The sequence below is a fragment of the Rhinoderma darwinii genome, chromosome 2, assembly GCF_050947455.1.
Source record: "Rhinoderma darwinii isolate aRhiDar2 chromosome 2, aRhiDar2.hap1, whole genome shotgun sequence".
Lineage (NCBI taxonomy): Eukaryota > Metazoa > Chordata > Amphibia > Anura > Rhinodermatidae > Rhinoderma > Rhinoderma darwinii.
The window spans coordinates 113,169,263-113,241,351 of NC_134688.1; the positions used below are offsets into that span (position 1 = coordinate 113,169,263).

Genomic DNA, 72,089 nt, shown 5'->3' on the forward strand with positions numbered 1-72,089 from the left:
TATCACGCACAAAAAAAAAATCTTCACACATTCAAATGATCAGGGGGAAGGCATGAATCTACACAAAAAAAACAGCAAAATAAAAGCTTCATTTAAGACAGAACCAGAACCAGGAATAAAACTGCACTTCCTGCGAGAGTATTTGTTCCCTTCTGAGTTTCCTAGAGAACCAATCTTGGATATAAAAACAATAAAAAAAGAAATCCTAGAAAAGCAGCCAGCAGGGAGTCAGAGTTGTCCAGGACATACGTGCCACCCATACATGTATCAGACGTGCCCCACTGACCACACACTAGGGTAGCATCAGTGTCAAGTGCATGTGTTTTGTTTTTTTTAATATTCCCATTTAAAAAGGGCCTTAAAGATGTTAATAGATGAACGGTGTAAATTATAGAATGCAACGCTAACTTAGATCGTGTTTATCAAAGAGCTTCTATAAAGATGTCCATTTGCTAGAGAAATTGCAAAGGCCACTGCTTTTTCACAGTGTAGTTGAAGCAGAGAGAGGTGCATTGTGTGCATTAGGTCCCGCAGGCCATACATCTGCACAGCTGGTCTATAAATAAGTAAAATGGAGGGTACAGGCAAATACTGAATCACCGCTCACTCACAAGTCTGATCCCTACCGGCAGCACATGAACCCTTTCCCGGCGGAGAACGGAATGTCTCCAGCAGGAAAGGAAGATGAACAGAATAGGTTGTCAAGATAATGTATTTCAGCATAAATAACCAAAAGTTTTCTTGTCGGCGCTCAGAAGACAATGGGTGCAAAGCAGTCTGATGATACGAAAGGTGTACTGTCTTTTATTTGGCTCTTCACCCAGTATGAGTGAAGCCTTCGGCATTCCGTTCTTATTTAACCAGATTTCTTTCCGACGAGCTGCATGAGGCCATCTGTGCTCATGGATTTAGGTCTCTCCAGAGGGAACCCAAGTGCACGGCTCCAGATAAGCTGAGATAGGACTCCCAGTGCTCTTGACACGCCAAAGAGGACTGTATAGAAATTCATCTCCTTCATACCATAATACTGTAGGGAAAGTAAAAATCACAAGTTATAGGCACAATGTATCATATCTATTCTAGAACTGGAGGTATCTTACATTACATCTGCTATAACATCACCCAGTGTTAACTGATCCAACCCCAGCTTCGCTATTCTCAATTCTCAAATAAGCATCCCATAGCGTTTGACGTTAAAAAAAAGAATGGGTTTATAATGTTGCAATGCGGTATAGCCTGAATACAGTGCGTATTGGTGCAGTCAAATTATAAGTGTCCTATAAAGCAGACCTAAACAAATGTGAGCCACAAAAGAACTGAAAAGTGGAAAAAATCTCCAAGTAAAATACATAAAATCTTTTAAAATACACAATATTCATTACAATTCAAATTACAAATGCGCCTATGACCTTGTTGCCGGTTAACCGGTTGTCCTTCCTTGGAGCACTTCTGGTAGGTACAAACCAATGCATATTGGGATCAGCCCACAAGTCCTACTGTTTTGGCGATGCCCTGATCCAGATCTCTCGCCATCACAATTTGGCCAATGTGACAGTCGCTCCGCTCCTTACACTTGCCCATTTTTCCGGCTTCCAAAACATTAACTTCAAGAACTGACCATTCACTTGCTGCCTAATATATCCCACCACTTGACAGGCGCCATTGTCACAAGATAATAAAGTTTATTCGCTTCAACTGTAAGTGAACTAGGGTGGAGACAGCGATAAAACATGGCACAGTAGTATCACACCATTTCAGGTTTGCCATGTTCCTACCTGTAGGAGAACACCACTGTGGGCATCTACATTGGGCCAGGGGTTCTTGGCTTTTCCTTGCTCCAGTAACACATTGGGTACAATCTTGTAGAGCTGAGCCACCAGCTTGAACATAGGATCATCGGGGAGATGTTTCAGGGCAAATTCCCTCTGACATGTGTAGCGTGGATCGGTCTTCCGGAGGACAGCATGACCGTACCCAGGTACCACCTGTCATGAACAAGTGTGCAATTAGGCACAACAGGAATAAAATATATAAAAATTTATTTATACAGGAAAACACAACCCGGACATACCCTGCCAGAATTCAGAGTGTTCCAGATGTAGTCTCTGAGCTGTTCATCCGATACTTCCCCACCTAAATCCTTCTGTAGACTTGTTAACCAACCCAGTACCTCCTGCAAAGAAAATTAAAAAAAAAAAAAAAAAAAAAAAAAAAGGGGGGAGGGGGCATTATAAAACGATACAGAAAACAGTTCACCGAATGCAGAAGTGTGATAATATGTATACCTGATTGGCTAAGCCGTGGAGAGGACCAGCGAGTCCATTCATGGCAGCAGAAAAAGAGAGGTAAGGATCAGATAGGGCACTGCCAACCAAATGACTGGTGTGTGCACTTACGTTTCCTCCTTCATGGTCACTGGAATTTTAAGAAAACAAGTCTGTCAGTCAATGAGTAGTAGGAGAAAACAGCAGCTCTATCCTATATATCTATATATAGAAAAGCCAAGTACCTGTGGATGGTGAGATAGAGTCTCATAAGCTCTGTAAACTGTTGGTCTGTGTATCCCAGCATGTTGGTGAAATTGTGTGACCAGTCCAGGTTGGAATCTATGGCGCCAATGCTACTTCCTTCACGGTAAAGGCTACGGTAGATCGTAGCTGCAATGCATGGGAGTTTTGCAATCAGATCCATTGAGTCTTCATAAACCAACTTTAAAAGAAAATAAAAAAATAAATAAAAATCAGTTAATAATAAGGCGGTGCTCTGTTACAACATAAAGCTGATCATAGACATGAGAAGTCGGCCGAATGTGCCTATTTCGGCAGGATTAGCCAACAATCTAATACGTATGGGTTTCCCAACTCTACCCTGAGGTCAAATGTCGATTGAAAGAGGGATCGGGCATGATGGATTTTAAAATGCAGGATCCTTTGTCATGTTAGAGTCGGGTGAAATAGCTGTCAACCAAACGAGTGTTCAGCTGATGTGTATGGCGAGCTTAATACCCGGTTCATATAACCAGCATTTCAGATCACAAAGTACTGCCCAATGCGGTTCACAAATCAGTAGACACTAAAATCATGGAGATGTAAATGACCGAACTCAGGCCTTATTGTTAAAAACCAAACATCGGCCCCAGCCGCGCCAGGACGATTATTCTTCTCAGCAGAAGTCCTGGCACGGCTGGAGGTGATGTCTGGTCATTCGCTCCGATTAAGGAACTGCGGGAGAGTGACATCACAGCGTCATCTCACGAGATCACGCTGTGCTGTGAATAAAGCTGGGCATGAAGGAAGCGAAAAAGAGTATGACGCTAATTGGTCAGCGCCATACACTTTTCTTTACAACGCCCACTTGGTGAAACTAAAAAGAAACGACCAGTTGGGCTTTTACAAAAAATTTGCATAAAATTTAAAAATCATTATAACTGTCACAAACTTTATTTTTTATTTTTAATAACAGTAGTTATCTACATCAAAGCGATTATTAGATTAGGTAGGACATAGGGAAGTATTAAACTGGTGACAGAGCCTCTTTAACCATTGACCAGAAATACACATTTTTATATGTTGATTAAAAGAAGTTCTATTATACTTTTATAGATGGGCTTGGTTTTGCACTGCATAAAATAAGTTAACCAATTGAAATTGCATCCAGAAAGCAATAAAACAGGGATATGGAGAGATATATATACACGGACTGCTTCTTCCGTAGCCTTGTCTCTTCTTCCACACAGACAGCTTATTTAATACCACAGATGTCACGAGTAGTTTCCATGTATCTATTTTAGAACAGCGTTGAGGAGTCCAGCACAAAGTACGTCAACCTTCTTGCCCAGCACATACATTAAACATTAAGCAAGTCCTATACGGAATGTGTACATGAAAGCTGACGGCAGGGAGTCTACCTCAGAGACTCCAAGGGCTGGTTGACATTGAAGCTCATGTGACTTGTCAGAGGCTGCGTCACATTAATTAACAATGGCAACTCTTTGCCAATTCTCCTCTCGCCAGCATTTATAGATCTGGCAGCTAGAACAAGCTCAGCACAGGAATCTCCACTTATTCTAGTCACACACGTGTTAATGCCCTGACAACCTGAGAGCTCCGTGTAAACGTATGACAGGCCTGTCACTAAGCCAAGGACATTGATGGGTGGAGAGGAGGCACTGATGGAAACTCCTAGCTCCTCCTTTATAAACAGGACTACAGCGTTGTTGAGGGTGATGTAAGGACAAGTGTGACCTTGGGGAGTAAAAACCCAGAGTTTGTATCACTGGAGAAAAAGAGGTAAACCGCTGAGAAACTATAGAAGAGGAATCGTCGGGGAGTGTTGGAGAAATGTCTAAATCTGATGGTGGGAAACGTAACAGAACTGCTGCCGTGATCTTGTAGGTTCTTCATGCACCTTTATTGTCGCCGTTTATGTTAAAAAGAAATAAAAGGCCATACGACATGAACAAAACTGGTTCATAACAGATCTTGTTCTGATCAATCTTGGTATGTTAAACGGGTGTTCTCATCTCGGATATTTATGGCATAGCCACAGAATTTGCCATAAATGTCTAATAGACGTGGGACCTGCATTTCTCTCTAGAATGAGGCCCCGACTGCCGTCCTACCTTGTACTGCTGTTGGGAGTTACGGAAAAAGCATAGCACAGCAAGCTTACTCGGGAGCTACAGAAACATGGAAACGGTGATCTACATTATCTCCCATTCATTTTTATGGAAATTAGAGAAACAGCGCAGCTCAGCTGTTTCTGTACTCCCTGCCACTCAGTGGCCGGAAAGCAGCAACAATGAGACAAGGTAGGGTGGGGGGCAGGAGGTCCCATTTTAGAGATGGGTGCAGGTTCCAGAGGTGGGACCCGCATCTGTCGGACATTACATATCCTGTGGATATGCCATAAATGACGGAGATGACAATACCGCTTTAGTGTGTTCACACTTTCATATGTGCATCCAAAAGCCAGCAAGAGGAAAGTATACAAACCCTGCTGGGATCCATACCAAAATTTGGCTAAAAATATTTGTGGGTGCTGTTCTATTCTTATATGGCAGTGGGGTCTGGTCGCAAGTGGCAAAACGGACAAGCCTAAAGTGTCTGCTTGGGGAATTAAATATATGTACCCAAACTTGGATTTTGGAGCGCTGTACACAGCTTTCACATACCAATTTAACTGGTCCGCTGAGTGGGACAGTGAGAGGGAAACCCTGTATTGGCAGGCTATTGGCACATTCCCATCATCAAGGTGGCAATGAGGATTTGATGAGCGCTAGCTGGCAGACAGGGTTTCTTTAGCACTAAATCCATCTACCTGGCCAATTCAGATGGTACACAGCAGCCGTGTGCAGCCTCCTGAACTGTGGATTAGCTAAAGCTGTATAGTAGATGCTCCTAGTGTCCTTTCATTTTACCTTCAATGGCATATTTAGGCCTCATTCACACAGGGTTTATGTCTGCCGTTTTAAAACTGCATGAAATAACGCACGTAGAAATGCCAGTCTATTTTTCCTGGCATTTTTACATGCATTATTTTATTTAGTGTCGCTTTGTATAGCCAGCTTTCCGGGCTTTTTTTTCTTAAAGTTCTATGAAGAAGCCTACAGAGAAAAATGGCAGAAAAAAAACCCCAAAACCATACCTAGAGCATGCTATATTTTGATAACACACATTTTGCCCATCCCAAAAAATATATATCAGCGAAAAATGCCAACAAAAAGGTGTTAAAACGCCGTTTGTGAAGCAGGTCTTCTGTTTTATTGACAAAAGGAAAAAATTATTCCATTTTCTACGCCACAAGTCAGTCTGTGAAATGTTTGATCTGCCCCAGTCAAAGTGCTGTTATTGTGAAGTGGGGGAGTAACCGCTCAGCCAAGAAGCAGTAGACCACCCAAACCCACAGAGCAGAGCCTCATGAAATTGGATTCCATGGTTTAGCAGCTGCACACAAGCCTAAGGTCACCATGCGCAATGCCAAGAGTCGCCTGGAGTGGTGGAAAGCCGTGGAAACTTGTTCTCTGGAGTGAGCTATGACGCTTCTCTATCTGGTCGTCTGATGGACAAATCTGGGTTTGGCAGATACCAGGAGAGGTTACCTACTGGACTGCATATTGCCTACTGTAAAATATGGAGGAGGGATAATGGTCTGGGACAGTTTCTCAGGGTTTGGGCAAGGGTCCCCTATTACCAGTGCAGGGTAATGTTAAATCTTTGGCACAGAGGCCATTTCTGTTTTTTTCCTCCTCGCCTTACAAAAACTTTTTTTTATTTTTCCATCGACCTACCCGTACGAGGGCTTGTTTTTTTTGCAGGACAAGTTGTGGTTTTTAATGGTATCATTTCATTTAATTCAAGTAATGGGAAACTGCAAAAAAAATCTTTGTGGGGTAGGGTGGTGTGCAAAAAAAATCAATCAAATCTGATTACTCCATTGGTTTTTGGATTTAGCTGTACTCTTTATTGGTATCATTTTGGCGTATATAGTTACATAGGTACATGTATGTACGTCGATGCAAACAAAAAGACTTAAACAAGCGATTGTTTGATCGCTTGTACAATAAACTACAATACCTATGTATTGCAGTGTATTGGGCTTTTTGCCGACTCCTATTAAGCCCTGCCTCTGGCAGAGCTTAACCCTTTCAGAACCAGGCTAATTGTCGTTTTTAGGCTTTTGTTTTTTTCCTCCCCGCCTTCAAAAGTTATAACTCTTATTTTTTTCGTTGACACAGCCATATGAGGGCTTAATTTTTAAGGGACAAATTGTACTTTCTAATGGTACTATTTAATGTGATTACATGTGATTTACTGGGAAGCTGGAAAAAAAATTAAGAATGGCATGGAATTGGAAAAAACAGCAGTGCCCGCATATTTAAAGACCCTTTCACGACGTAGATCTATAGATCAGCGACGTGAAAGGGTTAATGAGAGCACAGAGATGGCAGACCTGGGAGCCTTCATTAGACCACCAGGCTGCCATGACAACCATCTGCACCATTCGATCGCACTGCGGGAGCCACTCTCTAATGGCAAAGATGCTGCGGCAGCTATTGACCGCGTAAACTAAGCGGTTAAATGGCTGGGAATAGATTTACTCTCCCATCCAGGCCGTTGAAGTGTCGGCTGTAACATACAGCCGGCACCATCTGAATATGGAGCCAGTAAGCCTGCTCCATACTGCCTCTTCAAGGCTGTGACGTCACATGTCCCCAAGGGGTTAATGCTACAGCATACACAGAGATTTTATACAATTATACGCTTCCAACTTTGTGGTGACAGATTGAAGAAGGCCCGTTCCTGTTTCAGCAGGACTGTGCCCCAGGTCCATAAAGACACGGTGTGACAAGTTTGGTGTGGAGGAACTCAAGGGGCCACAGATACCTGACCTCAACCCCATCTAACAACTTTGGGATGAATTAGGACGCCGATCGGGAGCCAGACCTGATCATCCAACATCAGTGCCTGACCTATCAAACTCCATTTTTACTGAATGGGCTCTAATTCCCAAACACACTCCACAATCTTATGGAAAGCCTGCCCAGAAAAGTAGGAAGCGGTTATAGCTGCAAAAGGGGCCAAAACATATTCGACCCTGTTCACATGAAGTTTTTTGCCACGGAATCCGTGGCAAAAAAACCTGCCGAAATTGACTGAAATCAATGGGAGAGGGAAATAAACGTGTTTTTTACGTGTTTTTCTGTAAAGAAAAAACAACAAAACGCTTGCGGTTAGTCCAGCTTTCTGTTGGAGCTAAAAAAAAAAAAACACGTGTCAAAAGAAAGGCGTCAAAAAACGCGTGTGGTGCAAAACTACTTAAAGAAGAAAAGTAGCCGATTTCCTGCCTGCAAAAAATTCTGTGTGAACAACCCTTACTTTTAGCAAGATAGTGCAGTTTATTGGGAAAGACTGCCCCCTAAAGGAGGTTGTTCATACTACATACTTTCAATGCAATAGATTTTCACATACAGCTACAAATTTTGCAGAACTAAGATTTTGCTGGTAAGTTTGGTTACATAGTTGATAATGTTAATGAAAAAAAACTAAAAAACTCCTACCACGTCGATCCAGACTGAAGCAAAAATAAATAAATACATTTAATTACAAAAATAAAAAAAATAAGTATGACCTGAGGCGTAAGCCAATGCCCTCATATTAGAGGGGAAAAAATTCCTTCCCAACTTCAATTGCAGCACAATAAATCCCTGGATCAATGTCCCTGCCCCAAAAATCTATTGCCCATAACCTGTAATATTACATATTTCAAAAAAGTCATGCAGTTCTCAGGAACCAGAACAACATTATGTGGCAGAGTTCCATAGTTCCACTGCTCTTACAGTAAAGAATCCCCATCTACAATTAAACCTCCTTTCCTTTAGACATAGCGGATGTACCGTGATTACAGGCCTAGAAAAAGATCATTAGACAAATCTCTGTAATGTCCATTTTGTTATTTTAATGAAAATCTAGGCCCATATTAAATGCATTCCATAATTTTATTTGCCTTGGCAGCAGCTGCCTGGAACTGGTTGCTAAAGTTAAAGGGGTACTCCCACCTTAGACATTGAGGGCATATCTGACACCCCTGTGCCCATCTCGATAACTGCCCCCGACCTCATCTGGTGATGCAGCCGCATCCGCGCAGAGACTCCGGGGGGAGGTAGCCGGGATTACCGGAACAGCAGAGTTTGCTACGCTGTTTCCAGGACCCTCATAGAAATGAAAGGGAGTTCTGAAAACAGCGTAGTACAGAGAGCTACACAGTTTCCGTAAGTCCCAAGTTAGCTCGCTGATGGATGAGGGGGACCCACATCTATTTATTTTGGTGTATCCTGTGGATAAGCCATAATTATCTACAATGGGAATACCTCTAAGTTTACTGTCCACCAATATCCCCAAGTATTTTTCTGCAGCAGCTTTTACCCATTATTTTACTATTTAATACAAAATTGTAGAATGTGTTGCCTCGGCCCAAGTGCAAAACCCTACATTTATTTACATTAAACTTAATTTGCCATTCCTCTGCCTAAGTCTCCAGCTTCCCCAAATCCCTCGAATATATTATCCTCTGTGCGGCGTACAGAGCTTAGTATCATCTGCAAATATTCCAATTCTACCTTGTAATAAAAAAATATTAAAAAGAAAAGGGCCCAATGACGACGCCTTTGGTATATCACTGGTGACCGCGATCCAATCTCCGGACGTCCCAATATAATCACTAGGCCCAAACTCACTGGGAATATTTAGTAGCCTCTTCACGCTAAAAAAAAATATCTGCTGTTTAGGAAACTATTATACCCTACAGATGACACTTTTTTTACAATTGCGGTCAGAAGCGCAAAAATCCAAGTTTGAATGTGAAATATGCAGACAGTATAACACAAGTCTGTAAAAGCGATGCCATGTTCTGTGCGCCCTGCAGTCTGGACTAGAACACAAGGTAAGATCATTGCAAGTAAGGGCCTGTTCACATCCGCATTGTCTTTTTGTTGAGGGGTTCCGTCTGAGCTTTCCGTAGAGGGAACCCCTCAATGGAAAGGCAAACGGAAACCACAGCTTCGGTCTGCATCACCATTAAACTCAATGGTGACGGATACTTTGCTAATGGTTTCCGTTGGTCAACTGCTCTATGGATTCCGTAAAAAAATAAAATTAAAAAAAAAAACTGAACCCTTTCACAACGGCCCTAAAAGCTCCTCGCACACTACTGTTAAGCTCCATTAGATCTCTTCCGTCAGAGATAAACGAGTCTCCAAACAGAAAGCATCGCTTCCGTCAGAATTACCATGGATTTTAATGGTAATTCTTTTTGTTTCAGACGCATTCCGTTTGCCTCCGTGCGCTAGGCTTTTTTTTTTTTTTTTCACGGAAGCAAAAGTGCTGCAGACTGCCGAAAAAAACCCGAAGCCTAGCAGCACGGAGGCAAACGGAATGCGTCTGAAACAAAAAGAATTACCATTAAAATCCATGGTAATTCTGACGGAAGCGATGCTTTCTGTTTGGACACTCGTTCATCCCTTCCGCTGACAGAAGAGAGCTAAATGGAGCTTAAAGAGGCTCTGTCACCAGATTTTGCAACCCCGTTTTTTGTTTTTTTTTAAACGAGCATTTTTGGCCAAGTTATGACCATTTTTATATTTATGTAAATGAGGCTTTCTAAAGTACAACTGGGCGTGTTTACTTCTTTTACTAGCTGGGCGTTGTTAATGGGAGTGTATGATGCTGACGAATCAGCATCATCCACTTCTCTTCACAACGCCCAGCTTCTGGCAGTGCAGACACACAGCGTGTTCTCTAGAGATCACGCTGTGACGTCACTCACAGGTCCTGCATCGTGTCGGACGAGCGAGGACACATCGGCACCAGAGGCTACAGATGATTCTGCAGCAGCATCGGCGTTTGCAGGTAAGTCGATGTAGCTACTTACCTGCAAACGCTGATGCAGAATCAACTGTAGCCTCTGGTGCCGATGTGTCCTCGCTCGTCCGACATGATGCAGGACCTGGGGCAGGAAGTGAGTGACGTCACAGCGTGATCTCTCGAGAACACGCTGTGTCCGTGCACTGCCAGAAGCTGGGCGTTCTGAAGAGAAGTGGATGATACTTCTCATCAGAACGCCCAGCTAGTAAAAGTATTAAAAACGCCCCGATGTACGCACATAATACACGCCCACTTGGACTTTTACTTTTCAACACGCCCACTTGGACTTTTGCAAGCCTCATTTGCATAAATACGAAAATGGTCATAACTTGGCCAAAAATGCTCGTTTTTTAAAAATAAAAACGTTACTCTTATCTACATTGCAGCGCCTATCTGCTGCAATAGCAGATAGGGGTTGCAAAATCTGGTGACAGAGCCTCTTTAACCCATTAGTGACCACCAATACGCCTTTTCACGGTGGTCACTAAGGGGCCACTAAGGCACGGCAGCCTAGTCCAAGTCTTGCACAGGTGGAGTGGGTGCTCGGCTGTCTGATGACAGCCGGGCTTTTGCTCCAACGGTAGCAATTGAAGTTTACTTTGTTCAAGGCCGTTTAACCCGTTAAATGCTGCGGCCAATAGCGACCACAGCATTTCATTTGTTTAGAGGGAGGGAGCTCCCTCTCACCCATCGGCGGCCCACAAATGCAATTGGGGGTCTCCGATGGGGTGTCATGGCAGCCGGGGCCTAACAAAGGCCCCCAGGACTGCCATGACTATATGACTATTAGGCCCATCTTAATAGATTGCCTGTCAGTTTTACATTGGCAGGTAATAATGCTTTGGTATACTAAGTATACCAAAGCATTATATCTGCGATCCAAAGATCGCATAGTGAAGTCCCCTAGTGGGACGGAAAAAATAGTTAAATTAGTTAAAATATAATAAAATAAAACCATTCTTTCTATTAAAAAGTGGTTTTATTTAGTAAAAGTGTAAAAAATATAGTACACACATGTGGTATCGCCGCGACCGCAACGACCCAAACAATAAGGTGAACATGTCATTTAAACGGCAAGGTGAACGCCGTAGAAAAAAAACCGCAGAACCATGGCGGAATTGCTATTTTTTCCCATTGCCCCCCAAAAACGAATAAAAGCTAATCAATAAGTCCCATGGTCCCCGAAAAAGTACCAATGAAAACTACTTCTCGTCACGCAAAAAACAAGCCCACATCGTCTCTTGGAAAGAGACGATGCAAAAACAAATCATTTTGGTTTAGAAGTGTTTTTATTGTAAAAGTAGTAAAACATAAAAAACCTTTACATATGTGATATCGTTGTAATCTTACGACCCATAGAATAAAAGGAAACATGTTATTTAGGCCGCACGGTGAATGTAGTAAAAATTTTAACCGCATAGAACAATGCCGGAATTAATGTTTATTTTACCATTTTCCCCCCCAAAAAGTTAAAACCAAAAATTATATGTACCATAAAAAGTTGCCATTATAAAATAAAACTAATCCCACAATAGTTCTCATATAGCTATGTAGATGGAATAATAAAGCAAGTTATAGTACTTTAAATGAGACGGGGGAAAAAAAAATGGCTTGGTCATGAAGGCTTAAAATAGGCTGGTCACCAAGGGGTTAACGGTAGTGAACTTTGCCTTACTGAACATTTTTATGAAAAAAAAAAAAAAGTATATATGTAAAGCGTAAGAAAAGTTTTAAAAAGATACAACCTGTGTTTTAAGGGCGTTTTCCCCATAAAACTATATCACCTACGTATAGGATAGGTGATAAATGTTTGATTGCCAGTGGACGGACCTCCAGCATTCCGCTATCTCAGTCAGTCCCAGTGAACGAAATGGTCGTGCATGAGAACTACCGCTCTATTCACATAACGACTCTAGGACCCACGTGAATAACGGCCGTGTGCGGTGCATGGAAATCACGCGCAGCACATTGACCCATTGATTTCAAATCGGACCGTTCACACATGCGTGAGTTTTCACACAGTGAGAGTCCGCTGTGTGAAACTTACTGCATGTCGTATATTGGTGTGTTTTCACGCACCTAGCCGCCCATTGAAGTCAATGGGTGCGTGAAAACCACGCACAGCACACGGATTCACATTCATGTGCGGTTCTCGTGATTTGCGCATCAACTCAATTGAAAATAAAACCAAAAGATGTGCTTTGAGAGTGCGTGAATAATACATGCCACTCGCAAAACACACTGATGCATAACGCAACACACACGGACCTGATTCACGTGCATTTTTTCACGCACGTGAATCTGATACGCTCATGTGAATGTAGTCGAAGGCTGCACTGACACATGGAAATGTATTTAGAACTTCATTAAACGGCAACTAACTTTTGGAACAACTTCGTCTGAAATCATAGTATATTTGATCCTGAACAAATCTGCAAATCACTAAAGATCTTTAGGCTACATTCACACGACTAAGATTCACGCGCGTGAAAAACGCACGGGAATCTAGTCCGTTAATCAGTGTGCTTTGCGAGTGGCATGCGTTATTCACGCACTCACAAAGCATCTTTTTATATTTTCAATTGAATTGATGAGCAAATCACGCACTGCACACAGATGTGCATCCATGTGCTGTGCGTGGTTTTCACACACCCATTGACTTCAACTGGCACGTAGGTGCGTAATAACGCACCAATGTAGGACATGCAGTGAGTTTCACGCAACGGAATCTCGCTGCATGAAAACTGCTGGGTGTGAACAGCCCCATTGATATCAATGGGTCCGTGTGCTGCGCGTGATTTTCATGCGCAGCACACGGACGTTATTCACATTCGTCTGAATGAGCCTTTACGTTTCCACCCAAAAAAAACGGTTTGAAACTCCTGCCACTAGGAGTCTCCCTTCTTTGTAATTTGCTGTCCACTCACTGTTAATAAGGCAAACCCGTCCTTAGCAGCAAGGATGCCGTGACAGAATGCAGGCTCTCCGAGAGACTGAGGCTGGAGGGAAGGGGGCTCACTTTAAATAGCCCTATCTTGGGCAGTGGACCACCTAGAACAGTGGCTCTGGTGGCATATGAAAAACTAGATGAGATTTTAATCTTTCATGTACCGCCAGGATCGCAGCTGTGACACAACCGGAGAGATCACCAGTTAAAGACAGTCTGGAATGGGAACTGTACATGTCCATTCCAGACTGTGTTTTCAATTGGTGATTGATACCTCTGGTTCTGTCACAGATAGAACTGCAGTGCAATAAGAAAGCTTTCATATTCCACCAAAATAACTGTTCTAGGTGGTACAGAGTCCTAGATATGGCTATTTTAAATTACTCGACCCACCTGCGAATAGTGAAGCATCAGTCTGTAGCAATGTGTTAGGGACTGTTCACATCAGCATTCGGTCTCCGTTGATGGGTTCCATCAGACCTTTCTGTCGGAGGAACCCATCAACGGAAAGGCAGACGGAAACCATAGCGTCTGTTTGCATTACTATTGAATTCAATGGCAATGCTTCCATTGCGAATGGTTTCCGCTTGTCTCAGTTCCTAAAAGGCTTCCTTTTTTGGTGGAAACAATACCGCAGTCGACTGGGCTATTGTTTCCGCGAAAAAATGGAAACCTTATGGAATGAAGACAAGCGGAAACCATTAGCAACTGAAGCATTACCATTGAAATCAATGGTAATGCAAACGGAAGCTATGGTTTCCGTCTATGGGTTCCTCTGACGGAAAGGTCTGACGGAATCCATCAACGGAGACCGAACGCTGATGTGAACACACCGTTACTAGCAGATTTGTAAGTTTGGTCCAACCCCTGGCCTCAGAGAGTTGGGGTGCAGAAAGCACAGGGCAAATTGCGAAGGACTAAACAATGATACAGCACTCAAAGGGTTACACGGGTACAGAATGACCTCCCAATAAGGTCTCTGCATGATTTTACTGAACTTATAACAACTCAGGTAGCCTTTAAATATAAGAATCTACTGTATATTATCAGGCACAGACTATTAAATAGTTCATTGTGAACCAGAGCCTGAGAATGTGACACGGATGATCAAAAAACGTGGTAGTGCAGCACTCCAAAACGCAGCCACATAGATAAGTGTGTGACGTTCTTTCACTTGTAGAATGCGGACGTACAGAATGATAATACAAGTCAATGTTACGGATGAGGATATTAAAGGCTACAAAATCTTCTCTTTTCTGCACGTGATCAAAGAAATTGCAATTTTCTGCTGCTTTGTTTCAACATGCACTTCCATATATTAGCATAAACCATACGTATGGCAGAATCCTTACCTCCCAGTACTTCGCCTTGTTAACGCCTTCAGCATAAGCCCGCGCAAAGTTGCTCTCACTGTTTAGGGCTGTGATTGCAGCACTTAACTGAGACATGGGATGCAGATTGGTGGGAAAGTTGTCCAACATGGTTACGACGTGGGAAGGTAAAGCAGCACGCTTTGCCCACTCTTTAGAGAGCCAGTTAACCTGCGGAACAATAGATGAAACAATGGCCTGAATAAAAAGTAACACATGTACAGCTTCTACTTATATGAAAAAGAAGAGAATTTACTCGTCACAACCTAGTTAAAGAAGAACTCCACCCAAAAAGACAACTTTAACCTAGGCAAGCCTCTGGGGTAGCAATTGTCAGGCTGTCATTTGTTAGTAACATCGTTCAAAAGGGAAAGGGTCATCAGAAAATAACTTATTGTCTAAAAATATGTTTCTATAAAAACTTTATTTAAACATTCGTTATTTTTATTTTCCAGGAGGTTATTGATCTTAAAAACACACCAAAACAAAAAACACTGAAATTGTCACATTTTTACTCAGGCCACCGACCCTCACAATAGACTGACCCTTCCTGTTCTGTAGAGATCACTTCTCAGCAGTCATCTCATTATCATCCAAGGCAGGATTACACGGTCAGAGAACACATTATATAGCTAGAGGACACAGAATCACACCTTTGACAATAGGTAATGGGAACAGCTCCCCTCCTCCCCCGCACAGGTCATAAAGAATTCTCAGAAAACTCTCCTGTAGAAGTCAATGAGTCATTTCCAGAATAGATTCCTATGGTCCACGTGACTGCTGTAAAGTGGATTTCTAAAGGCCCTTTTACATAGGCCAACAATCGGGCCAACGATCATTCATATGAACGCTCGTTCCCAATCATTGCCCTGTGTAATCAGGGCAATGATCAGCCGATGAACGAGCAACTGTTCGATCATGGGCTCGTTTATGCGGCCAATAAAATTCTAGTTGTCAGCACATCGTCCTGTGTAAACAGGGAAACGTCCAGCTGACATGATGGAAATGTATGGGGATGAACGATAGTAGTAATGATCGCCCGTCCCTATAGACTACCGATCATAGTTCCCTGTCAAAAAAAGCAAACGCGCACCGATCGACGAGCTGTCTTGTCAATTGGCGCTCGTTTTCCCATATCGGACTGTGTAAAAGGACCTTAAATGATGTTAACAGAGCAGTTCAGCAGCTGTGGCAATATGGGAGCCCTCATAATCATGTACATAACCTAAAAGATAATATATATTCTTTTAAAAGAATAGAAAGATTTAAAAAAAAAAAAAAAAAAGTTGAAAAAGTGGGTTATGTGACATGCAGCAAATTGAATATATAGTTTGACACTTATTAGAACGCCGAAAAAGTTTTTAAAAAAAGTCAAGAAAAAGGGGCGTGGCTAATAGATGTAAAATGCACCAGATCTATTACAACATGCGCAAATTATACAGTGTTTGTCACTGAGAAATTTTGCCAAGTTTTTGCCAGTCTGGTCTAGATATATACTGTTTAACGTTAGAACTACATTAAGAAGTCTTCCCCAATATGTTTCAGTATCTGGTTTTAATTCATAAAAAAATATTTAACACTCCTTAGGCAATGCTCAGAGGGAAAGTACGTGTCGCTGATTTTCAAAGCAGATTCCACACCAAAGATCTCCAAATAATTTACAGTACCATGTAAAAGAATGAGATTTTTACAAAACCCCATTCACACATAGTGGATTTTTCCCCTACGGATTTGAGGGCATGATGCAGACTTTCAAATCTGAAGCATGTCTAACAGGTCACGGGTTTCCCCTCGGATTTTTTATATGGATTGAACTTGATGTGGACTGAGCTTTAACTCGGGGGATTTTTTTTCTCTTGTATTCCTTTTTTCTTGCTTTAAAAGACTGTACTAGCACAAACTTTTTGATACTACAGTATTAAAGCACTTTGTTAAAGAGACTCTGTCACCACATTATAAGTGCGCTCTCTCCTACATAAGGTGATCGGCGCTATAATGTAGGTGACAGTAATGCTTTTTATTTAAAAAAACCGATCTTTTTTCACAACGTTAGGAGCGATTTTGGTTTATGCTAATGAGCTTTCTTAATGCCCAAGTGGGCGTACTTTTACTTTCGACCAAGTGGGCGTTGTACAGAGGAGTGCATGACGCTGACCAATCGGCATCATGCACTCCTCTCCATTCATTTACACTGCACTAGCGATATAGATATATCACTATGTGCAGCTTCATACACAAGCCCTAACATTACTACAGTGTCCTGATAATGAATATACATGAAATCCAGCCTGGACGTGATGTGTACTCAGAATCCTGACACTTCTGAATCTTTTTTTTGTGAGATTCCGGCAAGTGAAACCAAATCTCGTTTAGCTCCGTGATCTCGCGAGATTTCGTATCCGTTGCTGGAATCTCACAGAAAAGATTCAGAAGTGTCAGGATTCTGAGTACACATGACGTCCAGGCTGAATGGTCATGTGTATTCATGATCAGGACACTGTAGTAATGTTAGGGCTTGTGTATGTAGCTGCACATAGTGATATAACTATATCGCTCGTGCAGTGTAAATGAATGGAGAGGAGTGCATGATGCCGATTGGTCAGCGTCATACACTCCTCTGTACAACGCCCACTTGGTCGAAAGTAAAAGTACGCCCACTTGGGCATTAAGAAAGCTCATTAGCATAAACCAAAATCGCTCCTAACGTTGTGAAAAAAGATCGTTTTTTTTAAATAAAAAGCATTACTGTCACCTACATTATAGCGCCGATCACCTTATATAGGAGACAGGGCACTTATAATGTGGTGACAGAGCCTCTTTAATACAAACGATAAAACTGGACCAATAACGCTGTCCAACCATGTTCACAAAACATGTTGCAGCAGTACTATCGTAACAGTCGCAGGCCGCAATAACGGCATAGTCAGCAGTATACATGAGGGCTGTAATTGAAGCGTACCTGCTCTTGTGTTGGCACCTCTCCTGTGACCAAGAGCCAGAAAAGTCCCTCCGGTAGAGGCTCATTCCCTCCTGGTGCCTTAGGCAGCACCTTCTGGCATTCAGGAATGCTGTAACCACGGAAGCGGATGCCCTAGAAACAATACAAACTTGTGAATTATAGGAATAAAACTCAATCGAGTTACTTGTTTGTCTGTAAATGTTACCTCATCAGGATCAAGCACAGATGTTTCATAGACTAATCCTTTCATGCCTCTCATGCCGCCATATACCTAGAGAACAGATACAGTAGGACACATAATAAAGCGGACAGGTTTGGTGGGTACAAGTTTATTTTTACTATTCAATGAATTAAACCTATAAAAAAAAAAACTATAATTAGTTCCACATCCTAAATGGACATTTTTATTTTTTATATTTTTTAAGATTGAGGGCGACCCAACCATCAGCCGATTTCTGCGGACTGCTCTGCATATTTAGCATCCTTTAGCGCAAAATAAAAAAGGGAACAGATTTTTTCTGGCTTCCCTTACCATGTCCACGGTGATTTGTCCAATGACTGTCTGCCCATGTTGTTGCTTAAAGTTCTTGATTCTTGCTTGTTCTTTGGGAATGAGATCTGACAGGACATCTTTTAAGTTCTTTATATATTAAAAAAAAAAAAAAAAAAAAGAAGAAGTGAGAAGAAACTAGGCAGTACATCCTGAACGTTTACCAAGGGAGTTACCCATCACATAAAATAATGTGCCCAAGATCAACCCAACAAGGAAACAAAAGAGCTAGAACTTACCGTTGAAGAGCTGGCATGGCGAGCAGCAACCAACACACAAGGGGAGTTCTGTTTGGAGAAGAAAGAAGAGATTGTGCCCATTATTCAGCTGCTTGGACAACAGAGAATGAAAATAACATGCTGTTGCCTGCCAATGAGAATATAAAAAGCAGTCTAGGAAACCCAAGGGATGGGAATAGCCTACAAATACGTAACGAATCTCTGAGGTGTTCGCAATACCTGATCAACTGCAGCATTTACAAGTCTCTAATTTCGAGCAAACAATATACATTTCAAGCACCTCCTATATATAGGCTTTGGGGTTCGTGAGAGGAAACCTGAGCAGAAGGCAACACGGGTTACCACGGGATAAATACAAAGCAAATAAAAAATATGAAGCTAGTAGACAACTTGTTATAAAAAGGAGTAGAGAACCCACACACTATAAGGGGGAGGAAAGGTGAAATCACACACTCATTGAAGTCTGTCCAAACATGGGAGAAGAAATCCCTCATGGCCTGTAGAAGGAGAAAGCAGTACAGGAATGAAGCTGTGCTAATACATGAGAGCTAGTTAAAGGGGTTATGTGGGGACAGAAAATTATTAGCAGCGTACTCACTGAAGTATGCGAGTACACTGCTAATATACATTCCAGTCACCCCTCGCGCTGATTCAGAGATTTTCACAGCGCTGCCAGGGGACCAGAAGTCTAGTTACACAGCCTTCTTTGATGACGATATGACTCTTCCTCACGTGACCAACCACGCTGTACTCCGTCTCCATGTACTCGCTGTACTACTGCTCCTGCTTGTACATGGAGAACAGCAGGGTTGGTAACATGACAGTGTCGTATCGTCATCAAATACGACTGTGCAACTAGTCTTCCGGTCCCCCAGCAGCGCTATAAAAATGTATGAAAACCTCTGAATCAGCGCGACGGAGGCCCGGAATGTATATTAGCTGTGTAGACGGAGGCCCGGAATGTATATTAGCCGTGTAGACGGAGGCCCGGAATGTATATTAGCCGTGTAGACGGAGGCCCGGAATGTATATTAGCCGTGTAGACGGAGGCCCGGAATGTATATTAGCCGTGTAGACGGAGGACCGGAATGTATATTAGCCGTGTAGACGGAGGACCGGAATGTATATTAGCCGTGTAGACGGAGGACCGGAATGTATATTAGCCGTGTAGACGGAGGACCGGAATGTATATTAGCCGTGTAGACGGAGGACCGGAATGTATATTAGCCGTGTAGACGGAGGACCGGAATGTATATTAGCCGTGTAGACGGAGGACCGGAATGTATATTAGCCGTGTAGACGGAGGACCGGAATGTATATTAGCCGTGTAGACGGAGGACCGGAATGTATATTAGCCGTGTAGACGGAGGACCGGAATGTATATTAGCCGTGTAGACGGAGGACCGGAATGTATATTAGCCGTGTAGACGGAGGACCGGAATGTATATTAGCCGTGTAGACGGAGGACCGGAATGTATATTAGCAGTGTAGACGGAGGACCGGAATGTATATTAGCAGTGTAGACGGAGGACCGGAATGTATATTAGCAGTGTAGACGGAGGACCGGAATGTATATTAGCAGTGTAGACGGAGGACCGGAATGTATATTAGCAGTGTAGACGGAGGACCGGAATGTATATTAGCAGTGTAGACGGAGGACCGGAATGTATATTAGCAGTGTAGACGGAGGCCCGGAATGTATATTAGCAGTGTAGACGGAGGACCGGAATGTATATTAGCAGTGTAGACGGAGGACCGGAATGTATATTAGCAGTGTAGACGGAGGACCGGAATGTATATTAGCAGTGTAGACGGAGGACCGGAATGTATATTAGCAGTGTAGACGGAGGACCGGAATGTATATTAGCAGTGTAGACGGAGGACCGGAATGTATATTAGCAGTGTAGACGGAGGACCGGAATGTATATTAGCAGTGTAGACGGAGGCCCGGAATGTATATTAGCAGTGTAGACGGAGGCCCGGAATGTATATTAGCAGTGTAGACGGAGGCCCGGAATGTATATTAGCAGTGTAGACGGAGGCCCGGAATGTATATTAGCAGTGTAGACGGAGGACCGGAATGTATATTAGCAGTGTAGACGGAGGACCGGAATGTATATTAGCAGTGTAGACGGAGGACCGGAATGTATATTAGCAGTGTAGACGGAGGACCGGAATGTATATTAGCAGTGTAGACGGAGGACCGGAATGTATATTAGCAGTGTAGACGGAGGACCGGAATGTATATTAGCAGTGTAGACGGAGGACCGGAATGTATATTAGCAGTGTAGACGGAGGACCGGAATGTATATTAGCAGTGTAGACGGAGGACCGGAATGTATATTAGCAGTGTAGACGGAGGACCGGAATGTATATTAGCAGTGTAGACGGAGGACCGGAATGTATATTAGCAGTGTAGACGGAGGACCGGAATGTATATTAGCAGTGTAGACGGAGGACCGGAATGTATATTAGCAGTGTAGACGGAGGACCGGAATGTATATTAGCAGTGTAGACGGAGGACCGGAATGTATATTAGCAGTGTAGACGGAGGACCGGAATGTATATTAGCAGTGTAGACGGAGGACCGGAATGTATATTAGCAGTGTAGACGGAGGACCGGAATGTATATTAGCAGTGTAGACGGAGGACCGGAATGTATATTAGCCGTGTAGACGGAGGACCGGAATGTATATTAGCCGTGTAGACGGAGGACCGGAATGTATATTAGCCGTGTAGACGGAGGACCGGAATGTATATTAGCAGTGTAGACGGAGGACCGGAATGTATATTAGCAGTGTAGACGGAGGACCGGAATGTATATTAGCAGTGTAGACGGAGGACCGGAATGTATATTAGCAGTGTAGACGGAGGACCGGAATGTATATTAGCAGTGTAGACGGAGGACCGGAATGTATATTAGCAGTGTAGACGGAGGACCGGAATGTATATTAGCAGTGTAGACGGAGGACCGGAATGTATATTAGCAGTGTAGACGGAGGCCCGGACTGTATATTAGCAGTGTAGACGGAGGACCGGAATGTATATTAGCAGTGTAGACGGAGGACCGGAATGTATATTAGCAGTGTAGACGGAGGACCGGAATGTATATTAGCAGTGTAGACGGAGGACCGGAATGTATATTAGCAGTGTAGACGGAGGACCGGAATGTATATTAGCAGTGTAGACGGAGGACCGGAATGTATATTAGCAGTGTAGACGGAGGACCGGAATGTATATTAGCAGTGTAGACGGAGGACCGGAATGTATATTAGCAGTGTACATTTAAGGCGGCAGCAGCATCCTGCACACACAGCGCTCACATTCAGCATGTATTACTGAGAGGGACATTCCCACAGGAGAAAAGTCTGAAACCTGCTCCTAGTTTCAAACTGCATATCAGGGGGTCCAAAAATAAAAGGACGTTTGCAGCCTGTAACCACTAACTTATTTGGAAAAATAATATTTTCCATGTCAAACATGTACATAGCCTTTAATATTTACAGGGGGGAAGGTAGTGATCTTTAAATCCTAGCAATATACCATCACTTCTAATAGTGGTAAAACCCCTCCATCGAGAATCTTTTACTATGACAGAACTCTTTCAATAAGAGCATTAGTGTGATTCCCTGATCTCACCCTGTGACTAAGCAGGTCATTCCAGCGAACTACCCACCTTATGTTGTGGTGACGCAAGAACAGAAGCGGTGTCCGTGCCATCACTGCTGGCTACCACCTGTAACGAACAACCAACATCATACTGCAATGGCCAGAAATTGGAGAGAACTACGTTGGTCCAACGTGTACCATATACTTTTACAAAACCATTCAGAATAAACATAATCTGGACTCATGACACAAGCCTGACTTACAGCCTAGAGCCCTATCGCCTAGCAGGGACACGATACAGAGAGTCCAATAAAAAGGTACCACAGATCCCACACTTTCAAGTAAAACACAAACATCAGTCTTAGCAACAGAATCTGGTTTAATCTGCAATATCCAGCGCAGAACCAAAAGAATGACAGCTTTATCTGATCACACGCCCAAAGCAGCAACTTCCCGGACACTTGTAATGCAGCATACCAGCATCGATGATACTACAGAAGAGTAGCGCAACACTGGGGCATGTTCTACAATCAAGTCTGATCTACAGTCAAAGCACAGCAAAAGCACTGCAGTGAAACCAGAGAGTAGGAAAGCGTGGCGTCATAATACGGTAATAAAAAAGGGTCCATCTACAGTTTGCTTGCAGGACCCATCCAGTATGTGCCAGGAAAGAGCCCGTATGCCTATACAGTGGCATATGTTGGAGGCTTGAGCCAGGAGGCCAGAATGTTAACTAGAGGTATTACTTAAAAGCAAAACCTCCATTGTGCTGAAATCTGAACCATTTTAGTTGTGAAGAATGTTATTTTATTATAAATTTGATTATATGATATGAATAACTACATTCATACTTAAATTTTTCGTGCTACAAATATTATTCTTCATATTCTATGGCAATTGTCCTCTCCACGGAGTACCATTAGACCTTGGAGCAAGAGTGCTGTCCATATCCTACACATTCAATGTTATTACTGCACCCATTGCATTGAAATCTGTATAGCAAAGACTGTAGGGAGCTCCCGTCAAACAAGGAATGTGTCGTGAACAGATTAGGACGGAGCAGCAGCTGTTATTTACACGTGTCGGTTTTGTGTGTGTGTATATATTTATTTATTTTTTAATACAGCCTACAAATTAGATTTCTGAGAGACTGCACTCCCCATTACCCAGATTGCTCAAGTTCATAAAATAAACTATTCAAGAAGTATATGAATTCCAGGGAATGGCTCAGAACACTAGTCTCTAATATATAAGTGAACATTAAAGAGGCTCTGTCACCACATTATAAGTGGCCTATCTTGTACGTAATGTGATCGGCGCTGTAATGTAGATTACAGCAGTGTTTTTATGCTAATGACTTTCTTAATGCCCAACTAGGTGTGTTTTTACTTTTTGACCAAGTGGACGTTGTGGAGAGAAGTGTATGACGCTGACCAATCAGTGACCAATCAGCATCATACACTTCTCTTCACTCATTTAATCAGCACATAGTGATCTTGCTAGATCATGATGTGCAGTCACATACACACACATTAACGTTACTGAAGTGTCTTGAGAGTGAATAGACATCGCTTCCAGCCAGGGCGCGATGTCTATTCACAATCCCAACACTTTGCTAACGTTTGTGTGGGAGTTAATGACAGCAAGCGTGATCTCGCGAGATCACGCTGTAAATTAGTTTACAGCGTGATCTTGCGAGATCACGCTTGCGGTCATTAACTCCCACACAAACGTTACCGAAGTGTCCTGGCTGGAAGCAATGTCTATTCACTCTCAAGACACTTCAGTAACGTTAATGTGTGAGTATGTGACTTGGTCAAAAAGTAAAAACACGCCCAGTTGGGCATTAAGTCATTAGCATAAATCTAATATAGGTCATAACTCCGTCAAAATTGATCGTTTTTTCTAAATAAAAAAACACTGCTGTAATCTACATTACAGCGCCGATCACATTATGTACAAGATAGGCCACTTATAATGTGGTGACAGAGCCTCTTTAATGATGACATATATTAGAGAATAGTGTTCTGAGCCATTCCCTGGGATTCATATACTTCTTGAATAGTTTCTTTTATGAACTTATAAATGTGGTGACAGAGCCTCTTTAAAGACAAATCTTCGTTTTAAATACATTTTATTTTCAGGTTGAACAACTGAAAATAAAATATGTACTTGCACGTGTCAGACTGCAGGTAGCCATGGTGTTAAAACGTACCAATGAAAACCATGACCTTATAAAAAGGCACGTGCATGTCTGGTAACCTCTTTTACAGTTTCATTTTTTTTCTCGTGGCTTCCAACTTCCAAAGTGCATTTTGTCACCACAACCTTTAGATATTTCACAACTAATGTCATAAAATAATGATACAGCTCCTGCATGGCATTACTTTAAGAATATTAAAGCGCTCGTCCGGTTTCAGGACGTTAGAAGACACAGTTCTGATACACATACTGTAACGAGCCATGCATCTGTATGTCCATCACATGACCATGACACAGAGGGAAGTAAATAATGAATGTTCCTACTAAGGCTAGATTCACACGAACGTTTCTGTTTTGCACACGTAAAAAAACGCAGCGGTTTTCCTGCATTGCAGTTCCGTGTACGCGTTTTCTAAGCGCGTACTTCATCCGTATGTCACGCGTTTTTTACGTCAGCAAAAAAAAAACTGAAGGAAGAGTTTTCTTTTTTTCCTCATCAATTCTTTAGCAACTGGTGGGTGAATCACGGACAGCACACGGATGTCGTCTGTGTGCTGTCCGGTTTTTTTCAAGCACCCATTGACGTCAATGGGCTGCGTGGTGCCCCAAAAAAAACCCACCAAAATAGGATATGCAGTGAGTTTCACACAATGGACACACGCTGCGTGAAAAACAACGCATGTCTGAATAGCCCCATTGATTTTCATAGGTCCGTGTGGTTAAAAAAAGGGACAGCAAACGGACGTGAAATACGCTCGTGTGAATAAAGCCTAACAGGCAGAGATCTTGAAAAACCTGAGGAATACAGAATATATTGGCAAATTGTATAACTTAACTACAAGAAAGTCTCATTCATTTGCTGAAACTGGACTAGACTTTCAAAGACAGTAATGGAAATTCCTCTTAAAGGGTTTCCTGCCTCTAATTATGCCCTGATGTACACCACCAAAATGAATTTACAAATGAAAGGGGAAATGTGAGGGAGACAAGGGCGAGAAGCATATGGATCAAAAGATCTCTTAGAAAAGTAAAAAAAACAAAAAAACAGCTTAGAGAGGTATAGTGTACCTAACAGGGATAGGGTGAACGGTCCCTCATTTGAGAACACCCCATTGAATTTACGAATCTTATTCAGCATGTATATAATTAGAGTAGTTGAATGGGAATGGAGAGGGAAAGGTGCATGAATCAAGTATCAACAGTAGGGCATCCAGAGGCCAAACTATGTTGTAACGTTTGTCTCCCTGGAGCGCCACACTATATTGATTTCTGATATTGGATGTGCTCTTGAAAAACAAATTTTTTTAATAAAAAAAAAAAAAGAAGGTCAAGGGTGTCATACATAGCCTTTAATCAATGCCTCCATACTACAAGTACAGGAAATATGCTCACATTACACATTTTATAGCTATTGCCCTCACACTACGATGACTGCTAAATGTATACTATTATAGTATTAATGTGACTTTAGAGTTACGGTCTACATTTACAACGGTGGCTCCAGAATTAATATTGTAAGACTTTGGGGGTAACAGAGCGAAAGTTGGAATTAAAAGCCTACCAGCACTGACAAGTCTCTGACAACTTCTATCATTATGGATCAGACTGACAACAAACTGATTCAGAACGTATTGTACTCAACATGGTTATTGAGGAAATCTCTTACAGATATTACAAAAATGCTTCACACACCCATTGACCTAGAAAACAAGAACTTGTTACAAAAATGGCACAAACACCACCCACATACAATGCACTTACAACCAGTATTGCCTCGATCATACTTTTAAGGGGGGGGGTTCCAGCAAAAGGAGGAAAACACTAAAACATTTCCAAAACAGTTAATTCTTTGCCCCTCTAGAACTAAAATACTTAACCCAGAACATACAACTACATGTAGCTAGTCTGTTGGTAACTGCATCCTTCAACCATCGAGTGTACAAACCAGTTTTTACAAACACAACAAAAGTTATTTTACAATTCTAATAGTTCAACATCCACAGAACCAGCAAGACCAGACTAGCAGACTCCTCCAACCCCCGCGGGAGGGGTAGTAGCCATGGGCGTCACTAAAGGCTCATGGGCCCAGGTGCAAGAATTCAGCTTGGGCCCCCCCCACCCAACACCACCATACCCCTGCGTGCGCCTATGCCCAGCCACTTTGACTAACAGTCACTTGGACTAACAGCCCCATGGATGCCCCCACAGCATAATGCCCCTCATAGCTGCCCCCACAGCATAATGCCCCCCATAGCATAATGCCCCCCCATAGCTGAGCCCACAGCATAATGCCCCCCCATAGGTGCCCCCACAGTATAACCCCCCCATAGCTGTCATCACAGTATAACCCCCCCATAGCTGTCATCACAGTATAACCCCCCATAGCTGTCCCCACAGTATAATCCCCCATAGCTGCCCCCACAGCATAATCCCCCATAGCTGCTCCCACAGTATAATGCCCCCCATAGATGTCCCACAGTATAACGCGCCCATAGCTGCCCCCTACAACATAATGCCCCCCATAGCTGCCCCCACAGCATAATGCCCCCCATAGCTGACCCCACAGCATAATGCCCCCCATAGCTGACCCCAGTATAATGCCCCCCATAGCTGACCCCACAGTATAATGCCCCCTATAGCTTAACCCCCCATAGCTGTCATCACAGTATAATCCCCATAGCTGTCCCCACAGTATAATCCCCCATAGCTGCCCCCACAGTATAATCCCCCATAGCTGCCCCCACAGTATAATGCCCCCCATAGTTGTCCCACAGTATAATGCGCCCATAGCTGCCCCCTACAGCATAATGCCCCCATAGCTGCCCAATACAGTATAATGCTCCCCATAGCTGCCCCCCACACAGTATAATGCCCTCCACAGTGTAATGCCTCCATAGCTGCCCCCACACATTATAATGCCCCCATAGCTGCCCCCACAGTATAATGCCCCCATAGCTCCCCGATACAGTATAATGCTGCCCCATACAGCATAATGCCCCTCATACAGAATAATGCCCCATACAGTATAATACCCACCATAGCCACTCCATACAGTATAATACCCACCATAGCCACCCCATACAGTATAACGCTCCCATAGCTGCCACCATATCAGCCCCCCTCCCATACCCAGTATAATGCCCCATATGTGCCTAAGAAAAATAATAATAATTACATTTTACTTACCTATCCCTGGTCCTTCTCCTCCTTTGGCCTGTGCTATGAGTGACTCGGTGCAGACAGGCACAATGACGTCACTACATCGCGCCCGTCTGCGCCGAGCCACGCATGGCTCACGCAACAGTGAATGCTGGAGCAAGGAGCCGTGAATTCCTGGCTCCAGCATTGAATTCAACTGCATTCACGTCCTGAGGAGGCAGATACGGTTGGAACCAGGACCAACGCGATCAGCGCAGTGTGGCAACGTGGGGCCCCCCAAGCTTAGGGGCCCGATCGCAACTTCAACCCCTGTAGCTACGCCTCTGGTAGTAGCGCTTTCAACTTCACTAATGTGATATGGACCGTGCTGAAACGCAAGACAATCTGACATCTAAAACAGTCTATACTGGACCGGTCACTCCATACATACACCTAATGGAGGTCATTACCTTGTGAACAGAGGTGAATCATAACGCGCACATGTTCTGCTTTATGGCCCGCCCGACGTCATCTGTGCGCTCTCCAGGAAAACTACAGTATATGTTCTAACCACATGTAATATACACAGCTTAAATTCCCCAACACAAGGCCACATTTCTGAAAAGCTGACATTGGCCCAATGTTACATAACACATGACTACCTTATCTGGCATCTCATTGATCGAGCTGAAACCTGACCTTGAGGGCCAAGGACACTTCAGTCATGAACTGCTCAGTCAGATATGCTGCGGGATCTGCTTCTAGTGGTTACAGGTAGAGCTATCAGGTTACCACATAGTGCACGCTCTGCAGGATAGACAGTTATTTCTAGTATAATCCTCACAATGTTTCACAGCTTACAACCTTATTCTTCCTATTCGTTATAGAACGTTGTCATCTGTAGTGGCATTACGACACTGGCCTACAATATAATAAAACGACTCCATTGTGAAGTGCAGTAGATGTAGATGGTCGGGGGTCTATGTTGTACAATAGTGGTGGGTGAGAAGTAACACGGATACATTTAGACCCAGTTTTCATTTCAGTCAAGGACAAAGAATTGCACGGTCATCCTGAAATCAGCTCTGTCATTTATGTTTGTTTTATGGGGTCTGCATGATCCATGTGATTATTTGGGTTCCTATATAAATGGCCAGTGAGAGTCCCACATCAGGGACCGATGTTGGTGCTATATCAATGCGAAACAAATAGAAAGGGGGCTCCTCTCATACCTCATGCTAAAAACCTGCACAGATCTAATCTCTCTCACAGCTTAGTTTCCTACAATTGAATCCAACCTGGGCAATCCTCTGTGGACAATCCATACCAGCAGCACAAATGTTTTACCTGTCCTGTTTGTTACAATGTAAGTGTCAGTCTAGTTATACTTTCCCGTCCGAATGATTAGAATTGGATCCATGCACGATACTCTACAGGCGTCTTTACGATTGTCACGGCAACATACCGCCCTCACGCGAGAGCATCTCTCCTCACCCGATTTTAGCATGGGCGGGCAAGTATAACTTTTTTTCTTACGAAGTAATATATACGCCAGAGAAAGTTATTGATTTATCCCCAACAGTGGCATCTGTCACTCATGAACTATTAAGGTATCTGTTTAACATATAACTTATGAAAATCTACTTAAAAGCTTGTGACATACACGTTTAATGGATGCCTGTGACATATGCCATACAGTGACATATGTCACCTATAGACTCCCATGCTAAAAAACAGACAAACCTTAAAAATACTTTTTTTGTGGGATCCGACGGGATGGAGTAGCATAGTCCACTATGCAATTCCAAGAAAAGTAGACTAACCAGCCAGCCGGAGGACATTCTTTTAGTCTCCATTGGGCTAATGGAAACCTATGGACACGTTTAGAGTGTATGCTGGGAGCTTTCCTGACGTACACTCAGGCCCCAAGCACACAGCCGTGCCCACGATTACGGGCACGGCCGGCGGCAATTACGGGAGATTTTTACGGTCGTGTGCATGGAGCCTAAGGGGCACCTAACAATTGGAGAAGCACTGGTCTAGACCAGAGCAGTCAGCCAAGAGAAATAAATGTCCAATCTGCTGTGACTGCAATGTAATAGCAAAGTAACAAAAACAAGCAGCAGCACTCTGCGGGCGCTAATATATATGAAAACCTTGAACATATAGATTCATTTAACTTGTATTACTGCTATATTTATTATACTTATAAGGCCTAATTCAGACGAGCGTGTTCGGTCCGTGATATACGGTCCGTGTGTCTGCCGCATTTCCCGAACCGAACACACTGCAGGGAGACGGGCTCCTAGCATCAAAGTTATCTATAACGCTGGTGTCACTGCCTCGCTGCGGGACAACTGTCCTGTACTGTAATCATGTTTTCAATACGGGACAGTAGTTCCACGGAGAGGCAGTGACACCTGGCGTCATAGATAACTATGATGCTAGGAGCCCGGCTCCCTGCAGTGTTCAGTCCGGGAAATGCGGCTGACGCACGGAGCGTATATCACGGACCGAACACGCTCGTCTGAATTAGGCCTAAATGTAAGGATCAAATTGTGTGAGCCCACCTGCCACGCAAAGCAACCTTATACAGGGGTCCCCTACACTAAACATTATACCTGTATAATATATCTAGACCAATGCGTACCTAGACTGAATACAATAGTAGCAAGTGTGAGGTCAGTTCAGTATGTTCCCATTTACTAATGACAAATCTTAAAAAAGATGAACAAAAAAACAACATTATACAATTCCGCTTAATTTACAGAAAACTGTAAACTGTCCGGTAACTGAGCATCAAGTAAATCACATGGCAGATTGTTTCGCTGTAAAAAGTTCATGGTTAAATTCAGTCTATTGTCTGCTAGAATCTATGTCTGACTGAGGACAGTCTGACTGGAGTTTTCTACAAAGAGGCCATTGACAAATGTAGGAAACGTCTACCCTCATAAATCACAACTCCAAATTCTGTTATTTTAGTTTTAATGGTGGTTTAAATGAGTGATGCCAAGACACTTCATACACAGCCGAGCAAGTTTCATGAAGTGTCCTTGTTATATTGGATGTCACCCATCTGATATGCCAGTAACTTGCCCAAATGAAGGTGGTCAATGCGCCCTGTAAATTGCCCATGGAGGTAGTGACAAGTTTCCATCACTAGAAATCCCTGACTATTCTCTACTACTGAACCAGTGTCACATTTCCAGTGCCTGGAATCTATTACTAGGGCCCCATTCACACGACTGTGCCCGTAATCACAGTCCGTGAGTACAGGCACGGCTAGCAACAGCCACCCGCATTTGCGGCCCGTGCTCCCATATAAAATATGGGAGCACGATCTATAAAAAGCAAAAAATAGGATGCCCTATTTTTTACAGAGCCTTTCTACAGCACGGACACCTTCCCGTAAATATAGAGGAAGGTATCCGTGGGCAATAGAAGTAAATTAATCCGTAATTACGGTCCAGAAACAGTCCATAATACGAATCTACGGTCGCTTGCATGGGGCCTAATGTGGTTATTTGCAGAACACTGAATTCCCTTTGATTTAGATGTTGGCAAGGGTCCAAGCTCACGCGTCCCACCCTGTCCTGCCAGGCGCATCATGCATAAAAAGCTGCCCGAAGAAAAAGAGTCATTGTTACCTTTAGGAACCCATCAGATCTGAGCTTTTATTTTTTTTCCCCAGCAGGTAAAATATAGGAAAGTGATCGAATTGCTTAAAATGTTATAAACTAATTCCCGTGTGGAGCTTCCGGTCAAGGTCTAGCAGCCATATCTTCTCTATATGCCATAAGGTTAATAAATATGCTTTGAAAAAAAGCCTCTTACTAGTAGAGACTCTACAGATGACCCATCAAAGCTGAATTAGTTGGTGCAACAGCCTTATAAAATGGAAAAGAGGGAGCAAGAAGAGAAGCTGGCATGGCCCATCCCCCACACCTATTGTAAATGGATTCTTCCTGTTATGAATCAGGGCTGCAGAGAAGTGTCCTCTCTTGGCTCTGCAACATGACACACACCAAGAGGGAAGGGGCATGTGGGGCAAGTTCTGCATTACTAGTACATCTTACAGAAGTAATGTCTCCTTAAGGAACGGTGGCTGCACTACATCATTTCTAATATTCGCAGGAGAGCAACACATCCCTTAGGATTTATGTACATCCCATGTAAGTAAACAAAAAAAACAATGGCGCAGTTTTACGGTCGATGTGGAAAACTGCAGGTTAAAAAAACAACAACACGTACTTACCCTTTGACTTCTTGCAGGCCGGCCTCCTGGGAGGACGTTTTATCACACGTGACCTCCGCGGCCTGTGATTGGCTGCAGCAGTGACTTGGGAGGAAACGTCATCCCGGAAGGCCGGCCTGGAAGAAGCAGCACAGAATTCTGGGCAAGTAGAAGATTATAATTTTTTTCCGAGGTGCTTTCCGCTGCAAAAAACACATCTGCTACTTGTTGCCGGTTTTACCTCCCCATTGTATTCAATGGGGAAATCCGGTAACACAGAAGCAGCGATTACACAAATACAATTTATATATCGCGGAATTAAAGAAAATGCACTGCAGGTCAATTTCTAAATGTTTTATTCCCTCAGTATTTACGCAGCGTGTGGATGAGATTTGTTCAAATGTCAATTTCTTTGCTGCTACTGTATTACGCTGCTGATTTTCCACAACAAAATGCAATGTGGTGGAAAAAACGCAGTATTTAACCCCTTAATGACCACCGATAAGTCTTTTTACGGCGGTCATTAGTGGGCTTTATTCTAGAGCGCCGCTATTCTACGTCGCTGCTGTAGAATAAAGTAAACAGAGCAGGGAGCCGTGAAATCTCCCTGCTCTCGGCTGCTAGCGGTAGCTGAGGGCTGGGGGCGTCCCTGCTCTGCCGGGTGAGATCGATATTAGTATCGATCTCACCCGTTTAACCCTTCAGATGCGGCGCACAATAGCGAGCACCGCATCTGAATGGTTTTGGAGAGAGGGAGGGAGCTCCCTCTCATCTCACTGACACCCGGCGATAAAATCGCCGAGTGTCTTCTATGGCAGCCGGGGGTCTAATAAAGACCCCCAGGTCTGCCTGGAGCGAATGCCTGCTAGATCATGCCGCAGGCATGACCTAGCAGATGCCTGTCCGTTTTAAACGGACAGGCAGTAATACACTGCAATACAAAAGTATTGCAGTGTATTATAATAGCGATCGGAGGATAGGGAAGTCCCCTAGTGGGACTAGTAAAAAAGTTTAATAAAAAGTTAATAAAAAAAAAAAAGTTAAACAAAAAAAATGAAAAACCCAGCTTTTCCCCTTACAAAATGCTTTACTATTAAAAAAAACTACAATAAAGCAAAAAAGTTACACATATTTGGTATCGCCGCGTCCGTAACGACCCCGACTATAAAGCTGTTACATTATTTAACCCGCACTGTGAACGACGTAAAAAATAAAATAAAAAACAATGGAAAAATTGCTGTTTTCTGTTAATCGTGACTTTAAAAAAATGTGATAAAAAGTGATCAAAAAGTCGCATCTACTCTCAAATGGTACTAATAAAAACTGCAAGTCGTCCCGCAAAAAACAAGACCTTATACAGCAATGCCGACGCAAAAATAAAAAAGTTACAGCTCTTTGAATGTGACAATGTAAAAAATGGCTTGGACATTAGGGCTCAGAATGCAAGCAGGGGGAAGGGGTTAAAGAGGCTCTGTCACCAGATTTTGCAGCCCCTATCTCCTATTGCAGCAGATCGGCGCTGCAATGTAGATTACAGTAACGTTTTTATTTTTAAAAAACGAGCATTTTTGGCCACGTTATGACCATTTTTGTATTTATGCAAATGAGGCTTGCAAAAGTACAACTGGGCGTGTATTATGTGCGTACATCGGGGCGTGTTTACTACTTTTACTAGCTGGGCGTTGTGTATAGAAGTATCATCCACTTCTCTTCAGAACGCCCAGCTTCTGGCAGTGCAGACACAGCGTGTTCTCCAGAGATCACGCTGTGACGTCACTTCCCCAGGTCCTGCATCGTGTGAGACGAGCGAGGACACCGGCACCAGAGGCTACAGATGATTCTGCAGCAGCATCAGCGTTTGCAGGTAAGTCGATGTAGCTACTTACCTGCAAATGCTGATGCTGCTGCAGAATCAACTGTAGCCTCTGGTGCCGATGTGGCCGACACGATGCAGGACCTGTGAGTGACGTCACAGCGTGATCTCTCGAGAACACGCTGTGTCTGCACTGCCAGAAGCTGGGCGTTGTGAAGAGAAGTGGATGATGCTTCTCATCAGAACGCCCAGCTAGTAAAAGTAGTAAACACGCCCCGATGTACGCACATAATACACGCCCAGTTGGACTTTTACTTTTCAACACGCCCAGTTGTACTTTTGCAAGCCTCATTTGCATAAATACGAAAATGGTCATAACTTGGCCAAAAATGCTCGTTTTAAAAAAATAAAAACGTTACTGTAATCTACATTGCAGCGCTGATCTGCTGCAATAGCAGATAGGGGTTGCAAAATCTGGTGACAGAGCCTCTTTAAGCAACGTGTGAACTCGGCCTTATCTTTCTACTCCGTTGCTTTCCCTCGATAAGCCTGCAAACGGTCTGATAACAAGTCCTAGGAACCCTCTCCATTATATTGCCGAGATTAGTAGTCCTCGCTATGCAGTAGTCCTCGCTATGCAGTAGTCCGCCGCACATGGTCTGTTTTCGGGCTTATAGCGGGGGATCCAAGTGAGTAGAAAGAAAACCTACAGATTTGGAATCCGCGTTTTACAATCTATTTATGGATCACTGTGGTATAGGGGGGTATTCGAAGGTGACAGTCTTTAAGGCAAATTTTTTCTGGAAAAAAAGTGAAAGTCCTTGCCTATAGAAGGCAGATACTCCACTGTCAGAAGATTATGAGCGGACGATGGGTATCATCAATTGACCTCTAACCTACTGAGCAGAGTAATCACATGTATCCTGAACACTGGAATGTCAACATGAATGTGACAGGGTCTATAAACATTGAGGGTAAAAGCCTCAATCCTACTGAGATTTTACCCCAGGACGGGTACTGGGGGTACGCAAATAAAGAAAGCGGGTGCAGATTTTGGAAAAAAAAAAATCTCAAACTACACAAATGCCATTCAGAAGCACTAACAGCGACTCCAGTGTGACACGGAAAACTCCAAATATTGCGGGCACGCAGGACATGTAACGCAATATGTTACATATTCTGGGGGTCACCTTTTCAGACCCTTTATAATACAACATAACCTGTAGGTAATGTAAGCGGTACCACTGACATGTCACTAAGCAGCAGAATAGAAGTACTATATATGAAATGGACCGTTACCCAGGCTATACTGCCCTAGAATGACAGCCCGGGGACCGCAATGGCTCCTGGGATATCCACCGACTGCTGTAATGATATAGGAGAGGGAGCAGCGCGGTAGGACAGGAGGGGTGAGGTGATCTTATCCTATGTGTAGGATCAAGGGAAGACCGGTAATACCGACGTCTACAGGGCTCCCCATACACCTGGCAGGGATTATTCTCAAACCGGTCAACAGAGTGCGGTGGTAGTAAAAATAAAGCATTTGCTATATGGCCGCTACAGCACGGTGCTCATAGTTCAATTCTAATACTCACCTTGGCCCCGAGAACACGAGCGCACAGGCGTCCGGCGGTAATGAGAGACATTATGAGAGCGACAGGAGTTCGGTGTTATACCAAAGGAAGGCAGAGGCCGTGACTGGGCCCGGAGCACTTGCAGCGTCTTACTTAAACCGGCAAAGCCGAAGGCGCCTGGAAGGCCGGAGCCGGGACAAGGTTGAAAAGGAGGATCCGAACCCCGCCTCCTGTCTAGCGACGTCAGCACTGTCGACACGTATGGCCGCCATCTTACGTGGGGCAGAGTTCTGACCTTTCCTTATGCATTTCTACGAATTTTAAGGGTCGTTCCTCTAGTAATATGACACTAAGACGCATGCGCAGAAGCTGGGAGGAGGAGGAGGACGCCGGCTCTTCGTCACTGCTGACCTGATGTGTGGCTATTGTTAACGCTTTAATACGTCCGGGAGCTACTTGTCTCACACAGTTTGTGGAACTTTTGCAACCATAAGCGAATTAAAAGATGGAAAATATATCCTGCAATAACTGCCGTACAATCGGGTGTTACAGGGTGGAATTATCAGGCGACTGGCACGGACACCTCCTGCCAAGAGTTTACGCCCCAACTCATGTTACCAGCCTCGCCCACCCCAGACGCAGAACGTTCACACTCCGCGTTGTGATTGGTTCTGCTGCTGCCGGCGTTGGCTGAGGCGGGGAGGAGAGCGGGAAGCTATGACTGAAGTCTAGATGATCCCGCACCGCTCTGCAACAACGCCCAACATGTCGTGACGGGTGTGCTACAGTTGTGTAAATTCAGTGCTGTTTTCGTGCAGTTTTTAAAGCCACCACTAGGATTGGAATAATAAAACAAAATCTTTCCTACATACTTTACCTCCCTTTAATATCCACTCCTGGTTATGGCTTCAAAAACGGCATAAAAATAATCACCAAAACCGAACTGTGTGAATAAGGCCTAAACCATTTGGTTTTATTACCCACTTAAATGTCTGAAGATTTTTGTCTCAACTCCAACTGTAATTTTTTAAGTGCCATTTTGGGTTACATGTAAATGATTCCAGCCCCAGCAATGGCTATTAACCCCTTAGTGACCAGCCTATTCTAGACGTTAAAGAGTCTCTGTCACCACATTATAATTTGCCTATATTGTACATGATGTGGTCGGCGCTGTAATGTAGATTACAGCAGTGTTTTTATTTAGAAAAATGATTATTTTTGACAGTTATGACCTATTTTAGCTTTATGCTAATGAGTTTCTCAATGGACAACTGGGCGTGTTTTACTATATGACCAAGTGGGCGTTGTACAGAGGAGTGTATGACGCTGACCAATCAGTGACCAATCAGCGTCATACACTGCTCTCCATTCATTTACACTGCAGATAGCGATATAGCTATATTGCGATCTGCAGCCTCATACACACACACACTAACGAAACTGCCGTGTCCTGACAATGAATAGACATTACCTCCAGCCAGGATGTGATGTGTATTCAGAATCCTGACACTTCTGTAGCGTCTCTGTGATTTATAGCATAGCAGGTGTAGTCTCGCGAGATTACGCTGTAAGCAGTCATTCACAGCGAGATCTCACTGTGCTGTAAATCACACAGACGCTACAAAAGTGGTCAGGATTAGGGATGTCACGATACCAGAATTTGGACTTTGATACCGATACTTCGTGTAGTATTGCGATTTCGATACCAATTCGATACTTTGCCAACAGTAATAAAAAAAAAAAGTTCAATTTTCTGATGTGCGGCACGTGGTGTGATGATGAATTTAACCTCCATGTGCCTCACATTAATAGTAATTAACCCCATCATGTCTCTCAGTCATAATGGGTTAATGTGTGAGGTACATGATGGGGTTAATTACTATTAATGTGAGGCACATGGAGGTTAAATTCATCATCGCACCTCGCGCCTCACAATAAGTGATAGAAAGCAGTTTTTATTTTTTTACAGCGTTCACATCATAAATGACGCAAAAAATTTGTTGTGCAGGTTATTACGGCTGCGCCAATACCGAATGTGTATATTTTATGTATTGAGACTTATTTTAATGTTTATTGTAAAAAAAGGTGTATGTGTATTTTTTTTAAATGTAACATTACTTTATGTTTTTACTTTATTTTTTAAACTTTAATGTACTGGCATATGTCTATATGCTTATAGTAATGTACCGGTATATATCTATATTACAGTACATTAGCCTGTGCACTGATAGTACACAGGCAGTTAGGACATACCTAAGGGTATGTGCACACACACTAATTACGTCCGTAATTGACGGACGTATTTCGGCCGCAAGTACCGGACCGAACACAGTGCAGGGAGCCGGGCTCCTAGTATCATACTTATGTACGATGCTAGGAGTCCCTGCCTCGCTGCAGGACAACTGTCCCGTACTGTAATCATGTTTTCAGTACGGGACAGTTGTCCTGCAGCGAGGCAGGGACTCCTAGCATCGTACATAAGTATGATGCTAGGAGCCCGGCTCCCTGCACTGTGTTCGGTCCGGTACTTGCGGCCGAAATATGTCCGTCAATTACAGACGTAATTAGTGTGTGTGCACATACCCTAAGTATGTCCTAACAGGAAATATGGTCAGACAGCTCTGGGGTCCTTCAATGGACCCTGGGCTGTCTGCCCATATATGGTATGTCCCTCAATCGCATCACAGGAATTCCCTGTGACGCGATCCAAGGGGCATCCCCTTTCTCATTTTCCCCTGAATGCTGCAGTCCGCTGTGATCGCAGCATTCACGGGAATAACGGCGGAGATGAGAGGTTTCTCTGATTTCCGCCAGCGGAGCTGCGGCTGTGTGATACAAGTCATTGCCCCGCTCCTGACTGGAAGTTCGTGCGCGGTTAACATGAGATGCGGCCGGCGCTGCACTAATGTGCGGCGGTTCAGGCACTGAAGACAGAACATGGAGGTGTTTTGTAGTGCGCCCGCCATGTTCTGTTTTCAGTGCCGCCGCCCATTAGTGCAGCGCTGGCCGCATCACATCATCCTGACCCCGCGCACTTGTTATCAGGACTCAGGAGCGCAGCAATGGCTGTATTACACAGCCGCAGTCCCGCACTCATACATTCATGTGTTACTATACTGAGCTGTGCGGCTGCGCAGCTAAGTATCGAAATACATGAAACAACGGTATTGAACCGTTTAGGGATGCAGAGTATCGAAACAGTATCGAAGTTTCGATGCATCGTGCATCCCTAGTCAGGATTCTGAATACACGTCACGTCCTGGCTGGAGGTAATGTTTATTCATTGTCAGGACACTGCAGTAACTTTATATGTTTATGTTGGCTGCACATAGTGATATAGCTATATCGCTATGTGCTGTGTAAATGAATGGAGAGAAGTGTATGACGCTGATTGGTCACTGATTGGTCAGCGTCATACACTTCTCTCCACAACGCCCACTTGGTCAAAAAGTAAAACACGCCCAGTTGTTCATTGAGAAACTCATTAGCATAAAGCTAATATAGGTCATAACTCCGTCAAAAATGATCATTTTTCTAAATAAAAAAACACTGCTGTAATCTACATTACAGTGCCGATCACATTATATACAATATAGGCCACTTATAATGTGGTGACAGAGCCTCTTTAATGACCAAGCTATTTTTTAAGTTTTTCCATCGTCGCATTCCAAGAGCTGTAACTTTTTTATTTTTGCGGCGACATAGCTGTATAAGGTCTTGTTTTTTGCGAGTTGTAATTTTTAATAGCACCGTTTTGGGGTACATAGAATTTATTGATTAAGTTTTATTATTTTTTTTTGGAGGGGAATAGAAAAAAAACAGCAATTTCGACACACTTTTTTGCGTCCTAAATCAACGCCGTTTACAGTGTGGTATAAATAACACAATAACTTTATTCAGCGGGTTGTTACGATTGCAACTATACCAAATTTATATAGATTTTGTATGTTTTACTACTTTTACACAGTAAAAACACTTTTTTTTCAAAATTATTTATTTTTGTGTCTCCATATTTTAAGAGCCCTAACTTTTTTATTTTTCCACCGATGCAGTTGTATAAGGGCTTTTTTTTGCGGGACCACTTGTAGTTTTGGTACCATTTTGGAGTAGATGCGACTTTTTGATCACTTTTTATCACATTTTGTATTGTTTTTTATTTTATTTTTTACGACGTTCACCGTTTGGGTTCAATAATGTAATAATTTTATAGTTGGGGTCGTTACGGACGCGGCGATACCAAATATGTGTAACTTTTTTTTAACCCCTTGGCAACATGCGACATACTATTACGTCGCGATCGCCAAGGTCTTAACGCAATCCAATGTACAGTTACGTAGGATCGTTAAGCGATCACCATGTGTAAGGACACGGTGACCGAGTAAAGATAGCTCCTGTCGGACTTCCGGTTCCGGCGCGCACATGATTAGATGCGAGTAAAGAGAGCTCCGTTAACCCGACTCAAAAAACCGGGGTCCCGAGGCTTTGATACCCGACTTGAGGCTATTGGCCGACAACCCGACGTACAGGCTTCTCTCCGGCGTATGGAGAGATTCCTGGTGAAAACCGGGACCCCAGGATTAAACTCACAGGCCCTGCAGACTGACAACATGCTGCCGCTGGGGAAAATGGCGCCTGAGCCGCCCAGGAACACGAGGAGCACGAGCTCGCGCTCGGCATCACAACCTCCTCTGGTGCAGCCAGCAATGGAAGAAGGTGAGCCTGATACTATGCTTCACAATATGGACATTTCATGTCGAGCTTTGGCCATAGAAGTATCTAAACTTATAGCCCCAGATATTACAGCTTCTTTGGAGGCGACGGTGTCGAAATTATTACATCAAATACAGTCGGATGTCTCAGCTCAGGCGGAATGAATCACTGATTTGGAGCAACGTCTCAGTTTATTGGAGGATGAGTTAGCGGGAACACAGGAGGAGGTGAAGAAGGTGATTGCTTCCAATCTCCAGCTGGTAGATAAAGTTGATGACCTGGAGAATCGCTCGAGAAGGAGCAATTTACGCATCATTGGGCTCCCAGAATCTATACCAGCAGGCCAGCTCCTAAAGTTTTGTGCGGTGGAGTTGCCTCAGGCGCTGGGCTTGCCTGCCCCGCTGAGAGCGGAGAGAGCTCATAGGGTGGGACCAATGCGAAGTGTTACCCAAGATGACGCTCCAGCAAGACCGCGACCAGTTATTGTGAAGTACCTGGACTATGTGGATAAAACAAACGTGTTACAGGCCTATCGAAGGTCCTCGGCACAGTGAGAGTGCGAGGCAACAGAATCTTAATGTTCGGAGATTACTCGGCAGAGGTTACACGCAAGCGGCATGCTTTCAGCACGGTGTGCTCTCTACTGGTCCAGAAACGCATTCGGTTCTCTTTGATGTTTCCCGCCATTCTCAAGATCTTCGAGCCCGGTGTTGGGGTGGAATCGTTTTCTTCTCCAGGGGAGGCGGCTAAATTTGTGGAAAGCTTGTCCCAAGACAACAATGGGGATCGCCAGACATACAGAGATGGATTGCCTCGCAGGGGACGTTCCAGAAACAGGAGTACCAGGAGGGGTCTTACCTCTTCTTCTCCGGACTGACGGGAGATGTCCAGATGGTGATGGAAGGAGACTCATGTTATTTTAAGTTTCACATTGTTTGAGGCACAATTGTTATACCTATCGGGGCATCGGAGGATGATGCTTACTGATGTAATTGGTAGGGGATTGCGCAGCTGAAGTGAGGCTTGAGGGAATTTCTATATGGAGTCGGGTGGGAGTGTACGGTTTTGTCGATACTTTTATGGTATACCAAGGGTTTTCTAGTGGTGGAATGTGCAGAGATTCCACGCTAAAATGTGCGAAAAAAGAGAAGTCTGAAACTAGTAATGATCTGTTGTTGGGGTTTCAATCTTGTTTTATGTTTAGGGAGGGGGGAGGAGGGGGGGAAACTGTCTCGGTGGATGAGGTCTGCTTTGCCATTACTGTGAGATGCCTAAAGTAATAACATGGAATGTGAAGGGACTGCAGTCCCCACATAAACGCATGATGGTCCTTCGCCACCTGAAAAAGTTGAAAGCGGATATAGCGATTTTGCAGGAAACCCATCTGCTGGAACGTGATTTCCAGAGAATGCGCAAGCTATGGGTGGGCACAGTAGTGGGTTCTCCAGCAGTCAATGGCAAGGCGGGCGTCTTACTCCTCATACACAAAAGAATTGATTGTTCTGTGGTTACTTCTGAGCAGGATGGAGGGGGCAGATATTTACATGTGATCTTAGATGGTGTAATGGAGAGAATGAGCTTGTACTGTATATATGCACCGAATGACAACAATCGGGTCTTTTTTCAATTTCTGGAAGGTAAACTTTTAGCGGATAAAGAACCTCAGATTCTTTTGGGTGGGGACCTTAACTCAGTTTTATGTACAACGGAGGACAGGCGAAGGGGAGATGGTAGGGTACTGGTTGAAAGAATGCACGATAAAGTCTTGGCCCCATTACTGTCCTCCACAGGCATGGTAGATGTATGGAGAACACAATTCCCATTTGGTAGAGAATTCACTCACTTTTCCCATGCGCATACCGCATGGTCGCGCATTGACTACTTGGTGGCTTCTCCGGTTCTCCTCCCTAGGATCCTTAGTGCTCGAATAGAGGACTTGGTGATTTCAGACCATTCACCGATTTCTCTGATCTTGGCAGATACATTTAAACGGGGATCGGATATCTTGTGGAAATTTCCTTCTTTCTTGGCAACTGATGAATCTTTTCAGTCATGTTTGAAGGGCTGGTTATTGGAATATAGTCAGGAAAATCAAGCCCATAAGGAGGACAGCCACTCGTTTTGGGACACAGCCAAGGCAGTGCTGAGGGGGAGGATCATTTCTTTTGTGGCGTCGCTTAAACGAAAAACCAACACGCTTTATAACGAGTCTAGTAGAAATCTCCGCATGAAATATACAGCGTACGTGGCAAACTCCACATTAGCGCTTAGGGATGACTGGCTTACTGCTAAGGCAGAGTTTGAAATGTGGCTATATAGAAAGGAAAGGTTCCAGAGAGAGCAAACAACTGCGCATTTCTTTAGGTATGGTAATAAAACAGGATCCCTGCTGGCCAAAATGGCAAAAGGGCAATTTCGCCCGACTCACATAGGGGGGTTGAGAGATGGGAACGGGGAAATACAGAAAGATCCAAAGATCGTCAATGATATACTGGGAGATTACTACACTGCGCTATATGCACAGGATACTTTGGGTTTCTGGACTCTTTAACGATACCATCTCTCTCGGACTCTGATAGAGAATCGTTAAATGCTTTGATCACAGAACAAGAGATCTTATCAACCATTAAATCATTGACGAATAACAAAGCGCCAGGACCAGAAGGGTTTTCTAGTGACTTTTACAAGCTTATGAGGGAGGAAGTCACGGCCATTTTATTGCCGGTGTATAATCATATGCTTTTAAATAAGGAATTCCTGAAATCGGGCAATGTAGCTTATATCAAGGTATTGTACAAGGAAGGGAAAGATCCGACTAACCCGGGCTCCTATCGCCCAATCTCTTTGGCAAATCAGGATGTTAAAATATTGTCGAAGATATTGGCCGACAGGTTGGCCCTGTTTCTCCCGGATCTGATTGGGCCACACCAGGTGGGTTTTGTTAAAGGGAGGTCGGCGGTCAAAAACATACGTACGGTTCTGGCGGTACAAGACGCAATGAAGACTACTAACATGGAGGGATACGATTCGCCAGCACTTTTAACGTTAGACGCCGAAAAGGCCTTTGATAATGTTCACTGGGATTGGCTGGGGTTAGTTCTAGACATATTTGGGATACAGGGCTTGTTTAGGAATTACCTGGAAGCGTTATATTCAGAACCTCTAGCTAGGGTGTTCACCACAGGTTTTCTTTCAGCACCGATTCATCTACAGAAGGGAACAAGGCAGGGCTGCCCCCTGTCTCCATTGTTGTTCGACTTGGCTTTGGAACAGATGGCGAGACATCTTTTGTCCTCCAGGGATTTTGAAGGGATAATGGTTGGTAGTCAGGAGATTAAACTGACATGCTTTGCTGACGATCTTTTGCTATTTCTGAGATCGCCTGGGGATCATTTGGGGGGGGGGGGTGCTGGAGAAGCTACGGTACTTTGGGTCATTCTCAGGCTATAAAGTCAATGCGCAAAAGAGTCAATTACTTTACCTGAAGGAATCAGGGGCAAGACCACCCTTGCAGGGTATGGTGGAAATAGCCAGATCTTATGTCACATACCTGGGGATTAAAATAGGCAAATTTCCCTCTTCCCTCTATAAACTAAATTATTCACCCTTGTTAGAAAAAATTCATAAGGAACTAAATCGATGGGCGTCACTGCCGTTGTCATTGTTTGGGAGAGCTGCTCTTTTAAAAATGATAAGCTTTGCTCGTCTGCTATATCCAATGCAAACTATACCCATATTGATCAAGCACCTAGATAGCCAAAAATTACAGACAGCATTTCTACAATTCTTGTGGCAGAAGAAAAGACCTAGGATTGCATATAAAAAATTGGCACTGCCCAAAGTTGATGGCGGCATATAGTTACCACTTATTCGATATTACAATGTAGGCACATAGGTGATTGGCTGCATAACACTAATTTGTACTCCAATGTTCAGCTGGAACAGGCTTTGGCTGGATCGGATCCGTTGTCGGCCCTGTTACACCTGCCCTATGCTCAGCTGCCTAATAATGTTAAGTCAAGTCTGTTGCTAAGGGATACAATAGGCGCCTGGAAGGCGGTGCGGAAGCTTTTTGGCCTTCCGTATGGTCTTTCTAAATTCTGGCCATTGTGGGATAACCCCATGTTCCCAAAGGGGGGCCAGAATAAATTATTTTCGCAGTGGAGATCTGAGGGGATCAATGTCCTGGGCCAACTCATGAATGTTGAAGAGGGAAGATGGCTTACGTGGCAGGAGTTCTCTAGCAAATATAATTTGAGGGATAATCAGTATCTGCAATATGCTCAAGTAACAGAGTTATGTAAAACCAAAGTCTTCAATATTGATGTAGTGGAGATGCGGGGAGCATTTGATGGGATGGTGCCGCAGGGCGTTATGGGAAGAAGTCTTGCAAGTCTATATGGTAAGCTTCGGAATGTCCACCTTGACTCTTTTAGCACCTCCTGCTTTCGGACCTGGGAAGTGGAGCTGGAGGATCCAGAACTCTCCAGCAAAATTCGGGAAGGGTGGGAGAGGGTGAGGAAGGTCATGGTAAATGAACAGTGGCGTGAGATGCACTTCCGGCTTATGCACAGAGCGACATACGCCTTTAATTTATCCTATAGGGACGCTCCAGCACACTATCTGCGTAGTTGTCCTAAATGTGACCTACACAAAGCCAATCTACTTCACGGGATGTGGTTATGCCCAAAAATTCGGGCGTTTTGGGACCTTGCTCTACAATTTATTAAAGGAACAGTGTCACCACAATTTTTTTTTTAATATGTTAAAGATGTTAGTGCTTTATTAAAAACGTTTGGATTAATTTGTGTGTTCCATCCACTAACATGTACGCCGCTGTGTGGGAACGGCGGCGCATGCGCCGCTCCCACACAGTTCAATTTGAAATGCGCGCCGTCCGGCGCCATTTTCCTGTGGACCGGAAGTCGCGGCCAGACAGTAAGATTACTACTTCCGGTCGCGGCTTCCGGACTTGTACACATGGAGCAGCGGCAGCAGACGGAGCGGATGGACCGGAGGGAGCGGCGGCGACTGGAGCAGGTAAGGGATTTCTATGTATGTTTGTGTTTCAGTGTGTGTTTACTACTGTATGTAAACCTTCTACACTGTGTGTTAGCTCAAAAAATGGCGACACAGTGTAGGAGGTTAGACCGTTCAAACCCCTCGTTTCTCCCGGCACTAGCCAGGATAAAGGAGGGGGGGATGCTGAGAGCTCACTAGAGCGAGGGCTTTTTACCCAATTTTGCAGCATAAAGCAATGTGGTTGCTTTACCACATGCAATGCTGCAATTTTGGGAATGGCTCCATCTAGTGACCAGCAATGGGAAATATTATAAATTAGAATCCAATTGAATCCAATTTATTATATTTCCTGACTCGTGAAAAAAAAATAAAAATTAGAACAATGTTTAATCACCTATACACTAATTGTTTAACTAAAAAAAAACAAAACATGTTTTGCTGGCAACACATTCCCTTTAAAGACACCTGGGGGGAAGAGGTGCACGCAAGCCAACCGGCAGTGCTGTTTCACTATATCCCCTTGGATCCAGATGGGGGGGGGGACCACCTCTAATAGCCCGGAAAGGAATCCATATGCCATTATTGGCTATCAAAAAGTGCATCTTGCGTCTCTGGTTACAGGTATCGGTCCCGGAAATTGCGGAGGTGGTGACTACTCTTAAAACTTTATTGGGATATGATAAAACGGACCTAGAAAGACGTAAAGAAAGGTCTACAGAACAGTTTTTTACAACTTGGCGTATATTTATTGAAAAACATTATTCCACAGCGGAGATAGGGGTGTTCATGCGCACATTTCGACATACATCATGGTATAGTTCACAGAGTATCCAGGGCACGCTAGGCATGCTACTGGCTAGTTAACCCCTTAATGACCAGCCTATTTTGGACCTTAAAGAGGCTCTGTCACCAGATTTTGCAACCCCTATCTGCTATTGCAGCAGATAGGCGCTGCAATGTAGATTACAGTAACGTTTTTATTTTTAAAAAACGAGCATTTTTGGCCAACTTATGACCATTTTTGTAGTTATGCAAATGAGGCTTGCAAAAGTACAACTGGGCGTGTTGAAAAGTAAAAGTTCAACTGGGCGTGTATTATGTGCGTACATCGGGGCGTGTTTACTACTTTTACTAGCTGGGCGTTCTGATGAGAAGTATCATCCACTTGCATAGCTGTATAAGGTCTTGTTTTTTGCGGGACAAGTTGTATTTTTTAATAGCACCATTTTGGGGGACATATTATTTATTGATTAACTTTTATTAACTTTTTTTTGGGGGGGAATAGAAAAAAATCTAAAATTTCGCCACTCTTTTTTGCATCCTAAATCTACGCCGTTTACCGTGTAGTATAAATAACACAATAAGTTTATTCAGCGGGTTGTTACGATTGCAACGATAACAAATTTGTATAGTGTTTGTATGTTTTACTACTTTTACACAGTAAAATCGCTTTTTTTTCAAAATTATTTGTTTTTGTGCCTCCATATTTGAAGAGCCGTAACGTTTTTATTTTTTGGCCGATGCAGTTGTATGAGGGCTTTTTTTTTGCAGGAAGACTTGTAGTTTTTATTGGTACCATTTTGGAGTAGATGCGACTTTTTGATCACTTTTTAATCACATTTTTTTAAAGTCAGGATTCACAGAAAACAGCAATTTTTCCGTAGTTTTTTATTTTATTATTACGACGTTCACGGTGCGGGTTAAGTAATGTAATAGATTTATAGTCGGGGTCGTTACGGACGCGGCGATACCAAATATGTGTAACTTTTTAACTTTATTTAGTTTTTTTAATAGTAAAGCATTGTGTAAGGGGAAAAGCTGGGTTTTTCATTTTTTTTCACATTTTTTTTTAAATTAACTTTATTAAACTTTTTTTAAACTTTTTTACTAGTCCCATTAGGAGACTATAATATGCGATTCTGCGATCGCATTTATAATACACTGCAATACTTTTGTATTGCAGTGTATTATGCCTGTCCGTTTAAAACGGACAGGCATCTGCTAGGTCATGCCAGAGGCATGATCTAGCAGGCATTCATGACAGGCAGACCTGGGGGCCTTTATTAGGCCCCCGGCTGCCATCGCAGACACCGACACTCGGCGATCGTATCGCCGGGTGTCGGTGGGGGAGAGAGGGAGCTCCCTCCCTCTCTCCAAAACCACTCAGATGCGGTGCTCGCTATTGAGTACCGCATCTGAGGGGTTAAACGTGTGAGATCGATACTAATATCGATCTCACACGGCAGAGCAGGGACGCTCCCAGCCCTCAGATGCCTCTAGCAGCTGAGAGCAGGGAGATTTGACAGCTCCCTGCTCTGTAAACTTAAAAGACGTAAAAAGTCTATGGCATCGGAATAAGGCCCGTTAGTGACCGACGTAGAAACACGATGGGCCGGTCACTAACGGGTTAAGAAACTGCTCACCGAGATGGAGGAGAGTTGGGGGGAGGGGATGTTTGGATTTGTTTTGCCTTATTCATTGCCTTGTAACTTGATGATGACAAGTAAAATGGAAAAAAATATTTTGGAGTTAGAACACATTGTTATATGATGCACTTATTATTGTATGTGTGACACGCATTTTATACCTGTAACTGTTCTGACTTTGAATAAAAATATATTTGAAAAAAAAAAGAAAAGATGGCTACTGTCCCTGACAGCAGGCCATCTTTACTCATCGCCCAGGTGGAACATGCGCCCCCCTCCCCCCGCATCGGCGATCGATGCGATTGGCTGGTCAATTCTGACCGGCCAATCTCAGCTTTTTTCGGCATATACATATCACTGTGCCACACGGCACAGTGATAGGTGGTGATTGGTGCTTTCTACGGCACCAATACCTGCCTTGCACTCACTGGCCGGTGGAACCCTGCGCCCCCTCCCCGATTGCTACAATTGGTTGGTCTGCACAGACCGACCAATCGTAGCCATTGTGGGTGTTTCAAACACCCTACACCAGCCCTGCCCGCCTCATTCCGGTTAGGAACGGTGAGCAGAGCTAGTGCATACCCACTGTGAACCATACTGACCGTTTTTGAGGCCTGTGTTGCTGGCGATCGTCGTCTCCTGCATCCTTCTGTCATCATCATCAACTGTACTGCTGCTGTTTGTTTGTTTTTTTAGCAGCAGCACTGTGATCTGTCCCTAAATTTCCCTGTCCCTGACCCTTCTCCCCCCACCTCCACCACCCTTCCCTGTCCTGCGGCCACTGTGCTAAATTTTTGCCACAGTACTTTTTTTTTGGTCAATTTTTCCTCTGCACCATCTCCGTGTGTGCGCCCTGCGGCCACTGATCAGCATTTGTGGTAATTTTTTTGACGCAGTTTTTTTTTTTTGCTTTTACTTTTCATTTTTCTAACAGCACCATCTCTGTGTGTGCCCTGCAGCCGCTGAGAACTGATTAGTGACCACCATCACTGATCGCAATTTGTGCTCATTTTTTGGCGCAGATTCTTTTATTTTGGGCCTATTTTTACAGCACCAACTTTTTGTGTGCTGAGTCTATAATCAGCCTCAGTGGTAATTTGTTTACACAGGTTTTTTTTGGGCCTTTTATAAAACTAAAAAAAAAGTGAAAAGTAAAATAAATATATATAGTTAGGTGTCGCTAGTACCTGCTTAGGTAGGGAGTTAGTGTAAATTTACTGTAGTATATTTTTTATACTACAGTAAATTGTTAGCATCAGTTAGTGATACCGTAGCGTTACAGGATTAGCGTCAGTTAGTGATACCGTAGCATTACAGGATTAGCGTCAGTTAGTGATACCGTAGCGTTACAGGATTAGCGTCAGTTAGTGATACTGTAGCGTTACAGTATTAGCGTCAGTGATACCGTAGCGTTACAGGATTAGCGTCAGTTAGTGATGCCGTAGCGTTACAGGATTAGCGTCAGTTAGGGCCTGTTCACATCAACATTCGCTTTCCGTTCCGGGGTTCCTACTGAGGTTTCCGTCGGGTGTACCCCGCAACGGAAACCATTAGCGATGTTTCCGTCACCATTGATATCAATGGTGACTGAAAGGGAAGCTGTGGTTTCACTTTCCGTTGCGGGGTTCAACCGACGGAAACCTCCGACGGAACCCCGGAACGGAAAGCGAACGGTGATGGGAACAGGCCCTTAGTGATACCGTAGCTTTACAGGATTAGCATCAGTTAGTGATACCGTAGCGTTACAGGATTAGCGTCAGTTAGTGATACAGTAGCGTTACAGGATTAGTGTCAGTTGGTGACGGACGTTCAGTTTGGTTTTTACTGAAGTTCGCTGACTATATTTTACATAGGTGTAGCTTTATATTTTTAGTCTAAATTTACTATAGTAATTTTCTTTTACTACAGTTTTTTTAGCACTAATAAATAGCGTTACAGGATTAGCGTCAGTGATACCGCAGCATTACAGGATTAGCGTCAGTTAGTGACAGACATTCAGTCTGGTTTTTACTGAAGTTCGTTCACTCTACTTTACATAGGTGTAGCTTTATATTTTTTGTCTAAATTTACTGCAGTATGATTTTTATACTACAGTATTTTTAGCACTACAGATTTAGCGTCAGTTAGTGACAGACGTTCAGTTTTGTTTTTTACTGAAGTTCGTTCACTAAATTTTACATAGCGTAGCTTTATAGTTTTAGTCTAAATTTACTCTAGTAATTTTCTTTTACTACAGTTTTTTTTACCACTAATAAATAGCGTTACAGGATTAGCATCGGTAAGGCCCCATGCACACGAACGTAAAAACACCCGTAATCACGGGCCGTAATTATGGCCCGTAATTACGGGCCCATAGACTTCTATTGACCACGGGTACCTCCCCGTATGCTTACGGGAAGGTGCCCGGGCCGTTAAAAAATATAGAACATGTCCTATTTTAGGCCGTAATTACGGCACGGGCAGGCCCATAGAAGTCTATGGTGCTCCCGTAATTACGGGTAACTACGTTTGTGCACCCGTAATTACGGGAGCGTTGCTAGGCTACGTCAAGGGATAGTCACTGTCTAGGGTGCTGAAAGAGTTAAACGATCGGCAGTAACTCTTTCAGCACCCTGGACAGTGCTACCGATCACAATATAGATCAACGTATAAAAAAAAAAAAGATGTTCATACTTACCCAGAACTCCCTGCTTCTTCCTCCAGTCCGGCCTCCCGGGATGACGTTTCAGCCCATATGATCGCTGCAGCCAATCACAGGCCAATCACAGGCTGCAGCTGTCACATAGACTGACGCGTCATCCAGGGAGGTCGGGCTGGATGTCGAAAGAGGGACGCGTCACCAAGACAACGGCCGGGTAAGTATGAATTTATTTTACTTTTATTACGGAAAGGGCTGCCCCTTCTCTCTATCCTGCACTGATAGAGAGAAGGGCTGCCGATTAGTGCAGTGCAATTTTGCAGCGAAAACGTGCCCGTAAATACGGGTGGAATACTGGTGACACGGACCCGTATTTATGGGCACGGGTCCGTAAATACTGGTGCAATACGGGTCGAATACTTGTGACCAAGGACCCGTATTTACGCCAGTATTTATGGACAGTAAAAAATACGTTCGTGTGCATGGGGCCTAAGTCTATATTTTTTATACTACAGTAAGGGATAATTTTTTAGTGTCAGGAAGTCAGAACTTTTTTTGCCGTTTCATATTGCCATATTTATTTTTTTGGACTGAAGTATATTCAGTTCTTTTTGTTCTCCAAATTTGTTTTATTTTGTACATCTATACACGTGTAAAAGCACAACACACACAACCCCCTGTGAAAAAATTAATTGAGTATTACACGTGTTGAAGCACTACACACCCCCCTAATAAAAATGTCCCAATCATCCCAAAGGGTCTATTCAGCAGAGGAGGCATACGCCATCCTAGTCTCTGCCACTGATTCGGCCAGCGAGGGAGAAGAGGAGGTTGCCACATACATCTTGTCCTCTTGAACCTCCGCAAAGGCACCCCAGAACATCAGCTGAGGAAACCCCCCAAAATACAGAGCTCATTTGGAACCCAGCCCCCGTAAATTATCAGCCTCAGATACCTGATTTCATGGGAAACTCAGGAATAAATTTTGAGACTGAAGGCCTCACAGAAATAGATTTTTTTTAATGTTTTTTTTTTAGTGAGGATTTTGTGAATTTAATTGTGGCCCATACCAATTTATACGCCCACGACTTTATTGCCCAGAACCCCATGTCATCATATGCTAAGACCTGTCAGGTGGACCCCCGTAGATACAGCGGATATGAGGACATTTTGGGGCCTGGTGCTGCATATGGGTCTAGTGAAGAAGCCAAAGATTAGGCAGTACTGGTGTACAGATGTTTTGTACAACATCCCAATTTACCGCACAGCCATAAACTGGACTCGCTTTGAAGCGATTTCAACATTTTTGCATTATAATGATAATGCACAGTGCCCACCCCGTGATGACCCCACATGTGACCGCCTGTTTAAAATCAGGCCAGTCATTGATCACTTTGGCACCAAATTTCAAGAAGTGTACACCCCCGAAAAGAACATAGCAGCAGACGAGTCCCTTGTACATTTTAAGGGGTGGCTAAAATTCCGCCAATACCTGCCAAGTAAGAGCGCAAGGTATGGGATAAAAATGCACAAGCTATGTGAGAGTAGCTCAGAGTACACCCACAGATTTCGGGTTTATGAAGGGAAGGACTCCAGTAATTGAACCTCCAGAATGCCCCCCTTGTCCTGGGAGTTAGTGGGAATAGTGTGGGATTTGGTGCACCCACTGCTCGACCAGGGTTATCACCTTTATGTGGATAACTTCTACACCAGCATCCCATTATTTAAATGTCTCTCCACCAGAAATACTGCCGCATGCGGCATCGTGCGCAGAAACCAGACAGGCCTCCCTAAAACACTGCTTGGCCAAAGTCTCAGACGTGGTGAGAGCAGGGTACTATGCAGCGAGAACGTGTTGTTTGTCAAGTACTAGGACAAGCGGGATGTCCTCTTGACCACAATACATGGGAATGGCAGCACCCCTGTCCCTGTACGAGGTACCAGTACAATGACCCCCAAGCCAGATTGCATCTTGGGATATAATAAATACATGGGAGGGGATGATCTTTCCGATCAAGTGCTGAAGCCGTAAAGTGCAATACGGAAGACAAGGGCGTGGTACAAAAAACTGCCCGTGCACATTGTACAGATGGTATTGTATAACGCTTACGTGCTATCCCAATGTGCAGGCCGGACAGGGACATTTCTTCAGTTTCAAGAGGCACATTGATTTGGAAACCAGGAAGGAGAGGGACCAAGTACATCTGCTGGAAGTGAGGTCGCCCATATTGTACCGCACTTTCCCAGCGATGTTCCCCAAACTGCAAAAAAGGTGCAGGGTGTCTTCCAAAAGGGGGATAAGAAGGGACACCATTTATCAGTGTAACACCTGCCCCGAAAAACCTGACCTGTGCATAAAGGAGTATTTCAAAGTGTACCACACATCTATGAATTATTATTATTCAATTATTATACTCCTTCCATTCTGAGACCTACCGTGTGTCCAAACAGCCATTTAGGACCACATATGGGGTAATGACGTGCTCAGGAAATTGCTTCGCAAATTTTGGGGTGCCTTTTCTCCTTTAGACCTTTAGACCTTGTGAAAATGGAAAAAACTAAGCTAAAACTACATTTTATGGGAAACATGTAGCTTTTCATTTTCACTGCCTACTTCTAATTAATTCTGCAAAAAACCTGTGGGGTCAAAATGCTCACTATACCCTAGATCATTTCCATAAGGTGTGTAGTTTCCAAAATAGAGTCACTTTAAGGCGGTTTCCACAGTTTTGATCCTTGAGGGGCTTTGCAAATTCGACATGGCCTCCACAAACCATTCCTGCTAAATTTGAGCTCCAAAAGCCAAATGGCGCTCTTTCCCTTCTGAGCCCTGCCGTGTGTCCAAACAGCCATGTATGACCACATGTGGGGTATTGTTTTACTCGGAAGAAATTGTTTTATAAATGTTGTGGTGCTTTTTCTCCTTTATTCCTTGTAAAAATGAAAACATTGTATGTTTTATTGAAAAAAATGTAGATTTTCATTTTTACAGCTTAATTCAAAGAAATTTAACGTCCTAGGCTGTGTCTCCAAGGGCTTAATAATAAAGCATTTTGTAAGGGGAAAAAGTGGGTTTTTAAACATTTTTCACTCATTTTTGTTATTAACCCCTTCCCGCTATTGGGTGTAACTGTACGTCCAGATTCAAAGTGAGTTCCCGCACAAGGGCGTACGTACAGTAACGCCCTCTAGATAAAGCCGGCACAAGAGCTGTGCGCGCTTCATCTTCAGCGGCTGTCAGCTGTAATACACAGCAACAGTGGCAACGGCAGTTACCGGCGATCTCAGCCATTTAACCCCTTCAATGCGGCTGTCAATGGCGTCCGCCGCATTGAAGTGGTTGACAGAGGGAGGGGGCTCCCTCTGTACCCCCCGGTCACCCCCGTGATGGATCGCGGGTGGCGATGGTTGCTATGGCAACAAGGAAGCGGTTGTTAGGCTTCCTGGTTGCCCAGGTACGGAAGTCTATTAGGTCCTGCCTGAGGCAGGACCTAATACGCTAACGGTCTGTAAAGGATTTACCAGACACAGCTTATGTATCAACGCCCGTGATTAATCAGTCTGCATCTGCTCCTAGGTCTGATAGAGTGACTCGATCTGCTACCAATCAGGCTGGTAGGCTGAGGAGTGGGAGAACCTATCACAGCCTGGCCAGACGGAGCTAGCTCATGCCCTCGGTCTATTTATACCTTCATTTCCTGCTTTTCCTTTGCCTGTGATTCTGTCTGGTTTCCTGGCTCTGCTGTTCCTGCTTGTACTATTGACCTCTGCTTCAATTTGACCCTGGCTTTACTGACTACTCTCCTGCTCTGCGTTTGGTACCTCGTACACTCCTGGTTTGACTCGGCTCGTTCACTACTCTTGTTGCTCACGGTGTTGCCGTGGGCAACTGCCCCATTTCCCTTAACTTCTGTGTACCCTCATCTGTTTGCCTGTCGTGCACTTATTGAGCGTAGGGACCGTCGCCCAGTTGTACGCCGTTGCCTAGGACGGGCCGTGCAAGTAGGCAGGGACTGAGTGGCGGGTAGATTAGGGCTCACCTGTCTTTCTCCCTACCCCGACATTACATAATCACAGGCCCATATACCTTTTCTACCTTGGTCCCTGACACAATATGGACCCCCTTGAGGCCCTGGCTCAGCAAATGCAGGGTCTCTCCCTACAGGTCCAAGACCTGGCTCAGAGGTGCAACCAGCGTGATGCTACCCAGGTAGTGCCCTCCACCTCACCTCTTGAACCCCACCTCAAGTTGCCTGACTGGTTCTCAGGGGACTGGAAGACTTTTTTCTCCTTTCAGGAGAGTTGTAGGCTCTATTTCCATCTAAGAACCCACTCCTCGGGTTCTGAGAGCCAGCGAGTGGGTATAATTATGTCCTGGCTCCAGGACGGCGCCCAAGAATGGGCCTTCTCCTTGGCTCCTGACTCCCCTGAACTTTCCTCTGTTGACCTTTTTTTTTCTGCTCTCAGGCTCATCTATAACGAGACTGACAAGACTGCCTTTGCCTATGGTGACCATACGTCAGTGTAAGAGACCCGTTGAGGAGTACTGTTCTGACTTTAGGAAGTGGTGTGTAGCTTCTCGGTGGAATGACCCTGCCTTGAGGTGCCAGTTTAGATTAGGTCTGTTGAACGCCCTGAAAGACCTGTTAGTTAGCTATCCCTCTTCTGACTCTCTAGATCAGGTTATGACTTTAGCGGTACGTCTGGACCGACGTCTCAGGGAACGACGACTTGAACGTTTTTGTGCCTTCTCCTCTGGCTCCCCTATGATGGCTCCCGAGGTTCCGTTGCTTCGTTCTTCCACGAAAAATTCGGATGAACCAATGCAACTCGGGGCCTCCGTGTCTCCCCAACAACGTAGAGAGCTCCGCATGAAGAATGGTCTCTGCTTCTACTGTGGGGATGACAAGTATCAAGTGAACGACTGTCCTAGGCGTAAGAATACTCCAGCCGGAAAACTTCCATGCCTAAGTGACCATCGGGGAGGTCGCTAGGGCGCACAGGTATTTCCCGTAAATATGAAACCTAATAAGATCTTGCTTCCCTTTCAGGTCTCTTTTGAGGGTAGGTCTGCCACCGGCAGTGCCTTCATGGATTCAGGGTCTTCTGTTAATATTGCTATGTCTCTAGCTATGCCATTAATTGATTTGCCTAAACCTGTCCCGGTAGTGGGCATCGACTCCACTCCACTTGCTAATGGTTATTTTACACAGCATTCTCCTGTTTTTGAACTCATTGTTGGCTCCATTCATTTGGAGCAGTGCTCTGTACTGGTGATGCAGGGATTATCGTCCGATTTGGTTTTAGGCCTTCCCTGGTTGCAGATGCATAATCCGACGTTTAACTGGAATACTGGGGATCTTACCAAATGGGGTAATGAATGCATGACGTCCTGTTTTTCTGTTAATTTTATTTCTCTCCCTGAGAAGGTGAACACTCTACCTGAGTTTATTCAGGACTTCGCTGATGTTTTTTCTAAAAAGGCCTCCGAAGGGTTACCTCCTCATAGAGAATACGATTGCGCAATCGATTTGGTACCAGGAGCTAAGCTCCTTAAGGGTAGGATTTTTAATCTCTCTTGTCCCAAACGTGAGGCCATGAGAGAATATATCCAGGAAAGCCTCGCCAAGGGTTACATTCGCCCCCCTACTTCTCCGGTAGGTACTGGCTTCTTCTTCGTAGGGAAGAAGGATGGTGGTCTTAGGCCGTGCATCGATTACCGAAACTTGAATAAGGTCACTGTAAGGAACCAGTATCCCCTTCCTTTGATTCCTGATCTCTTAAATCAGGTTCAGTGGGCCCAATGGTTCTCTAAGTTTGATCTTCGGGGGGCTTATAACCTTATCCGAATCAGAGAAGGGGATGAGTGGAAGACTGCGTTTAACACGCCCGAAGGTCATTTCGAATACCTCGTCATGCCCTTTGGGTTGTGTAATGCTCCCGTGGTCTTCCAGAATTTCATAAATTAGATTTTTTTTTTTTCTTATTCAAAATTTTTATTGAGTTTCAGAACACAAAAGTTACAAAACATAGTGGAGGGGAGACCTCCACACCTTAAATAAAAAACAAACAAGGTCAGTGGACCAAAGCAAAAACAAACAGAACACCAAAGGGAAAATCACTAATGTGCATCACATCTCAACATGCAAAAGAATGGTCGGTGTACAACAGTAGCATGAGTAATCCTAGAGGCATAACAGGAGGTACAACTAGACCACTTAATTCAAACAGAGAAGAAGAGGCACATTACCCTAGACAGGGGAAGAGAAAGTATAGAGAAAGGCCCCAAGAGAGGGAGGGATAGGAGGGAGGGAGGGGAGAGGACAAGGGGATCCTGGACTCCAGTTCCGGCGTTTTATGAATGAAAATCAGCAGCGAGCAAAAGCCATAGTACATTTCACAGGGGTATAAGCCGACTCAGGTGACAGCCGTGAGATAGGAAGGAGAAGAAAGAAAGACTATCCAGGGAGACCATGTAGACGTGTATTTTACCACAGCCGCCGGGGAGTGAGCCACCAAGTGTTCCATTCGCTGTATCAAGGCAACTTCCCGAAACCACTCATCTAATGTTGGGGGTATGGCCGTTTTCCACCTGCGCGGGATCACTGATTTTGCCGCCTGAAGAAGATGTCTAGTTAGGGAGCTTTTATAAACGTGTATTGGCATCGGGAACATGAATAAAAGAGCTGCTTCCGGAGAGTTGGGGACACATACTCCAGTAACCTCCACTATTAATTTAAGTACCGCATCCCAAAAACTCCTCAACAAGGGACAACTCCACCAGACATGTGACATGGATCCTCCCGCAGCACCACAGCGCCAACATTTGTCAGGCACAGACGGATACCATTTGTGAAGCGCAGCCGGGACCCTATACCATCTAGATACAATTTTGTAGCTAGTTTCCTGGGCCCTAATGGCTATAGAGGCTTTTTGTGAGAGGGAGAAACACCTCTTCCATTGTGCGTCAGTAAATGTAGTATGTAATTCTCTCTCCCAGGCCCCACAGAAGGAGGGGAGTTGTTGAGAACGCTGTGAAAGGAGCAATTTATATATTGTGGATATGGTATGGGTAGGGGGCTGGGAGGAGACACATAGGCGCTCAAAGTCCGTCAACACCCTGTGAAGATGTGCGCGTCGGTTAACTGTTCCATAAAAATGTTTTAACTGGGCATATTCATATATATGGCGAGTGAGGGGCACGGCATCGGGATAGATGGAGGTTAGAGGGAGAAGAGAGGAAGCGGAGATGACCTGAGCAAAATACATGGGGTCGGTGGACGACCTGCCTAGGAAGGAGCGACCAGCTTTACCAGCAGGAAAGTCTGGATTATCTGTGATAGGAGTTAAAGGACCCAGAGGGTCTATAAGCGTACTTCCGGGCCCTAAGGACCTCAACGCCATGAGGGTATGATAAACAACAAAGGAGGCTTGAGTCGGTCTATTCCCGGGCAGGATCCACGGCTGGGATGATAGGGTACTGGGACATAGTTGTTGAGCCAAACGGACCCACAATTTTGATTCACGGTTATGAAAAAAATCTAAAACCCGTGCGTGAGTTGCCGCCAGATAGTAGAGCCGACAGTCCGGCAGACCAACCCCACCTGTACCCCTGGAACGAGTCAGCAGAGCCCGGCTCAAACGGGGACGACCAGTTGGCCAAATGAAGGAGCCGAAGCATCGCTCAAGCCGCAACCAATAAGAGGATGGGATAGAGATGGGGATCGTCTGCAGGAGATAAAGTAAGCGGGGGAGGAGAGACATCTTAATAATATTGATACGACCAAACCAGGAAAACTCAGTCTTATGCCAGGAATTAAGATCAGTGCGAAACTTGGCCAGTAGGGGGATAAAATGATTTGTAAACAATTGTGTAAGATCCCCGCTTATACGGGCACCCAAATATGTAATACCTCTGGAGGGCCATGAAAAGGGGAAATTACTTTGGAGAAGCGATACTAACGGGCCTGGGAGAGAAACATTTAACGCCTCAGACTTGGAGAAATTGATTTTGAAATTAGACCATGTTCCAAAACGAGACAACTCGGACATCAATGAAGGAAGAGAGACATGAGGGTCTGTTAGATAGACCAATAGGTCATCAGCAAATGCTGAGCACTTGTATTCCTTCCCTCCAATATTAATACCCTTAATATCCGTGTTGCTCCGAATGGAGGCCATGAGGTGTTCCATAACCAGGACATACAACAGGGGGGATAGGGGACAGCCCTGTCGTGTGCCATTGTAAATAGGGAAAGGTGCCGAGAGGGAGCCATTTATTTTAATTTGGGCCGAAGGCGTGCGATACAATGCCATAATTTTTCCCAAAAGAGAGGGTCCTATTCCCACATGCCGAAGGGTTTGGTAAAGGGCAGGCCACGATATTCTGTCAAACGCCTTTTCAGCATCTAGGGACAGGATCATGAGCGGGATTCGGTTAGTCTGGGCGTGGTGAATGATATCGAAAGTTTTAAGGGTGTTGTCACGGGCCTCCCGACCAGGCACAAACCCCACCTGGTCCGGGTGGATTAGGTCAGGCAGGTATTTATTCAATCTATTGGCGAGCATTTTAGCGTAAATTTTTAGGTCTACATTGAGCAAGGAGATGGGACGATAACTGGAACATAGTTGAGGGTCCTTACCCGGCTTAGGGATTACCACGACATGAGCCAAGGTGGAGCTAGAAGGAAACAGGACCTCCGGGGAAATAGAGTTAAAAGCTAACAACAACAGCGGTAGCAACCGGTCCGCCAACACCTTGTAAAACTTGGCAGTGTAGCCATCCGGGCCAGGACTCTTTCCCCCAGGAAGCTCGGTTATAACCATGAGGAGCTCCGAGGAAGTGAAATCCATATCAAGTTCCTCAGCTATCTCCCCCGACAACTGTGTGAAGGGAGATGGAAAAGAGTCCCGGTCCGGCGGATGGGAGGGGGCGGAGGTGGGAGGGTCAAGGTTGTAAAGATCAGAGAAAAAACTATGGAAGCACTCCGCTATCTCTGGGGTCGTGTGAACAACTTGGCCAGAAGGAGCCTTAGTATTTGGGATGTGTGACTGGGCGATTCTATTTTTTAAAGCTCTGGCCAACATACGTCCGCTCTTATTGCCAAACTCGTAGAATTTACTGCGACAGACTTGGAGAGCGCGCTGCTGGGCAGAGTCCAACAGCCGTCTAGCGTCCTGTCGGGCAACCTGTAACTCCCTTAAAATCGGAAGAGACAGCGCACGTTTGTGAGCCAGTTCAAGAGCGCTAATTTTTTGGAGAGCAACTTTAAGGGAGTGGGCCCTTTCTCTTTTAAGCCGCGCCCCGTGTTTTATGAGGACTCCCCTGAGAACGCATTTAAGGGCTTCCCACCGAACCAATGGGGACGTGTCATCCTGGGCATGATCAAGTGTGAAATGTTCCACCGTTTGAAGCAAATCAGCCTGGCACACCCCATCCAGGAGCAGGGACTCATTCAGTCTCCAAGTCCAGGGGCCTTTAGTAATGAAGGGGAGATGTAAGGTACAATATACCGGGGCATGGTCAGACCACAGGATACTGCCAATGGACGTAGAGGCTACCCAGGGGAGGGCATGTTGCTGAAGGAAAATGTAATCCAAGCGACTGTAGGTGCCATGCGGATGGGAGTAAAAACTATAATCCTTATCCGTGGGATGTTGAATACGCCATGCATCACACAGTTGCAGTTGTAGGAGAGCTCGTTTCGCCCGCCTAATAGCACCATATGCAACACTAGAGCGACCAGTAGAATTATCCACCGTCGGATCCAGAGTAAGATTAAAGTCTCCACACAGCACCACAGTCCCCCGGACCACCGGAAGGGCGGTTTCTATAAGATGAAGAATGAAGGGCACCTGACCCTGGTTAGGAGCATAAGCGTTAATCACCGTGAATTCCCTCCCACCAATATTAAGCACTAAGATGAGGTATCTCGCATCGGGATCCGCAACAAGATTGACAACCTGATGGGGGAGAGACTTGTGGAGGGCTATGGCAACTCCACACGATCTGGAAAGGGGATTATTACTGAAATGCCACGTAGTGTAATGTTTGTGCTTGATAGTAGGGGTATGTCCCTCCTTAAAATGTGTTTCCTGGAAGCATGCGATGTGTACCTTACGCTTGTGTAGATGGTGTAAGATTTGCGCCCGCTTTTCAGGAACATTCAGCCCCTTCACGTTGAAGGAGGCAATAGTAAGGTCAGCCATGGATGCAGACTAAACAGCTCGCTGAGGTATGCCGGGTAGCACACAAAGGCTCGGAGTCCAGGATCGCCAGGAGGGAAGCAGAGGAGGGAAACAAGCTAGGAGTAAAGAACATAGCATTAGAAAAAAACACAGACATAAAATCAAACCAAAAAGGCAGTACGAAAACCACTGCCGCACAAGCTAAGCGCACAATTACGAAGGACCAAAAATTCGGTCCAAAACCTACAGGGGGAAGGTGACAACTACGCATAAGAGTTATCCGCACTCCTTAGCGTACAATAATATAAGTATTAACAGCTTAACATCATTTACACATTTTAAATAACGAGAGAGGAAGACATTGGAAGGCATCTGAAGGAAATACAAGAGCAGCAAGTAATCTTGTAATCAGACCGCAAGTACGTAAAAGGAGGAATTCCAGGAGCGGCAGTCCGGGTCATCACGCCGACCGGGCGGATTCCATGGGTGGAGTAGGATCCCGTTCTTGTCGGCGCCTAGATCGCCTGCGAGGCCCACGTGGAGGGCGACCCTCCACCACAGCCAGGGGCCCAGAGAACGGGCGTCTCCCCCGCGATCCCCCGCCAGCAGAGGATAACAACGAGGGCCACTCCGGTAGTGCAACATGAGGAAGGTTCAAGTCCCGCAAGAAACCAGGCAGGTCGGCCGGGGATCGCACAGTGTAGGTACGGCCCTCCTGTCGGACCATCAGGGCAAACGGGAAGCCCCACCTGTAGATGATGTCCCGATTCCGAAGCACCTCCAGCAGGGGTTTGAGAGCAGCTCTTTGCGCCAGCGTATGTCGAGACAAATCCGGCAAAATACGTAACTGCGTGCCTTGGTGGAGAATGATGGGCTGCCGTCGGATTTTTTGGAGGATAGAGTCCTTGATTGCGTAGAAATGGATTCGGCAGATGACATCCCTCGGCCGAGGATCATCAACACTTACAGGGCGGAGAGCTCTATGCGCCCGGTCGATCTCTATATGGGTATTCGGCGGACGGCCCAGTAAAGTATTGAAGATGGTGGAGAGAGTCGAAAACAGATCAGACGCAGGAACAGATTCGGGCAATCCTCGAACACGTAGGTTGTTCCTCCTATTGCGGTTTTCAATATCATCAAGGTGCTGCTGCAAAGTGAACAACTGAGCTGCGTGCTGCTGGATAGTGGATTGGATATCTGCAATAGCGGCATTATCAGCAACCCTGTCCTGCGTAAGAGTGTCCACCCTCGTAGAAAGTGAGGAAAGTTCAGCACGAAACTGTGTAAACTCCATCTTGCATTCTTCAACAATCTGTCTGGCAAATGAAGTCATATCAGCCCTAGTAGGCAACAATTGAACAAGTTGGCGGATATCTGAGAGAGTCGCCGGCCGATTTTCACACATAGATCCAGACGACGGGTCGGTAAAACTTAATCCACTACTGGCTGTCGTGTCCGCTTCAGGGGACGGGAGTGGGTGTACTTGAGGACCTTGGCCATTTGCATGTAATGCAGGCATATTCCCAGGGTGCTTGGGAGACCCCACAGGCAGGGTCAAGGCTGTGGTTGTTGGGGCATTGGGGAAGCTGTGCCATGCGGAGCCAGAGGACCACGAGGGAGAGGCCACCACCAGCCCAGGGTCTCTGGGCGGGAGGGGAAGCACTGGAGCTGTCAGTCCCCTAGGGTGTGAGGTGAGCTGGGTGATGGGAGGCTCAGGGCCTAGGTACTCACTGTGCCTCCTAGCTAGCTCCTCCAGTTGCAGAACTGCAGGCTGGGCAGGTGTGGTGACCCTCATTCCCGGGGATGGAAGTAGGCCGCTGTCGGGTCTCGGCAGGAGAGGGCCCGCAGGCCATGAGAGCAATGACGGGGGAGGGTGGCGTCCCGGGATGCGCAGGCCCTCCAGAGAGCCATCTTGAGAGGCCTCATGGTCTTGCGACAGGGGATCGACATCCGCCGCTGCAGGGGCCCCCACTGCCTCCCAGCTAGACCGGGGATCTGGTGCTTCTGGGTCCGGTACCTTCTGTGCTGGTTCTCTCCCTTCCGGATCAGCTGAAAGAAGGGCCGTGCTCTCCAGAGCAGGCCCGCATCCGCCCGCCTCATGGTCCCGGCGGCCATCTTGGAAATCGGCAGGCGTTGTCGGCCGTGCCGCAGGAACTATCACCGCCCGGGAAGGAGACAGAGGACCGGGGACCATCAAGGGCTGCACCTCAGAAGGTAAGTGGACTTGTCCTGCTATCATCTCCGGCGCCTCAGAACACTGGGCTGTTGAAGCTGAAGAGGTCTGGCGGCTATCTTGACCCCCGGCCTCGGCCCGCGTCGCCGCTCGCAGCTGCATCTGGGGCTGTCGCCCAAAATAATCCCCGATATCGCGCTGGGGTGATGAGGGGCATGAAGGGGCTGCTGCCTTTGTTTTTTTGGAATTCTTCCCCATATCTGGGAGTGGATGTCAGCCGATTTTGGACACGCTGTTAGAGGAGCTGGAGAAAGCACGTCTTCACTCTCCCATAGCTGGCCACGCCCCCCCCCATAAATTAGATTTTAAGAGACTACCTGGGGGTATTTCTTGTAGTGTACCTAGATGACATACTTGTGTTTTCAAAGGACTGGTCCTCCCATATTGAGCATGTCAGGAAGGTGCTCCAGGCCCTTCGGGAAAACAAACTCTTTGCTAAATCCGAAAAATGTGTGTTTGGGGTGCAGGAGATACCATTTTTGGGTCAAATCCTCCTAATGAATTCCGCATGGACCCTGCCAAGGTTCAGGCTGTGGCTGAATGGGTCCAACCTGCCTCCCTGAAGGCGTTACAGTGCTTCCTGGGGTTTGCTAACTATTACAGGAGATTTATTGCCAACTTCTCGGTCATCACTAAGCCTCCTACGGATCTTACTCGCAAGGGTGCTGGTCTCCTCCACTGGCCTACGGAGGCGGTCCAAGCTTTTGAGATCCTTAAGAAGTGCTTTATCTCTGCCCCAGTGCTGATTCAGCCTAACCAAATGGAACCATTAATTGTAGAGCTTGACGCCTCCGAGGTGGGAGTGGGTGCTGTCTTGTCCCAGGGTACCAGGTCCCTCACCCATCTCCGTCCCTGTGCTTACTTCTCCAGGAAGTTCTCACCCACTGAGAGTAACTATGACGTGGGCAACCGCGAACTCTTGGCCATCAAATGGCCATTTGAAGAGTGGCGCCACTTCTTGGAGGGGGCTAGGCACCAGGTAACTGTCCTTACCGACCACAAGAATCTGGTTTTCCTAGAATCTGCCCGGAGGCTAAACCCGAGACAAGCTCGATGGGCGTTGTTTTTTACTAGATTCAACTTTGTGGTCACCTATAGGGCTGGGTCTAAAAATATTAAAGCTGATGAACTGTCGCGTAGCTTCATGGCCAGCCCTCCTTCAGAGGAAGGTCCTGCTTGTGTTTTGCCCCCAGGTATAATCATATCCTCTGTTGATTCTGACTTAGTCTCCGAAATTGCGGCTGATCAAGGTTCAGCTCCCGGGAACCTTCCTGAGAACAAGCTGTTTGTTCCCCGGCAATTCCGGCTAAGGGTACTCAGGGAAAATCATGACTCTGCACTATCTGGCCACCCAGGCATCCTGGGTACCAAGCACCTCATTGCTAGAAACTATTGGTGGCCTGGGTTGCCTAAAGACGTTAAGGCCTACGTCACCGCTTGTGAAATTTGTGCTAGGTCCAAGACTCCCAGGTCCCGACCAGCGGGCTTACTATGTTCTTTACCCATTCACCAGAGACCTTGGACCCATATCTCCATGGATTTTATCACCGATCTGCCTCCATCTCAAGGCAAGTCGGTCGTGTGGGTTGTAGTAGACCGCTTCAGTAAGATGTGCCACTTTGTTCCCCCTCAAGAAACTACCAATGCCAAGACGTTAGCTACCTTGTTTGTCAAACACATCCTGCGTCTCCATGGGGTTCCTGTCAATATTGTTTCTGACAGAGGGGTACAATTTGTTTCATTGTTTTGGAGAGCTTTCTGTAAAAAGTTTGAGATTGATCTCTCCTTCTCCTCGGACTACCATCCTAAAACTAATGGCCAAACTGAGAGGACTAATCAGTCTCTAGAACAATATTAAAGGTGTTTTATCTCCGACTGTCAATATGATTGGGTCTCCTTCATTCCCTTCGCCGAATTTTCCCTTAATAACCGGGTCAGTAACTCGTCAGGGGTCTCCCCCTTTTTCTGTAATTTTGGGTTTAATCCACGTTTCTCCTCCGTTTCACCTGGTGGTTCCAACAATCCCGAGGTAGATGTAGTTCATCGGGAACTATGCACAGTCTGGGCCCAGGTTCAGAAGAACCTAGAGGCGTCCAGGAGCATACAAAAGACTCAGGCAGATAGAAGACGTTCTGCTAACCCCTTGTTTGTGGTCGGGGATCTGGTGTGGCTATCTTCAAAAAATTTGCAGCTTAAAGTTCAGTCGAAAAAAATGTGCTCCCCGGTATATAGGGCCGTACAAGGTCATTGAGGTCCTTAACCCTGTCTCCTTCCGGCTGGAGTTACCTCCGTCTTTTCAAATACACGACGTGTTTAATGCCTCCCTCCTGAAACGCTGCTCCCCGTCCTTGGTTACCTCGAGGAAACCTCCTGTCCCTGTTCACACCCCTGAAGGAGTAGAATTCGAGGTGGCCAAGATTGTGGACAGCAGGATGGTCCAATAGGCCAGGTCCACATAGGAAGGGTCCAGTGGCCCCTCATAAAAGGGGGGGGTACTGTAAAGGATTTACCAGACACAGCTTCTGTGTCGACGCCCATGGTTAATCAGTCTGCATCTGCACCTCGGTCTGTTAGAGTGACTCGATCTGCTACCACTCAGGCTGGTAGGCTGAGGAGTGGGAGAACCTATCACAGCCTGGCCAGACGGAGCTAGCTCCCACCCTCGGTCTATTTATACCTTCATTTCCTGCTTTTCCTTTGCCTGTGATTCTGTCTGGATTCTTGGCTCTGCTGTTCCTGCTTGTACTATTGACCTCTGCTTCAATTTGACCCTGGCTTTACTGACTACTCTCCTGCTCTGCGTTTGGTACCTCGTACACTCCTGGTTTGACTCGGCTCGTTCACTACTCTTGTTGCTCACAGTGTTGCCGTGGGCAACTGCCCCATTTTCCTTAGCTTCTGTGTACCCTCGTCTGTTTGTCTGTCGTGCACTTATTGAGCGTAGGGACCGTCACCCAGTTGTACGCCGTCGCCTAGGACGGGCCGTGCAAGTAAGCAGGGACTGAGTGGCGAGTAGATTAGGGCTCACCTGTATTGTACCGGGATCAGAAGACCAGATCTTAAAGTCCCCAGGTCAGTGTAAAAAAAAAAGTGAAATAGGTAAAAAAACAAATGTTAAAGAAAACGAAATAAATAAAAGTTTTAACTAATATAAACAACAATCGCCCTGTTTCCCAGATCAACTCCTTTATAATCAGAAAAAAAACATGGAAAAAAAACTATACATAATAGGTATCGCCGCGTTCGGAACGGCCTGATCTATAAAAATATAAGATTATTTTTACTGCACGGTGAACACCGTAAAAAAATTGAATAAAAAACAATGACAGCATTTTATTTTCTGGTCATCTTGTCTCAAAAAAAAGTAATAAAAAGTGATCAAAAAGTTGCAAAATGGTACCAATAGAAACTACAGTTCGTCACGCATAAAACAAGCCCTCCCGCAGTGATATCAACTAAAAAATAAAAAAGTTATGGCTGTCAGAAAATGGCCACACTAAAACATGATTTTTTTACAAAAGAGTATTTTTTATTGTGGGAACGTAGTGAAACGTAAAAAAAGATATAAATTTGGTGTCGCTGTAATCGATGCGACCCGCAGAATAAAGTTAACATGTTGTTTATACTGCACGGTGAACACTGTAAAAAAAAAAAAACCGTGCTAGCATTGCTGTTTTTTGGTTTCCTCATCTCCCCAAAAATTGTATAAATAGAGATAAAAAAAAATCGCATGTACCCCAAAATGGAACCAATAAAAATTACAGCTCATTCTACAAAAAACAAGCCCTCACATAGCTCCGTCAACGGAAAAATAACACATTATGACTCTCAAAACGCAATGATGCAAAATGACGGCCCAGACTAATTTTTTAGGTCCAGTAGAATTTCACTAAATACCCCACATCGTCATTTGCTGGACCCCACAGGTGGACCCCGTAGATGCAGCGCAGATGAGGAAACTTTAGGGCCATGTGCTGCTTATAGGGCTAATGAGGAAGTCAAAGATTAGGCAATACTGGAGCGCAGATATTTTGTATAATACCCAATAAACCCGGCCTGTGCATAAAAGATTGGTTCAAAGCGTACCACAGCAATCCATGGATTATTCATTCACCCCATTATTACATCATCCTATTATGCCCTGATGCACTCCGCCCAGTTTACATATACCCTGATGTACTCCGCCCAGTTTACATATACCCTGATGTACTCCGCCCAGTTTACATATACCCCGATGTACTCCGCCCAGTTTACATATACCCTGATGTACTCCACCCATCTTACATATACCTTGATGTACTCCGCCCAGCTTACATATACTCTGATGTACTCCGCACAGTTTATATATACCCTGATGTACTCTGAACAGATTATATATGCCCCCACATTATAAGCTGAAAGACCAGTAAAACACCAAGCAAAATCTGCGCTTCAATAGCCAAATGGTGGTCCAACTGAGCCTGGCAGTGTGCCCAAACGGCAATTTATGACCACATATGGGGTATTACTGTATTCTAGAGAACCCGCTTAACAATTTATGGGATGTGTGTCTACGGTGGTACAAGCTGGGCACAACACATTGGGCACTGAAATGGCATATCTGTGGAAAACGTCAATTTTCAATCTGCAACATCTATGTTTACTCATTTTTGCAAAACACTTGTGCGGTCAAAATGCTCACTACACCCCTAGATAAATTCTTTGCGGGATCTAGTTTCCAAAATGGGGTAATTTTTCAGGGGTACCACTGTACTGGTATGATAGCTCAATGCAACATAGTGTCAAAAAACGAATCTTGTAAAATCTCCACTCCAAATACCAAATGGCGCTCCTTCCCTTTAGAGCCTTGCTGTGTGTCCAAATAGCAGTTTATGACCACATGTGGGGTATTGCCTTACTCTGGAGAGAATGCTTTACAAAAGTTACGGTGCTTTTTCTCCTTTATTTGTTGAGAAAATGAAAAATGTTGAACTCGAATGCTACGTCTTATTGGAAAATAATGTAATTTTTCATTTTCACTGCCCAATTCTAATGAAATCTATGAAACACATGGGGGTCAAAATGTTCACTACACCCCTAGTTGAATTCCTCTAGTGGTGTAGTTTCCCAAATGGAGTTACTTTTGGGGGGTTTCCACTGTACTGGCACCTTAGGAGCTTTACAAATGCGACATGGTGCAGAGAAATCAATCCAGCAAAATCTGTACTCCAAAAGCTAAATGGCGTGCCTTCCCTTCTGAGTCATGCCGCTTGCCCAAACAGAAGTTTATGACCACATGTTGGGTATTTCCGTACTCTGGAGAAGTTGCTTTACAAATGTTGGGGTGCTTTTCCTCATTTATTTGTTGAAAAAATTCTGAGGTAAAGCTACATCTTATTGGAAAATAATGTAATTTTTCATTTTCACTGCCCAATTCTAATGAAATACCTGTGTGGTCAAAATGCTCACTACACCCCTAGATGAATTCCTCTAGGGGTGTAGTTTCCCAAATGGAGTCACTTTTGGGGGGTTCCCTTTGTTTTGGCACCACAAGACCTCTTCTAACCTGACATGGTGCCTGAAATAGAATTTAAGAAAAGCAAGGCTGAAAAATCCACTAGATTCTCCTTTGCTTCTTGGGCCTTTGTTTCTGTCCATTAGCACACTAGGGCCACATGTGGGATATTTCTAAAAACTGAAGAATCAGGGCAATAAATATTCAGTTGTGTTTCTCCGGTAAAAAACCTTCAGTATTACAGGAAAAATTGATTAAAATGGAATTTCTGCAAAAAAAATGAAATTTGCAAATTTACCTTCCACTTTGCTTTAATTCCTGTGAAACGCATAAAGGGTTAAGAAACTTGCTAAATGTTGTTTTGAATACTTTAAGGGGTGCAGTTTTTAAAATGGGGTGATTTGTGGGGGTTCCTAATATATAAGGCCTTAAAGCTACTTCAGATCTGAACTGTTCCCTAAAAAAATTGCCTTTTGAAATTTTCTTGAAAATGTGAGAAATTGCTGCTAAACTTATAAGCCTTGTAACGTCCTAGAAAAATAAAAGGATGTTCAAAAAATTATGCAAACATAAAGTAGACATATGGGAAATGTAAACGAGTAACTATTTTGTGTGGTATTACTATCTCTCTTACAAGCAGATACATTTGAATTTCGAAAAATGCTAATTTTTGCACATTTTCTTTAAATTTTGGTGTTTTTCACAAAAAATATTGAATTTATCGACCACATTTTTTTCACTAACATAAAGTACAATATGTCACGAGAAAACGATTTCAGAATCGCTTGGATAGGTAAAAGCATTCCGGAGTTATTACCACATAAAGTGACACGTCAGATTTAAAAAATAAGGCTGTGTCATTTGGTCCAAAAGTGGCTGCGTCCTTAAGGGGTTAATGTTATTAAACTTTGTTCTTACTTTTTTACTAGTCCCACTAGGGGACTTCATTTTTCGATCCTCCGATCGCTTTTATAATACACTGCATTACTTTTGTATTGCAGTGTATTAGTGCCTGCCCATGTAAAACGGACAGGCATCTGCTAGGTCATGCCTCTGGCATGGCCTAGCAGGCATAACTAGTGGCAGACCTGGGGGCTTTTATTAGGCCCCCCGGCTGCCATAGAAACCACCGACACCCTGAGATCTTACTCAGGGTGCCGGTGGGGTGAGAGAGGGAGCTATTGAGCGCCGCATCTGTGGGGTTATACTGGCGAGATCGATACTGATATGGATCTCGCCCGTTCGAGCAGGGCTGCTTCCAGCCCTCAGCTACCGGAGGTAGCTGAGAGCAGGGAGATTTAATGGCTCCCTGCTCTGTTTATTTATTCCGATGCAGCGCAGTGAAAAGCCATATGCATCAGAATAAAGCCCATTAGTGGCCGCCGTGAAAAGGGGTATTGGCGGTCACTAACGAGAAACCCCCTAGAATCTATAGTAACATAAAACAAACAAACAGGGATACAGGAAATCCATCATAATCATGCAATTCTCAAAGAATATAAGATCAATTACATATTATTGGATTTTAACATGTCAGAAATAACGCCATAAATACAGCACAGATGGATTAGTAAAGAATCAACACAGAATACACAACAGCCCAGGATACGACGGCCACGACTTGCGGCCAAGCCCTACATAGGGAGCTCAGGTCACAGTGGGATCATGAGTGAACATACTCCAAGATTTCCAGGTGTTGTTGAATCCAACTAATGTATGAGTTCTAATAGCCCATGACCTCTCCATTTGGTAGGAGAACTGAATTTGGTTCATTAGTTCTGCTTTAATTAAGGAGTCAGACCATTTCCATTGACGGGCTATCATATGTCTCAAAGCCAGAAGAACATGAGACAATACTGTTCGACCATGACTTGGGAATTGGTCAAGACCCAAAAAACATAAGGCCAAACCGGGTGAAGCCACTATATAAGTTCTGAAAATTTGGGAAATAAGCCAAAAAGCAACTGACCAAAGGGAACGAACTATTGGGCATTCCCACCATATATGCATGTACGTACCCCTTGCTCCACATCCCCTCCAACAGAACTGCAATGCAGAAGAAGACATTTTAGCCACACGTGTTCGTGTAAGGTGCCACCTGAAAGAAATTTTCCTCTACATTTCCCAGTGTACCGAACGTTTAGATACCCTCTGTACCTATGCCAAGACCTTAAACCAGGCCAAGATCCACATCCCACCTGGACATATACAATATTTTAGCAATAGGTATATGAGTGGTAAACAAGTTGTAGAATAGAGAAATTCCTTTAGCCTTAGGGAGATTATTAGCATAGAACAGTAAGGCTTGACGTGAGAAACGGGCTGGAGACATCCAGTGAAGAAAGCGCATGGCGAATACACAGGTATTTATAAAAGTCTACGTTAGGGATGCCATATGAAGAAGACGACCTGAAATGAACGGAAAATAGAATTGTCGTAAATACATGAGATTTTCCCCATTCCTGCAGATTCCCAGACATCAATTTAACATTGCTGATTAGTATGTATAAGTACATAAGGGGCATATATTTTAGAGACCCGCAGTCACCAGAATTGAATTGGCGGAGAAGATATGACCATGCTCGCAAGGAGGCCTTCGTTCCCAACAGAGGAACCCTCGGGGTTGACCGAGGGGGGGTAGTCCCTTTCAGGTATGAAATGAGGGAGGCACACGCTGCACAGTGTTCTATCTGAACTCATCTTTTCTCACACCTCGGAATCCACCATACTTTCATTTGATCTAGAATAGTGGCATGTAATATATTTTGTGCAGATCAGAGACTCCCATCCCACCAGACTGCAAGGGCCTAAACAAAGTTGACATACGAACCCTTGGATGTTTTTTCCTCCATATAAATGATGACCATTTCCTTTGTAATCTTGGAATGAAAGAAGATGGGAGAGGTATATACAATATGATTGTCCGGACCATCATCTTGACTAACGTAATCCTACCAGCCCAGGAAATGAATGAAGTTGACAGCTTATCTAGTAAACGGTAAATTCTAGGAATCAGGGGTGAATAGTTATGTTGAAAAAGAAGAGAACTTGGGTAGGTAAGCTTGATTTCCAGGTACTTGTATGTTATCGGAGTTCCAAGCATATGGGTAAGTGGTATCCAATAACATCTGAGTAGTGTTATCTATTCCCATATTTAAAACCTGGGACTTGGATAGGTTGACCTTGTAATATGACACCTTTCCAAATCTATCTAGTGAACCCCCAGAGATGCCTCAGGCTGTTATAGCGAGAAAAGTACATCGTCAGCGTATAGCCCTATTTTATGGGTAACACCACCTACCACTACCACCTGCACTACAATTTAATGTGGTTTTTCCGGCTGAATTCCTTGCGGGTTTTAGGTTGGATATGCTGCATAGTTTTATGCAGCGTATCCGACCCATGGGTATCCAGCCGTAGGCTGGGGCTAGACATAGACTTTGTAGTGAACGATAAATCGATGTCCATAGGAATACATTGAATAGCTTGAAAATCAGTTGAGAGATTTACTAGCAATTTATTTTTATTCACGACATGCTGGTATTTCGGAGCCACACACTTGTCTGGAGCGATTTTGAAAAGATTTTCAAGCTACTCAATGTTTTCCTAAGGACAGCGATTTATCACTCACTACAAAACAAAGTTTATGTTTAGCTCCAGCCTAAGGGCTTATTCAGACGAACGTATAATACGTCCATGCAAGGCGCGTGATTTTCACGTGCGTTGCACGGACCTATGTTAGTCAATGGGGTCGTTCAGACTGTCAGTGATTTTCACGCAGTCTATGTCCGCTGCGTACAACTCACGACATGTCCTATATTTGCCAGTTTTTCGCGCATCACGCACCCATTGAAGTCAATGGGTGTGTGAAAACCGCGCACGGCACACGGACGCACTTCTGTGTGACGCGCGTGATGCGCGCTACAGTAGTCAAAACTATGAATGAAAACAGAAAAGCACCACATGCTTTTCTGTTTACAAACATAAAAACAGTGTCATAATGATGGCGGTTGCGCGAAAATCACGCAGCCACGCATCATATGCTGATGACACACGGAGCTTTTATGGACCTTTTGCGCGTGCAAAATGCTGCGTTTTTTGCATGCGCAAAACGCACACGCTCGTGTGAATCCGGTCTAAGGCCGAGTTCCCACAGGACGGATACGCTGTGTAAATATCACGCAGCGTATTGGACCTGGAACCAGCAGTACATTCTGTCCAAGAACCACACCACACTGTGGTGTGTTTTTTTGGACGGAATTTCCGCTGCGCAAAGCAGCGGTAAAAGCAGCTCATACTTACGTAAGCCGTTGTTGTGGTGA

The 72,089-nt window shown here is 44.6% G+C and overlaps 1 protein-coding gene across 2 annotated transcripts; it reads right to left on the reverse strand.

Annotated features, from left to right (window-relative positions):
* Nucleotides 1-322: 322 nt before the first annotated feature.
* On the reverse strand, nucleotides 323-35,376 carry CS (citrate synthase). Of its 2 annotated transcripts, XM_075852156.1 has the most exons (12): nucleotides 35,078-35,376; nucleotides 22,163-22,222; nucleotides 18,487-18,534; nucleotides 18,230-18,337; nucleotides 17,903-17,968; nucleotides 17,698-17,829; nucleotides 14,721-14,909; nucleotides 2,510-2,709; nucleotides 2,286-2,415; nucleotides 2,072-2,173; nucleotides 1,776-1,985; nucleotides 323-1,027 (listed from the first exon to the last, which is right to left on the reverse strand). In XM_075852156.1, the coding sequence occupies exons 1-12, from the start codon at nucleotides 35,126-35,128 to the stop codon at nucleotides 857-859; spliced, it is 1,467 nt and encodes a 488-aa protein (XP_075708271.1). In that variant the 5' UTR covers nucleotides 35,129-35,376; the 3' UTR covers nucleotides 323-856. The 2 variants fall into 2 exon arrangements, with proteins under 2 accessions (XP_075708271.1, XP_075708272.1); XM_075852157.1 differs by lacking the exon at nucleotides 22,163-22,222 and having other exon boundaries at nucleotides 35,078-35,371.
* Between the last annotated feature and the right edge of the window lie 36,713 nt (nucleotides 35,377-72,089).

Bases quoted from the DNA above. Each gene is read 5' to 3' on its own strand.
- CS (XM_075852156.1), bottom strand. From the start codon at position 35,128: ATGTCTCTCATTACCGCCGGACGCCTGTGCGCTCGTGTTCTCGGGGCC. The intron at 17,969-18,229 runs GTAAGGGAAGCC...TCTGTTCTCTAG, and splicing joins GACAAATCACCGTGGACATG to GTATATGGCGGCATGAGAGG. The intron at 1,028-1,775 runs GTAGGAACATGG...CTTTCCCTACAG, and splicing joins ACAGTGGTGTTCTCCTACAG to TATTATGGTATGAAGGAGAT.